At 39.4% G+C, this 72,089-nt stretch overlaps 5 protein-coding genes and 1 pseudogene across 5 annotated transcripts; 4 read left to right on the top strand and 2 right to left on the bottom strand.

The window, feature by feature from the left end:
* The first annotated feature begins 35,623 nt into the window (after nt 1–35,623).
* LOC112085450 (glutathione S-transferase T3-like) lies at nt 35,624–36,484 on the top strand. Its single transcript, XM_024154664.1, has one exon. The coding sequence runs from the start codon at nt 35,624–35,626 to the stop codon at nt 36,482–36,484; it is 861 nt and encodes a 286-aa protein (XP_024010432.1).
* A 638-nt stretch (nt 36,485–37,122) lies between these two features.
* Nucleotides 37,123–37,788, top strand: LOC112085449. The gene is made up of 2 exons (XM_024154663.1): nt 37,123–37,326; nt 37,501–37,788. Exons 1-2 carry the CDS (start codon nt 37,123–37,125, stop codon nt 37,786–37,788), a joined length of 492 nt encoding a protein of 163 aa, XP_024010431.1.
* Nucleotides 37,789–38,953: 1,165 nt separating this feature from the next.
* On the bottom strand, nt 38,954–42,285 carry LOC18014812 (annotated as a pseudogene).
* An 11,123-nt stretch (nt 42,286–53,408) lies between these two features.
* Nucleotides 53,409–54,531, top strand: LOC112085448. The gene is made up of 5 exons (XM_024154661.1): nt 53,409–53,546; nt 53,631–53,901; nt 54,025–54,124; nt 54,205–54,329; nt 54,437–54,531. The coding sequence occupies exons 1-5, from the start codon at nt 53,409–53,411 to the stop codon at nt 54,529–54,531; spliced, it is 729 nt and encodes a 242-aa protein (XP_024010429.1).
* A 4,830-nt stretch (nt 54,532–59,361) lies between these two features.
* Nucleotides 59,362–63,397, top strand: LOC112085447. Its single transcript, XM_024154660.1, has 4 exons — nt 59,362–59,988; nt 60,253–61,578; nt 61,640–62,427; nt 62,593–63,397. Exons 1-4 carry the CDS (start codon nt 59,362–59,364, stop codon nt 63,395–63,397), a joined length of 3,546 nt encoding a protein of 1,181 aa, XP_024010428.1.
* Nucleotides 63,398–65,449: 2,052 nt separating this feature from the next.
* Nucleotides 65,450–70,059, bottom strand: LOC112085446. Its single transcript, XM_024154659.1, has 7 exons — nt 69,366–70,059; nt 69,223–69,300; nt 68,610–69,091; nt 68,405–68,542; nt 68,231–68,332; nt 67,877–68,149; nt 65,450–65,758 (listed from the first exon to the last, which is right to left on the bottom strand). The coding sequence occupies exons 1-7, from the start codon at nt 70,057–70,059 to the stop codon at nt 65,450–65,452; spliced, it is 2,076 nt and encodes a 691-aa protein (XP_024010427.1).
* Between the last annotated feature and the right edge of the window lie 2,030 nt (nt 70,060–72,089).

Here is a 72,089-nt window from a genome sequence, read left to right as displayed (position 1 = left end):
AAGACAATCCCTCTCTATAAAGTTTTCGATGATGTATGGGATCTTGATTGTTTGCAAGTGTTCTTTAGGTACCACAAGGAGACAAAGGAGGATATCCAAACTTATTTTGGGAGAGCCAGACGGCTGTCCTTTCCCAAGACATCACCTTATGCTGCAGTTTACTGATAACACCGGATTTTGACCATTTTTATGGATCACTTTAATATTTTTTTCAGGTGTTTTTTACTCCATTTTCAAAGGTTTTCAAAGGATTTCTATGTTTCCGGATTTTAAAAGACTTTTCAGGTAATTTGGGATAAAGAGGCACAAATTGGAACAAAAAGACTCTTTTGGATAAATGCAGACCGTCAGAACTCTCATGGAGAGACGAAGACCTTCTCACCGTCTGATCACTCTCAAAATTGGACAACTTATAGAAGAATCAACCAGCTTTCAAATGTACTTGGTTTGGAGACATTCCAACGGTTGGATCTCAAGATATTCCATTAGCCCCGGAGCCACTCGAAGACAGCCAGCAAGTCACGCGACCGCGGCCAACAGCCTATTTCCCGCGGTCAGAAGCCTCCCGACCACGGCCAACCACCAAATCCCCACGGTCACGTCACTCCCGACCGCGGCCATCAAGCTCCGAACTAAAGCTCATATTTCTGAAGCCCAAAGTATTTCTGAACCCTTGTTCTTTCTTTCTCAATTTCGGTTTCTATTCTACTTATTAATACTATGTTTTTGATTTCGTTCATTATGTCTGAGTAGTTTTATTGTTGGGATTAAGGGATTTTCGATGGGGATTTATATGTTCGATGAGGATTCCATGAGCTTTTGAGCCGAATCTTAGAACTTTTTCTTCTGAATTCGTTTTTACTGCATGAGAGTAGCGTCATGAACTACAATCTGATCCAGATGCTTGGTGACACGAAAGTGTTCATCCGGTATCAGATCTAGTTTGGGAGAGCAAAACAAACATAGGAGTGGAAACCTACCTATGGGCGATTTGTGAATGCTGACGAGTCTTAAATATAATGCATCTCTTCTCTTCCAGGGCCAGAGTGGAAACCTACTGGTCAGGGTTGAGAGAGATAGTTGTCTATGATCACGACAGTGGCGTATTCATACGTCCGTGACTCCAGTTCGAAAAGTTTAAGCTAAGATCTTATCAAATTTACTCTAGCAATGTTTTGAATCGTTCGTACCCCTGAGAAAACTTTCCTGAACCCCAACGCCTTCTTTCCTATAGATTCACACCGTTTTTATTTCAAGCTTTACTTCAATATTCTCTTTCCTTTTTAGTTAATTTAAATTTAAGCAATTAGAATATCCGTTTTTCTCGTTTTTATTCATTTTCGTTAAGTTTAGTTATTAGGCCATTTAATTTCTGTAATTTCTTTTTAGATTTCGTTTTTACATTTTAAACACACCACCAAAACCCCCACAAAACCGTTTGGTTCTAGACTTCCTTACTTTATATTTCTTTCAAAGGCTTTTGCAGGAAAAGATCCTCCTTCCCTGTGGATTCGATCCCTAAGTACTACAATCGATCAGCTGTGCACTTGCGGCTATTGATTTCATTTAGGGTAAAACTTGACAACCCTCAACACCAGCAGCACATCAAGTTTTTGGCGCCGTTGCCGGGGAAGGCACGCGTTTTCTTTTCCCCAAAACCCCGAGAAAGGTTGGTAAATCGACTCTAGAACCCCTTTTTCTGCATATTTCCATTTTTCGGTTATCTTGTTTCCATTTCAGAAGATATGGATCCTATAAATCGAAATACACACTATGAGGAAGGTTTCTATAACACTCCTCAATCCACCAGACGCAGAGAGAGGTAGTATTTGTGCGACCTCTACAAAAAAAATCGAAGCGAAGACTACAGAACGTTCCAGAACGAGCCCTACGCACCTCCAATGACAAACCCTAGACATTCTATGTATCGCCTACCTCACCAGGTTCTCCAGCAAGATGAGAACGTCCATCTCAGCAACAGATTGAGTCAGCTTGAAGGCGTGATCAGGAAATTCATAGAAGCTCAAGCAACCGCTACAGCTGCTCTAAATGAAAGGATTGACAGGATATCGAAACTTTTCAATGAGAAAATCGATAACCTAGCCTCACAAGTCGATTCAATAGAAGAACGAGCAACCAAGGACGCAGCTATGATCGCTAACAGGTTCAACAGCATGGAGGAAGAGAAAGCAAAGCACACCTATGAGCTTCGCAACACCAAAAACAAAGTCATGGACCTGGATTTCAAACTTGATGATGTGGACAAAGCCCTAAACGAAGCTAAGAACGAGTCTTATGACTTTACAGTCGAAGTTTCAGAGAAGGTTTACAAAGTCATTGACAAAACCGAAGAACTTGACTCAACCATGGACAAATTAGTCTATGCTCTTGATGAAGTTGAAGAAAAGGTTGAGGAGATCATGCAAGGACTTGGAGAGCAGATTCCAGCAACCAAAACTAAAGACTCAAGTCCAGAGAAGAAGCACATCAAGCCAGAAGACCCAGGAGACCACCCAGCAAGCAAAGGAGGAAGCAATAGCAGCAGAGCAGCTCGGAGACAAATCCCCACGGTCGAGTCGGCTTCGACCGCGGCCAAGAAGCCCTCTCCCGCGGTCGTGTTGGGTCTGCCCGTGGCCCATGGTCGTTTTCCCGCGGTCGCGTCACCTGCAGTCAAGGCCAACCGTAAAAACGTCTCAAAACAGTCTCGTTCAGCTCATACAAGCATCTGTACGTCTGGTACACCTCCTGGGATGACTAAAGCACTTCATCAACAACTGGTTTGCTCCATAAACACCCAAAGCTCTGAAGAAGAGGACAAGTCATGGCCTTGCAACATGGCTTTGTCTTGTGAGGATGAGTATGAAGAACAATACTCTGAAGATGAAGAATATGGATTGTTTGTAGAAGATCTAAATGCAGGATATTCCTCAGAAGATGGCTCAGGAGAAATTCAATGGATCACCAACAACATCAGTAGAGAGAAGCTAATGGAGTTCAACAACGTAGTCAGGTCATTCACTGCTCATTTAAGCTTTGATGAAATCTGGAAACTTGGTCGTTTGCAAGTCTTTTTCAGGTACTGCAAGGAGTCTAAAGAGGATATCCATAGATACTTTATGAGAGCTCGATACATGACAACACCAGAAGCAGCCGTCTATGCGATTCACCTAAAAAATTCTGAAGACTGTAGCCACTACACCAACAAAATCAGCAAGGAAAAGCTCGATGAATTCAATGATGTGGTTCGATATCTGCCTGAAGGAATCACGTTTGCCAGAGCTTGCAAGGACTTCATGATAGGCCACTACTTCTGTGAGAGCAAAGAATCAATCCCTGAGATAGAAGACTTGTTCAATCATGCCAGAAGAGGTAAACCTGTTCGAACACTTCACAAAATCAAAGGTGTAGGTCAGTTTCTTATCTCTTGTTCTATCAGAGGAGAAATGTTTAAACACGTTCTATGTGATTCTGGAGCTTGTCTTAACATGATGTCCAAGGAAATTGCTTTGAGACTTGGTATTAAACACCTGCGCAGAACTAGAGCAAAGATTAGCCTAGCTGATGATTCCAGTTCAACACCTCAAGGAATAGCTCATGAAATTCCTTTGAGAATAGGAGATTGCATAGTGCCTATCGACTTCTTCATTGTCGAGACGAGAGATGCAACATATCCAGTGATTCTCGGGTGGTCTTTTCTAGCAACTTCCGGAGCTATAATGGACTGGCCAAACCGGAGGATTTCATTTGCTAATATCGACAAAGATGTCTTCACAGAAGCTGTCCCATACAACAGCAAAGCAGGAAATCGTTCTGCAGCAGAAGAATTTGAAGAAGAACTTTGGAGTGACGAAGAACCTGCTAGGCAAAGCAAGGAGATGACGAAAAAGACTTGTCTCAGGACAAGGTCTTCTTCATTGGAATAAGTCACGTCCAACACCAAAAGGCGAGCTAAACGACTTAAAACAGAAGCGCTTAATGGGAGACAACCCATTTAGGTATTGTTTTCTTTAGGATTTTTCTTTCTTTTTCTTTTGATCTTTTTCTTTTTCTTAGTTTCAGGTGTTTCTTATAAAACAAAAAAGCCAAAAACATCAAAAACCCGAAAAAAAACCAAAAAGAAGGATGGTACCTGACTGCTCGGCCCAGCAGGAACCAAGGAGAAGCAGGAAGAGGCCGCGAAATAAGCCCCCGCGGTCGCAGACGTTCAGACCGCGGGAAACGTATGATCGACCGCGGTTGCGTGATTGTGACCGCGGCCAAGCACTTGTTTGCCGCGGTCGCGTGACTCCTGACCGCGGCAACTGGTCGTTGAGATCAAACCCGACCCCAAACCACCCACTTCACCCCATTCCACCTCACAAATCCCCACTCCACCTCATTCATCACTTCCCACCACCTTCATCACCACCCATCACCTTCCCAAACCCCTTCGAATGAATCCGGTTCATCTCCACCAGCATCCCGGATACAGGTAAGTTCTCTTTGTCCTTACCAATTCGATTATCTATGCATTTTTCTCATCCAATCTCGACTTGTTTCACACTGAGGACAGTGTGATTTAAGTCTGGGGGAGGATTTCATCCCTTTCTAACCACTTTTCTTTCATGAGTCTTGCATTATCTACACTTTTTGCATTTTACTTAAAGTTTTTCAAAATCGGTTTTCAAAACAAAATACGTTTTAAAGGGAATGGTGAACATGAATCAATGATAGTTGACTGTGTGCTTTTAGACTGTTCCTAGTGACATGCTCATTCATGATTTAGGACTAGACTAGGCGGTAGCTAAGCACATTTGAAACGAAGTACCCCAGATGAATTTGAATGAATTCGATTTAGATGAAGGGATACACTAGCTCTGTTTTATTTGGACTTAATTTGGACTTAATTTTCTCATTGAAGCATTAGACCAGGGAAACAAATCATACATTCAGGACTCCTTTATCCTTTTACCACTCTCTGTTGATCCTGAATGGCTAGTTCATCTTTAGCTAGTTCCCCACCTTAACCAATCCTCTTTCAAACCACATGCACTCTTGTTTTTTATTGTCTTATATGCAGATAAGTGCAAAAACGTTGGAGAGAAAGAGGAACGACGCAGCTTTCAGTCACTAAGGACAGAGACCTGCGATTTGCCGGAAAAGTTTCCGGAAGGATCCAACACAAGAGAAAGCTCAGTTTGCCTTAGAAAAATCTCAAATTTTGGTACAATCTCTTCCTCTAGTCTCTCTTTCTTTAAAAGGCATTTCCTTTCGATGAAAAAGAAAAATCCGAAAATAAGAAAAGAAAGGAGGTAAAAGCCTTAGAGAGTCTAGAGAGTCGAATTTTAAGTCCCAAGGCAACTGGAGTCTGATTTTATGGAGTTTTGGAGATCACTTTCTGATTCCCGGAAAGAATCTAAGTCTGGGGGAATAGCTATTTACAACAAAGGAGGAAGTATTATGCAACAACATTTGGCAAGAAGAAGTGACTGAAAATTGCGGTCATCAACAGGTCCTTATCTCTCTTGCGGTTTTGCATATTATCTTGCATCCTCCAGATCTTCAGGTAACCCGAAACACTTTAACTCCACCACTTAAACAGCCCTTTAATGCCAAATGCCGTCTACCCTGGATGATGTATTTAATGAGAAATCACTATTGAACTTAATGAATGTAGAGAGCTAGTTGACTGGAATCAAGATTTAGATTGTTTAAGTTTTGCATGACGGAAAAAGTGGACTAGTATCTCTTGTGCATTGGTGAGAATTTTCTAGACTAAGTTGTGGATTGATGCACTATTTGTGGTCCTAGGTTAGGAGTTCATGTCTATGAGATTTGTGCATTCCCTATTTTTGTTTTCACTTAACCAGTTTAGCTTTTTGCTTTGTTTGAGGACAAACAAAGGTTTAAGTCTGGGGGAGTTGATAACACCGTATTTTGACCACTTTTATGGATCTTTTTGAAATACTTTTTCTATGTTTTTAACCGTACTTTTATCACGTTTTTCTAGTATTTGTAGTTCGAAGACTCTTTTCAGGTAACTTAGGGAAAAGCTTAACAAAATGGATAGAAAACCAGATTTCAGCTCAAAGTCAAACCGTCAGAAGTTCACCCCTGATTGAAGGCCTTCTCACCGTCTGATCCAGCTCAAATTTGGAGACCTTAAAGATGGAAGTATCAGCTTTCCAGCACACTTTACAGCTTGGCAATCCAACGGTTCAATCAAAAGATACGCAAAGAGCAAGATGTCCCATAAACCAGCCGGCAAGCAATTCCACCCGCGGCCAATAGGCCATTTTCCGCGGTCAGAAGCATCCCGACCGCGGCCAGCAGTCCATTCCCCGCGGTCACAGCCCTCCCGACCGCGGCAAGCCAACTCCGAGCCCGAAGGCCCATTTCTGAAACCCACAATGATTCCCTCATTTGGAGAAACCCTAAGTGACGTCCAGAGATGTCTTGAGCACTATAAATACATGTCTTAGGAACCCTATTTCGAAGGATATGCTATTTTTCTTATTGTTTTAGAATAGTTTTAAGTTTTAGGTTTTAGGGAGAGAGAGATTTGTCTCTTGAACCCTTGTTCTTTCTTTCTCAATTTCGGTTTCTATTCTACTTATTAATACTATGTTTTTGATTTCGTTCATTATGTCTGAGTAGTTTTATTGTTGGGATTAAGGGATTTTTGATGGGGATTTATATGTTCGATGAGGATTTCATGAGCTTTTGAGCCGAATCTTAGAACTTTTTCTTCTGAATTCGTTTTTACTGCATGAGAGTAGCGTCATGAACTACATTCTGATCCAGATGCTTGGTGACACGAAAGTGTTCATCCGGTATCAGATCTAGTTTGGGATAGCAAAACAAACATAGGAGTGGAAACCTACCTATGGGCGATTTGTGAATGCTGACGAGTCTTAAACATAATGCACCTATTCTCTTCCAGGGCTAGAGTGGAAACCTACTGGTCAGGGTTGAGAGAGATAGTTGTCTATGATCACGACAGTGGCGTATTCATACGTCCGTGACTCCAGTTCGAAAAGTTTAAGCTAAGATCTTATCAAATTTACTCTCTAGCAATGTTTTGAATCGTTCGTACCCCTGAGAAAACTTTCCTGAACCCCAACGCCTTCTTTCCTATAGATTCACACCGTTTTTATTTCAAGCTTTACTTCAATATTCTCTTTCCTTTTTAGTTAATTTAAATTTACGCAATTAGAATATCCGTTTTTCTCGTTTTTATTCATTTTCGTTAAGTTTAGTTATTAGGCCATTTAATTTCTGTAATTTCTTTTTAGATTTCGTTTTTACATTTTAAACACACCACCAAAACCCCCACAAAACCGTTTGGTTCTAGACTTCCTTACTTTATATTTCTTTCAAAGGCTTTTGCAGGAAAAGATCCTCCTTCCCTGTGGATTCGATCCCTAAGTACTACAATCGATCAGCTGTGCACTTGCGGCTATTGATTTCATTTAGGGTAAAACTTGACAACCCTCAACACCAGCAGCACATCATTAGTGTTGCGAAAGTTTTAATTAAGTATCAGCCCTAGAATGAAACAGGCGATTTTTCCGTAGGAGTGGAAACCTACCTGCGGCGAGACCGTGAGTATTGACGAGTCTTGTGCAGCTCTTGCGTTCTCTCCCTTCCAGGGCCAGAGTGGAAACCTACTGGTCAGGGTTGCGAGAAACAGTTGATTATGATCACGACAGTGACGTAGTCATACCGCCGTACTCTAGCTCGAGAACCACCTATATATCGATATCCGTCAATCCCAATCTATCTACCCTAGTGTCAAACCGATTATGATCCCTTAAAGTTCCCAAAAGCTCAGCGTTTTTAGCCATAGTTTACAAACCAATCGATTTTTACTTGCTCATTTAGATCTGCTTTTCAATTGCCTTAGTTCGATATTTTACCTGCTTACTTGCTTTCCATTTGATTTTTCTACTTGCTTTCTAGGATAGATTTATTTGCTTTCTTTAAGTTTTAGTTTAATTCGTGACAAACAACCAAACTTTAAAACCAATCTAGTCTAGACATAAAGTTAAAAACCGTAGAAGAATACCAGGCACACAAATCTCTGTGGATTCGATCCCTAAATACTACAACTGATTAGCTGTGCACTTGCGGCTTTCATTTGTTTTGTTAAGGGTAAAACTTGTTCCCTCACACAGTTGACACGAGATCATTTACTCAATTCCCCTTCAAAGACCTGAAGATTGTAACTACTATACCAACAAAATCAGCAAAGAAAAGCTTGATGAGTTCAATGATGTAGTTTGAAGTTTACCTGAAGGAATCACCTTTGCCAGAGCTTGCAAAGACTTCATGATCGGCCACTACTTCTATGAGAGCAACGAATCAATTCCTGAAACAGAAGACTTTTTCAATCATGCCAGAAGAGGTAAATCTATTCGAACACTTCACAAAATCGAAGGTCAAGGTCAGTTTCTCATCTCTTGTTCGATTAGAGGTGAAATGTTTAACAATGTGCTTTGTGATTCTGGAGCATGTCTTAACATGATGTCCAAGGCAATTGCTTTGAGACTTGGTATTAAACATCTGCGCAGGACTAGGACGAAGATTAGTTTAGCTGATGATTCCAATGCAACACCTAAAGGAGTAGCCCATGACATTCCTCTGAGAATAAGAGATTGCATTGTTCATGTCGACTTCTACATTGTCGAAATAAGAGACGCAACACTTCCAGTGATTCTCGGATTGTCTTTTCTAGCAACTTCTGGAGCCATCATGGACTGGCCAAACTGGAGGATCTCATTTGCTAATATCAACAAAGATGTCTCACAGAAGTTGTCCCGTATAACAGCAAACCAGGAAAACGACCTGCAACAGAAGAGTTTGAAGAAAAACTTTGGAGTGATGAAGAGCCTGCTAAGCAAAACAAAGCCTGGGAACGTTTTAAGGAGTATGAACGTGATTGCCCTCACCATGGATTTCATGGATCAAGCCTGCTGAGCACATTTTACCGAGGTTTGCAACCAAAATACAAACTTTCACTTGATACAGCTAGCAATGGAGATTTTAGACAAAAAACGATAGCCCAAGGAAGAGCCCTCATCGAAAATTTGGCTCAAGCCAATAGCAATGATTGTCCTGAATACGATCGATCGAAGAAGCAAACCGGTACAGACAACAAGGAGATAATAGAGCTGAAGAACATGATGAGCCAGCTTCTGAAGAGCAACAATCACCCAATCCATGCTTGTGAGACCAACAATGGCGCAGAAGATGAAGGACCTAGTGATATCATTCACATTAATCAAGCCTTTCAAGAAGAAGATGTGAACTATGTAGGAGCACTACTTCCATATCAAAATCGCTTCAACAATGGCTTCAACAACAACTTTCGGAATGCAAATTACAACAATCTCTCTTACCGCAATCCAAATGTGTAAAATCCTCAAGATCAGTACTACCCACCTCAGCAAAAATCCTTCCAAAATAAGTTTCAAGGTGGAAACTTCGGAGGAACAGGACCATATCAACCGCAACAGCCATATAACTACCAAGGTACGGGTTTTAACAATCAATTTGTACAACAGCAGGGAGTCACGACGAACCAGCTAGCTTCACAAATCGGTAGACTTGAACAGTCCATCCAACAGTTCGTTATGACGAACGAAAAAGCATCGAAAGACGTGAACGTGAAAGTCGACTGCATGTACAATGATCAGAACGGTAAGTCCCAATCTTTATCTTCGCACGTCATAAAGCTAGACGTGCAAGTCGCCCAAACAGCCGACTCTATGAAGAGGCAAAGTGGAGTTCTTCCAGGAAGAGTTGAAGATAACCTTAAGAGGTTTTGCAACGCCATAACCACATTGCCAGAAGAAGAGGCCAGAACCGATGGAAAGAAAGAAGAAATCCCAATCTTTGTACCACTGTACAAAGATGTCGATGCCAAGCAGCCACCATTTAAGGTACCTGAACGATCACCATTTCAAAGGCTTAGAAAAGCCGATGATCCGGGACGTTTTGTTTTCCAATGTTTCATTTCAGGAATCAAGTTTACAGACTGCATGTGCGATTCCGGAGCCAATGTCAACATCATGTCTAAGACATTGGCCGAGAAATTGGGCATAAAAACCTTAAGGACATCGACGGTTAAGGTTATTTTTGGAGATTCATCTCAAAAAGATACTGAAGGGGCGATTCATGATCTACAAGTTCTAGTGGGAGACAAGATTGTTCCAGCAGATTTCCAAGTCCTGGAGATGGATAATTACAAGGAGAGGCCACTCATTTTCGGGAGACCATTCCTAGCTACCGTAGGAGCAGTAATCGAGCACGCAAACCGGCATGCTGTTTTCCTCAATGTGGATCGCAGAAGGTACTACCCGACTATCTTAGACGATTTTCCAAGCAAGGGAAACAGGCCCAAGGAGAAAGAAAAACAGAAGCCGAAAGCTTTCGCGAAGATCAAGATCATCATTCCACCAGATGCAACAGAAGCTAGTGAGGACCAAATCCAGGAGCTGATCGAAAATACAAAAAGGGTTTTAAACAATGTTAAAGTCCGAAAGAAGAGTAAAGGAAAGAAGACAGCTCCTCGGGGAGAAGAAGTAAAACCTCCAGCGACCGGAAATGATAAGGGCACATCAAGTGGAGTGCCATTCAAATCAGCCTGATTCTTCATGCCTACGTCGAGCTAAACGACTTAAAACAAAAGCGCTTAATGGGAGGCAACCCATTTAGGTACTTTTTCTTTTAGTTTCCTTTTCCTTTTTACAATTTATGCTTTCTTTTTCTTTTTAGTTTCAGGTATTTTATAAAACAAAAACCCAAAAAAATCAGAAAATTAGAAAAACCAAGAAGAAAAGGGTAGGTTTTTAGCTGCTCGGCCCAGCAAAGACCAGAAAGATGGACAAAGGCCGCAGGAGAAGGAGCCGCGGTCGCGACTGACCGACCCGCGGCCAAGGGTGTATCGACCGCGGCACCGTGAATGTGACCGCGGCCGAGCCCTCAATCACCGCGGTCGCCCGTCTCCTGACCGCGGCCGTTGGTCGTTGAGGTGACGACGCGGATTTCCGCCGCTTTTCGAAGTTTTCCGGTGATTTCTGAAGTATTCCCGGTAAAACCCGTAAAGATTCTCTGTAAGTTTAAACTTTCCTTGCGTGCAAAACAAGAAAGGTAAGTTTCCGTAAACTTAAAAATTCCCGGAAATTTTCCGTTTTTGCTCAGAAAAACGCTTTTTAAAGAAAAGAAACACACTTTTTGGATCAAAACTCCTTTTTCTCTTCTCTTCCAAAAGACTTGGAGATTTAGGAGATAGAACACATTTTTCAATTCTTAAGCTTTTTAAGAGGTTCTTGGCCCAAACCTCACTCTTTTTCAAAGCTGATTTCAATTCTGCCATCAAATCTCACTTTCCAACAAGGTATGAACCTCAAACTCGCCATTTTACTTGATTTTAGAACTTAGGTTTTCTTAAAAAACCCAAATCTTGATCTATTGATGGTGGAAATAGCTTAAGAACAATAGATTATCCTTTTAGGTTATCTAAAAATCGTTTTTAACACCTAGCTTAAGAGGAATTGAGATTTTTGATACTTGGATTCTACATGCTTTATAAAAATCGAATTTGGAAGAGCAAAATTGATGAATCTGATTAAGTCTTGTGTGATTAGTGATTAGTATTAGGTAATCTTTAGATTTTACATGGAAATTGCTCATAAAAACCGATTTTCAAAAGATTTCTATGTTGAGAACATCAAAAATCCGAATCTAGTCATGAACTACTTGATTTCTTTGATTTAATGTCAATTCTGCTTGCTCATGGTTTTAATTAATCTCTTTATACTAATGTTAGTATAACTGATCTTAATGTGTTAAAATCAGCATCCATATTCACTCTTTTTCCAAGAATCATTTCGTTTTGCAGAAAAATGGAACAAACCAGATCCCTAAGAAGCCGTCGCACTGTTGACAGCTCTAAGGACATTCCTGATGATGCTACTCTAGGAGAGTACATGTTGAACCAAGCCAGACCGAGAAGGAGAAACTATGTGATGAGATTGCTCCAGCACTCAAGAGAAACACGAGCAGCTCCCGAGCCACCACAGATTTGATACATTGGTAGGGAGACAAACCCGAGAGTGGACTATGCAAGACGTTTCAAGAAGCTGAACATCAAACCCACGCCTTACATTGATTATCATACACTTGAGATGCTTGGAATCAGAGAGGATGTGATCTGGTACATCGATGCACTTAAGCTGAGGCCCTACATGGAGCTGAACCTTCCGACTTATCCTGAGCTAGTCCGCGAGTTCTTAGCAACTATTACACTCCACCACACGAAGAGGAAAAACCCCAGAGCATCAGATGGCATCTTGTCATTCTCTATCCGCGGACAGCCTTACTCTCTCATCATTTCTGAGCTTTGTGAAGCCCTTAAGCTTCCATACACTGATGGAATTTACCTTGAAGATGAACCGGATTTTAACTTGTGGAGAGAGATGGGTCATGGAGTCTATGATAGCGGGAGATCCAAGTCAGCCCTTCTTACTCATCCAGCAGTGAGAGTTGTGCACAAACTCTTAGCACACACGATTTTCTCTAGAGCCAACATGGGATGCGTTTTGAAGACTGAGCTCATTACACTTCAGATTCCGTTTATGGACGACCCATGACTTGCTTGCTTTGCCTGGATCATAGCACAGAACATGGTAAAGGTGAAGCATGATTTACATGGTTGCGAGGACGCTACTCCAGCTTACGGGAGTGCTATTACACCGATACTACAGGCTGTAGGATTCGATTTCTCATCTGATGATCCACTTCCCGATGTTTGGTATGACCTACTTTATCTCTCTCACGATCACACAATCTCTCGTGCCGTTTTCGATCCAGACAGGTTTGGTTACAAGTATTGCACTGGCACTGAGGAGCACCGAGTCAGCTTGCCTTCAGCATCTGTCCCGAGATTGTGTAACGGAGGACGTCCGCGATGGACTCCGGAACCCGATGATTTTCTGCCATCTGTACCTCGTCTACCATTCACCATTGGCCAGTACATAGTGGCCAAGGTGAAACGTGATGCAGCTGCGGCCCGTGCTCACTTTCAGCCATCTGTTTCGACCGGCCACACCTCATCATCTACATCATCGCACACACATTCTGATCTGGAGCGCAGAGTTGAGAGACAGGGACGACGCTTTGAGAGCGTTGTCACCTTCCTACAGGAGCAGCACCAGTTCGCAGCAGACACATCGGAGGATGAGTGATTGATCAGCACTTCACTACCATCACGGTGCTATCATCATTTTCTTTTCTTTTATCTTATTTTATTTCGCTTTTATTCACCATTTTCTCACCAACTTTTTCACACTGGGGACAGTGTGATTTAAGTCTGGAGGAAGATGTCTATCCGTACTAATCATTTTCTTGCTTTTGCTTATAAATTTCAAGCACTTTTTAAATTTTAATATGTAACATATTCGACATTAAATATTTTTCAGGAATGTTTGACGCAAAACTATGATGATTTAGACCTGCACACTTCTACACTATGCATGATAGCTCATTTGTGGTTAGCACTAGACTAGGCGGAAGCTAGAGTACTTGCACTACGAACTCCCACCAGCGGACTTCTATTCATGGAGATTCTTTCTGACAGGATATACTAGCTCATTTTATTTGACCTTAATATTGACATCTAATTTTCTCATCATTGATTTCAGGCAGGCATCGACATACACATCTAGGACGTCTTTTACCCTCACTTTTACCACTCTTTGTCGTCCTAGATGACCAGTTTATCTTTATCTGGTACCATACCCTAAACCCAAAACCCTTGTTTTCAATCCTCATGCATTCTCTCTTTAGTTAATATCAGCAGATATGTGCAAAAACGTCGGAGAGAAGAGGAGCGGCGCAGTTTTCAGTGACTCACAAAGGAGACTGAATGGAATTGGGAAGGAAGAATATCAGAAACCTCGTAAAGCTTTACAAGACAGATATTAACTGGTAATTTCGAGCTGTCTAAGTCTCTATATCTAAAGGTGTTCCCTTTCTTCAAAAAAAAAAAAAAAAACGAATGAAAAAGAGAGAGGGAAACAAAAAAGCCTAATGAGTCTTAGATTGACGAAATTTGTGGAGCAATAAACAACCACTATTCGTTTAAGGAGCTATGGTTTTGAAAGATTTACAAAAATCTGGGGGAGTTAGGAGAGAACCTGAGGAAGAAGACCAGGAATCTATGGCAAGAAGAAAGTGATTGAAAACTGTGGATACCAACAGCTTCACTCTCTCTTGCGGTTTTGCATAATATCCTGCATCCTCCAGATCTTCAGTAACCCGTAAACACTTTAAGCCTTACCCCTAGAATAATCCTTTTTGACACCTAGCCTAGTGCATAGATTTCCGCATGACGGATTAACGGAGTAGTTATACCTGTATTGCTAGTGAGAATTATCTAGGCTATTCCCGATTGATGCATACTGATTGATATTGGTCTAGAAGTTTGGTCTCTGAGATTTCGTTTAGTTCCTGCGTTTTCAAACCTCTCGCCGAGATTTAGCCTTTGTTTTATTTGAGGACAAACAAAAAACTAAGTCTGGGGGAGTTGATAACACCGGATTTTGACCATTTTTTATGGATCACTTTAATATCTTTTACAGGTGTTTTTACTCCATTTTCAAAGGTTTTCAAAGGATTTCTATGTTTTCGGATTTTAAAAGACTTTTCAGGTAATTTGGGATAAAGAGGCACAAATTGGTACAAAAAGACTCTTTTGGATAAATGCAGACCGTCAGAACTCTCATGGAGAGACGAAGACTTTCTCACCGTCTGATCACCCTCAAAATTGGACAACTTATAGAAGAATCAACCAGCTTTCAAATGCACTTGGTTTGGAGACATTCCAACGGTTGGATCTCAAGATATTCCATTAGCCCCGGAGCCCCTCGAAGACGGCCAGCAAGTCACGCGACCGCGGCCAACAGCCTTTCCCGCGGTCAGAAGCCTCCCGACTGCGGTCAACCACCAAATCCCCGCGGTCACGTCACTCCCGACCGCGGCCATCAAGCTCCGAACTAAAGCCCATATTTCTGAAGCCCAAAGTCATTCTCAGCCTCAATTCCGGAACCCTAGAGACCATGGAGTATTGAAGACTATAAATACTTGTCATTTAGGTCGTTTTTAGGGAGAACCCTTCATACTTTACAGAAACCCTTTTCCTTTAGCCGTTTTTATGTGATTTTTGTAGAAGATTGTTCAAGTCCGAGTTCTTCAGTAGAGAAGTTTTCTTCATCTCTTTTCTGTACTGTTTTTCATTACTTTTATTAAAACCAATGATGATGTCGACCTCAGTCATGTCTGAGTAGATCCCGAGTTGGGCTTAGGGTTCCCGAAAGGGGCTCTCATAATCGATTAAGACATCTAGGTTTATAGATCTGGGATTTCGACCTGCTCTCTGTTTATTCTTGTTCTTATTGCATGTATGCTTGATTGATCACCTAGTATCTGATCTAGATAGTTAGTGTTGCGAAAGTTTTCATTAAGTATCAGCCCTAGAATGAAACAGGCGATTTTTTCGTAGGAGTGGAAACCTACCTGCGGAGAGATCGTGAGTATTGACAAGTCTTGTGCAGCTCTTGCGTTCTCTCCCTTCCCAGCCAGAGTGGAAACCTACTGGTCAGGGTTGCGAGAAACAGTTGGTTATGATCATGACAGTGACGTAGTCATACCGCCGTACTCTAGCTCTAGAACCACCTATATAACGATATCCGTTAATCCCAATCTATCTACCCTAGTGTCAAAACCGATTATGATCCCTTAGAGTTCCCAAAAGCTCAGCGTTTTTAGCCATAGTTTACAAACCAATCGATTTTTACTTGCTCATTTAGATCTGCTTTTCAATTGCCTAAGTTCGATATTTTACCTGCTTACTTGCTTTCCATTTGATTGTTCTACTTGCTTTCTAGGATAGATTTATTTGCTTTCTTTAAGTTTTAGTTTAATTCGTGACAAACAACCAAACTTTAAAACCAATCTAGTCTAGACATAAAGTTAAAAACCGTAGAAGAATACCAGACACACAAATCTCTGTGGATTCGATCCCTAAATACTACAACTGATTAGCTGTGCACTTGCGGCTTTCATTTGTTTTGTTAAGGGTAAAACTTGTTCCCTCACACAGTTGACACGACATCATTTACTCAATTCCCCTTCAAAGACCTGAAGATTTTAACTACTATACCAACAAAATAAGCAAAGAAAGGCTTGATGAGTTCAATGATGTTGTTTGAAGTTTACCTGAAGGAATCACCTTTGCCAGAGCTTGCAAAGACTTCATGATCGGCCACTACTTCTATGAGAGCAACGAATCAATTCCTGAAACAAAAGACTTTTTCAATCATGCCAGAAGAGGTAAATCTATTCGAACACTTCACAAAATCGAAGGTCAAGGTCAGTTTCTCATCTCTTGTTCGATTAGAGGTGAAATGTTTAACAATGTGCTTTGTGATTCTGGAGCATGTCTTAACATGATGTCCAAGGCAATTGCTTTGAGACTTGGTATTAAGCATCTGCGCAGGACTAGGACGAAGATTAGTTTAGCTGATGATTCCAATGCAACACCTAAAGGAGTAGCCCATGACATTCCTCTGAGAATAAGAGATTGCATTGTTCATGTCGACTTCTAAATTGTCGAAATAAGAGACGCAACACTTCCAGTGATTCTCGGATTGTCTTTTCTAGCAACTTCTGTAGCCATCATGGGCTGGCCAAACTGGAGGATCTCATTTGCTAATATCAACAAAGATGTCTCACAGAAGTTGTCCCGTATAACAGCAAACCAGGAAAACGACCTGCAACAGAAGAGTTTGAAGAAAAACTTTGGAGTGATGAAGAACCTGCTAAGCAAAACAAAGGAGATTTCAAAAAAGGCTTGTCTTAGGACAAGGTCTTCTTCATTTGACTAAGTCACGTCCTACACCAAGTCGAACTAAACGACTTAAAACAGAAGCGCTTAATGGGAAGCAACCCCTTTAGGTATTGTTTTCTTTAGGAATTTTCTTTTTTCTCTATTGATCTTTTTTCTTTTTCTTAGTTTCAGGTGTTTCTTATAAACAAAAAAAAAAGCCAAAAAAAAAATCAAAAAACCAAAAAAACCAAAAAGAATAATGGTCTCTGACTGCTCGGCCTAGCAGGAACCAAGGAGAATCAGGAACATGCCGCATTTAAGCACCCACGATCGCATGAGTTCGGACAGCGACCAAGCATGCATCGACCACGGCCGCGTTGATTTGTGTCTGCGTGAGGTTTGTCAAGTTTTACCCTAATAAAAAACCAATAGCCACAAGTGCACAGCTGATCAATTGTAGTACTTAGGGATCAAATCCACAGAGAAGGAAGTTCTTTTCTGCAAAAGCCTTTGAAAGAAATATGAAGTAAGGAAGTTTAGAACATGCGATTTTTAAAGGGGTTTTTGGGGTGTCTTTAAAATGTTAAATCTGTCTTAAACGGGAAAATACGAAAAACAAAATGACCTAACGACTAATGCTATTAAAATCGACTGAAATAAATAAAACAGCTAAACCTAATTGCTCAAATCAAAAATCGATTTGGAGAATAAAATTGATGAACTAAAGCTTGAAATAAATCTGTAAAAATCAATTTCAGGAAAGTTTTCTCTGGGGTATGAACGATTCAAAACATTGCTGAAGAGTAAATTTAATAAGATCCTAGCTAAAACTTTTCAAACTCGAGTCATGGACGTATGAATACGCCACTGTCGTGATCATAGACAATTATCTCTCTCAACCCTGACCAGTAGGTTTCCACTCTGGTCCTGGAAGAGAAAAGATGCAATATGTTTAAGACTCGTCAGACTCGTCAGAAGAGAAAAGTCTTAAGCAAACTGTATCTTTTCTCTTCCAGAGCCAGAGTGAAATCTACTGGTCAGGGTTGCGAGAGATAGCTGGTTATGATACGACAGTGGCGTATTCATACGTTCGTGACTCGAGTTCTAAAAGTTTAAGCTAGGATCTTTTAATCTACTTTTTTAGCAATGTTTTGAATCGTCCATCCCCCATAGAGGTTTCTCTGAAAACCCAGTTCTTCTTTTCTATTGTTCTACACAGATTTTCATTCAAGTTTTTAGTCTAGTATTTTACTCATTCAGCCGATTTTCATACAAGCAATTAAGTTTAGTCGTTTTCCCGTTTTTAGTCGATTTCATTAGGTTTAGTTGAAGTAAGGAAGTCTAGAACCAGGCGATTTTTTTAGTCATTTATTTCCCGTATTTTCCCATTAAGATTAGTTTTTACGTTTTAAAGACACCACCAAAACCCCTAAAAAAATCGCCTGGTTCTAGACTTCCTTACTTCACATTTCTTTTGAAGGCTTTTGCAGGAAAGAACCTCTTTCCCTGTGGATTCGATCCCTAAGTACTACAATCAATCAGCTGTGCACTTGAGGCTATTGATTTCATTTAGGGTAAAACTTGACACCCTCACGCACGAACACATCGGCTCTTTTCAGAAAACTTAGGGAAAAAGATGGCAAAATGGAAGAAATCCACATTTTTAGCTCAGAGTCAGACTGTCAGAAGTTCAACGTCAAATGAAGACTTTCTCACCGTCTGATCCAGCTCAAAGTTGGAGAAATTCAAGAGGAGACAACAAGCTTTCCGTAGCACTTTACATCAGGACAATCCAACGGTGCAATCAAAAGTTATGTGAACAGTAAATTGACCAAACTCACGAGTCCCAGAAGACTCTCACCCCCGGTGGACCTATGCTGAGCCACAAGGCCCAACAACAAAGCCCATTTTGTCATTCCTCTTCATAGAATCCCTAGCTATGACCTGGAAGACGTTAGGACCTATAAATACATTTCTTAGTAGCCTTAATCAGGTGTGTGCTCCTGTAATGAGTTTTTGAGCCACCAAACTTTGTTTTTCTAAGGTTAGGCGATGGAGAAAGGGATTCTTCCCCGGATCCATTGTTCTTTCTCCTGTTTATCTAATTAGCTTTTCTATTTCATCTTATGCATTCTTTCATGTCTTTTATCATTTCCTGCATCATGTAGATTTGTCCCAGAGAGTCAAGTTTCTAAAGAGCCATCGATAGGTATACATGTTCGATTAGGATTTCTAAGTTTCTTAACCATATTCTGGATCTTATCTCTTCTAAGTAGTTCATATTGCATGAGAGTAGATTCATGACCTATTCACTGAGCCTATGATGGATCAGAGCCAGGAGAATGCTGTATCAGATCATATGTACATAGCTTCACAAGAACATAGTCGCTACGGGAGTCGAAAGCTACCTGTAGAGAAGATGTGAGCATACTAATTCAGTAGTAAATGCATGATCTTATTCCTAGCATGAGAGCGAGAGTTAATTGTCAGATTTAAGTGATTAGTTGGTTAAGATGACGAGAGTTGGTTAATCATATACACGCCTATTCGAGTTCCATGCAAATCCCAAAAAATAGATAAGGATAAATCGCCCAGAATCTAATTGAAAATGCTTAGACATCGATTAGAGTAAATCGGAGAAGTTTAAATCGCCCACTATGAGTCTAGAGTCCTTAGTATGAGTCGAACACCTTTCAATTATTTCTTTAGCAACTCATTTGCATTGCAGGTAGTTTCTCATAAATATTAGATTGGGTTTAGTTTAGGATCCCGTAATCAAAAACCTGAAACCTCCATGAGTTTACGACTTCGCTTACTCTCCTAGTTTGGTGTTTCCTTGCAGATTAGACATCTTTCATATGGATCGACACCCCCAAGTCCTACAACGTACATCTGTGCACTTTCAGACATTAGAATTTTGTAAATTTATAATTATTGACCAATAGGCTTGCAAAAGACATGCGACCCTGAGGCCCATCAGCAACATAGTTTGCACCTCACTCTTTTCTAGCAACAAATGGATCCAAACCAAACACGAGTAATCATCAACCTTTGTGAGGAAATAGATTGCACCACAAGATGGAGGAACATGATAGGGATCCCATAGATCAACATGAATTAATTCAAATATAACTAATGCTTTATTAAGATCTTTCTGAAAACACTTCTCAAGTTTGTTTCAATGCAAAGCAAATGTCACAACCTCCAAACTTATTTGGAACATTACTTGAACCAGAAATAAAAGGTAAAATATTCAAAACACCAAAAGCAGGATGTCCCAATCTTTGATGCCACAAAGTCTGATATAGAGAAGCTTGAATTATGTAACCTCGATTGATTGTGATATCTCAATAAACATAAAGACCATCCCATTCTCCACTTGCTCCAATCAGAGTCCTCGTAAAACGGTTGTGACGCATTACTCTGCTCACCACCACGAGTTGGGTTTGTCTCAACCCTCGGCCCACATGTTGAGACATTCGAGCGAGAAACCCAACAGCTTCTGATTTTGATTCACCTCAACTCGAGTTTAATATTCTTTCTTGACGAACCACCTTCTAATACACTGTATATAGATCAGGCAAACCTTGATCCATGCTAATGATGTCGGGGCAAACATTACCAAATCTCAGTTCATCGAGACCCAGGAAATTATGAACTTGTTTGTCTTCATATTCTTTTTGAAGCTTGTCTGTCACACCACAGGTTCACGAATCACAGTTACACCAAAGAAAGGTTTTTAACTCAACATCTCTCCCCACATAGAGGACAAGCAACCAAAGTACTCCATCACCGGCTAGCCATCTTGTTTACATGATGCCAATTCGGCTTGCAGTTGATGAACATGCATGGTGTTACCAATCGGGTAACACTTCTTCAAGTCATGCCACAATTTCTTTGCATCCATAGATTGTGTTACCATAGAACGAATCGTAGGTGAAATCGAGGTACGAATCCAACATATCACTATGGAATTCACTGTATTCCACAACTCGGCTTCATCGGGTTTTGTCATCTTGTTTCTACAACATGCCATTCATGAACCCTAGTTTGTCTGAGATCGGAGACTATTCTCCATCTCTGAGTTCCACTCTCCATAATTTTCCATTGTCAACACCACTGGTTTTATTAGTACCCCAAGATTATCCCCCAGAGCAAAGTAATACGGCAACGTTTGCGGTACAACTTTACCGTCGACTTCACTGGACCTGGCTTTGATCATCTTCGTATGATCTTCAGATTTCTTTGTATGTGATTTTATTATGCTTTTCCAAATACAATGTTTCTCTTTCTGTTTTTAAAGCTTAGATCAATGTATGGCTCTGATACTAAAAACCTAGAGAGAATGGAAAAGGTTTCTGTGTTCATATGTTAGTGTTACATTATATAGCTGACGGGCTTAGCCCTAACATCTAGGGTTTACAATATACACAAACATTCTCAACTTACGGAATATTCTAGAACCTTTGGTATTTAACAACTGTTTTAATGGCTGCATCAATGACAGCAGCAATGATAAACAAGAGTTTATGGACTCCTAGGGTATTAATCCCCTTTATCTATTGTAGCATAAAGGGATATCAATCCAAAAATGTAGTTTAGTTCACTAATCTATCAGGTATGTCTTAATCCAAGCAATTCAAAGAGGGGTTGTTGTGTAACAAGTAACAAATGAAAGCTAAACAAGGCTAAAACAAGATTAATAAAGTGATCTAAGACAATCAAAAGCAAGTAAATAACAGAATAATGATATGAATCTGATAAAAACAAAGGACCTAGATAGGATAGTTGATTAGGATACATTAATGTTAAACTAGAGAGCTAATGACAAACAATCAAACAAATCCAATCAACTTAGAACTCAAATGTAGACTAATCTTCTCATGAAGGTATTAATCCCTATACTAATCCATTTTAAAACCAAATTCCCATTTTTGAAATATGAATCAGTAAGCATTAGGAATCAGCTCTACTATGTCATTTATGCATTAAACAATCATTCCCATGATGAACAAAGCATAAAACTCTAATTAGCTGGTTCTGGCATTTTTATCAAACACCTTTCGGGTGGTAGAAAACCTATGATCTAGACCAAAGTGATTATCAGAGATCTAGCTTTAGGAACAGCTAATTGGAGAAAGGAAAATGCATGATCTAACTCCTAAACTCCCTAATCTAACATCTTTGCACCCTAATCTACTTATCTAGAACCTTATGAAAAGACTACTCACTAATCATGATCAACACACTTAATCCTTTGCAAGATGTGTTGTTAATCATGATTAGAAGCTTTAGATGATGAGAAAAGATGATGAGAATGCAAGAAACAACTTTAAATCTGATTAACTCAAAGATATCTCTTGACAAAATATGAGTTTTCACAAAAGAGGCAAAAGACTAAAAATGGAACAAAAGATACTTAAGGTTTTTCCCAAAAATGTATTTATAGCTGAGTAAACTGGACCGGGTCAACCTGAGACAAACCAGGTACTGAACCGGTATTCTTGGGCTGTTGGGTGAGCACCTCGGCTTAGTGAGATGTCTATGCCGACGGGTCTTGTAATCTGGGTTGATATGATGAACACACCGAAAACTTGCATGAATCTTTGGCTTTGATCCAGCTTTGAATCTGACCGTTGGAGCAAAGTGTTTATGAACTGGGAGCACGTGACAAGAGGCCTGAGTATAGTGCATTGATGTGTGATGTCGTGTGTGTGTAGAGGGTTGTCAAGTTTTACCCTAAATGAAATCAATATCATTTTAGAGTCTTTAATGATTATTTAAGAACTCAATAAATCCACAGGAAAGGAGGATCTTTTCTGCAAAAGCCTTTGAAAGAAATATAAAGTAAGGAAGTCTACAACCAGGAAAGTTTTGTGAGGGTTTTGGTAATGTGTTTAAAATGTAAAAACGAATCTTAAGGAGAAAATACGGGAATTAAATGACCTAATAACTAAACTTAACGAAAACAGGTAAAAATGAGAAAAACGACTAATCTAATTGCTTAAATGAAAATCGATAAAAAATGAATGAGAATATTGAACTAAAGCTTGAAATAAAAACGGTGTGAATCTATAAGGAAGAAAGCGTTGGGGTTCAGGGAAGTTTTCTCAGGGGTACGAAGGATTCAAACATTGCTAGAGAGTAAATTTGATAAGATCTTAGCTTAAACTTTTCGAACTGGAGTCACGGACGTATGAATACGTCACTGTCGTGATCATAGACAACTATCTCTCTCAACCCTGACCAGTAGGTTTCCACTCTGGCCCTGGAAGAGAAGAGATGCATTATGTTTAAGACTCGTCAGCATTCACAAATCGCCCATAGGTAGGTTTCCACTCCTATGTTTGTTTTGCTCTCCCAAACTAGATCTGACACCGGATGAACACTTTCGTGTCACCAAGCATCTGGATCAGATTGTAGTTCATGACGCTACTCTCATGCAGTAAAAACGAATTCAGAAGAAAAAGTTCTAAGATTCGGCTCAAAAGCTCATGGAATCCTCATCGAACATATAAATCCCCATCGAAAATCCCTTAATCCCAACAATAAAACTACTCAGACATGATGAACGAAATCAAAAACATAGTATTAAAAAGTAGAATAGAAACCGAAATTGAAAAAGAAAGAACAAGGGTTCAAGAGACAAATCTCTCTCTCCCTAAAACCTAAAACTTAAAAAGTATTCTAAAACAATAAGAACATATGAAGGCATACGAATTAGGGTTCCTAAAACATGTATTTATAGTGCTCAAGACATCTCTGGGCGTCACTTAGGGTTCGGAGGTAGTTGGCCGCGGTCAGGATGGCTGTGACCGCTGGGAATGGGTTGCTGGCCGCGGTCGCGGTGCTTCTGACCGCGGGAAATGCTCTGTTGGCCGCGGGTGGAAATGCTTGCCGGCTGGTTTACGGGACATCTTGCTCTTTGCGTATATTTTGATTGAACCGTTGGATTGCTAAGCTGTAAAGTGTGCTGGAAAGCTGATACTTCCATCTTTAAGATCTCCAAATTTGAGCTGGATCAGACGGTGAGAAGGCCTTCAATCAAGGGTTTTCTGACGGTTTGACTCTGAGCTGAAATCTGGTTTTCTATCCATTTTGTTAAGTTTTTCTCTAAGTTACCTGAAAAGAGTCTTCGAACTACAAATACTAGAAAAACTTAATAAAAGTACTTGAAAGCAATTAAAAACATAGAAAAAGTATTTCAAAACGATCCATAAAAGTGGTCAAAATACGGTGTTATCATGCATGTCGAGGGTTCAGGTCGAGTTATCAAGCATTTCATTTGGATTGTAACACCCTGGTCTAGAACAAGGCAAGGGGTGATGTCGAGGTCTTGAACAAAACTTTCGGATATCCACCTCTGCCTAACTGTACCGAGGGGTTCAGGCCTAGGGGTCTCGTTCAGGAGGACCTCGGGATAGTCGTACCGAGGTGTCCATGCCGAGGCTGGGTCCAACACTTAGCAGAATTCAAGAAAACATCTTTGAGGCTTCAGCCTTGATACTTAGTCGTTTTAACGCTTTTATCTTCAACAAAGGAGGCCTTGGCATAGAATAGGGCGAGGGGTCACCCCAAAGTTACGTATATAGGCCTCGCCATAGACATACCTAGGGGTTGATGTCGAGGTATAGAAAAACACTTAGCACAGATGCATCTCTTGAAATCTGAATTGACATGCTTGTCTTCTGCTCCCAGTAGCTTTTAGCTCACAGCTTCAAATGACTTGAAACAAATTCTACAGGAAAGATCACTCAACCAGCTCAAACTTTGGTGAAGAACCCAACTGCATCCAGGGAGAGCAAGGTTTCCCGGACGGCCAATCTTTGAGGTGCACCAGAATGATCCGAAAATGGCTGCAAGACATCTCCTTCTTCCGATTGCAATAAATTTCATCTCACTGCTCCAAATCAGGTGATTAAAAATGTTCTGGAAACTAAACTCAACGTTCTCAAATCGTGATGAAGCATCAGAAGCTGAATAAGCTCGGAAAGGATTCGTCTCTGGTAATCTTTGGAATGTATCGGCGATCAGGAATTTTTGGCTGATGCTCACATACCGCGGTACAGGTTTCCATCAACAGAAGCTACCCGGTAAGCACTTTTGGCCGAGAAAAACCTTCCTGCGGTAAGGTTTTTAGCCGATAAACCTCAAAACCCATTTTCTTTATTTTTCCTTCTTCTTTCACCATTTCTTCACCAGGTTCCACCCTTTTCCACTCCAAGTGACCTATAAAGTACCTAATAGACTCTCCAAACATGCAAGACTCACTTGGACCTAATACAAAATCCTAAAACTCTAAAACAAAGATAAAAAATGAAGAATCTTTCTAAAATGTATGAATGGGACTCAATTCTTGGCCCAGAAATGCATCCTAAACATGCAAAGATATGAATATATCAACTCCCCCACACTTATCCTTTGCTTGCCTTCAAGCATAAAGAACAAATGAGAGAGAGGTTTGGAGTACGGGAGTTCACATTTCTTTAAAGAGAGAAAGTTGATCATCAAAAGAATTCAAGCTCATGGTCTTAGTTAGGAGTTATAAATTGCAATGCAAACAGGGGTACTCATAAAAACTAGCCATACTTATCACCAAATGAACCAAACTTAAGTGTAGACCTTTACAAGAATCCCTAACTCCAGCCCTTTGACATTCATTGAAGTTTCATGTGGATCATGCTCTTGCAAATCATGTGAATTCATTTGGCTTGGGACTGTGTTTTGAGATTAAAATGATCTCAATGTAAGTCACTAGTTACTCCATGCAAAGAGATCTCTCAAGAAATAGTAGACTTTAGTAAAATGCTAAGGGTAAAAAGCAATGGTTGCATACAAAGATAGAACTTCATCTACCCTCAACCAAAAGATGCTTTCACTCCTTACTCTAAACCCATGAAGTCTCTCTTCCTAAGCTACCTTTTCCCAATGGCATTTGCCTTTAATTCACACCAGCTCTCATTTCACTTCTTTTCATTTTATATCTAGGGGAATGTTAGTTTTTCTTTTCAAACACTTAGTGAGATTTTGTTCATTCAAACACTTAGCTCTCTTTTATTTATTTAGTCTCTCTCTTTTTGATTCTTGTCTTTTCTTTTCTAGATACTTTACACTTAAGCTTAGAGCTTTCTTTTCATTTCTCACTCTCCATATACAGCACCATTTTCTCTCTCATTTCCACCTCTCAAGATTTTTCTTTCAGCTCACACACCCAAACAAACTCCCATACCCTCGCCTAAACCTAGACTAGCCCTTGATGATGGACTAGTATCTACATGCAGCCCTATCTCTCTCGCTCTAAACCCAACACTTTTTACCAAGTCTACTAGAAACAAGGCCTCACACATATGCACACACTAAGGGTTTTTGGCTTCAAAGACGGTTTGGCTAAAGGCAGGGAACTGTCTCAAGATGGGAGAACAGCTATTTGAGCTAGAAAGAGTGGCAAAAAAGGATAAGAGAGCTCAAATATTTTATGGTACCCATGAATTCACAATGATATACACAAACATGATAATTGGATTGTCAAATTATGGTTTTGACTTAAACAAGGCTGGAGTTAATCACAAATTGATCCAACTAACACAGAAGCATTGAGACACTAGTTCCAAGCATGGTTCACCCTTGATTTCATACCAGTTTTGCAAGCACTAGAGAACTAATAGCTGGGGCCATGAACTAAATTCTTAAGATATTGCTCTCTCAAAGAAACCTATCATTACTCCCATGCAAATGATGCAAACCTATATGATTATGCAACTCTAGACTCAATCCTAAATGTGAATGCAACTAAATGAACAGCTTTTGTGAAATTTTTTCAGATTTTTCAAATTTTGGGCTTTTTATACACTATAGATACTAATGCATGATCAATGAGACTCAAGACTCTTAAATAGCAAATAAGATCAAAGGAAACATGGTTAGTAGACACTAAACCCCTCCTCCACACTTAAATAACACTGTCTCTTGTGTTATAAAAATATGAAAGAGGAGCGAAAACCAAAAGCAAGGAAAATGCAAAATGAAAAATCAAGAACTATATGCATATATACAAGAGGTTGGAGTGGTACCTAATCACTGAGGTCGGACCCCACATAGTATATGGGGTTGGATGTGGAACATGATGGAGATGGACCCATTGATGGACTGCTTTCTGGTGACTCAGGGAGAAAAGCTGTTGCTGGATCAATCCAAGCTTACTTACCCGGTGGCATCTCTGGTGGACAAGGTATGGAGCTTTCTCCAATCTCTTCTCTTTGAACTGGTGCTGGAGTTGTGGCCGAGTTTCTCTCTGGTGAAGCGGGTGCTGTGAGCTTCTTGACCTTCTTCCTGAGATGCTCACACACTTAACAAGCTTGTGGATGGTCTTGTCTTGCCATTTGCACCACTACTGAAGACCATTGACTCTGCTGTATAACTTGTGAGTGTGGTGGTCCTATGAACCCCATACATATGGGTCAAAATGTTATCTGTTTGCACCCATTCTGCTTGGACGACCTTGGGATTTATCACCATCAGGTTCAGCAGTGGGAGGTTCATCTTGGGGCTCACTTGGTCCAGCTTTATCATGCTTTTTGCCTTTGTGAAGTGGTGGGTCTGTTTCTGGGTTATACAGCTGATCCTTAAGGAGAATAAAGGAGACATTGCATTTATCCTTGAGTGAAGTGATGGACTGGTTTGGTAGAAGGACTTGAATACTGTCTTCCACAAGGAGCTTTAAGCTGTAAGCCAAGCTATCTCCAATTTTGCCTTCAAAGAAACCAGTCTTGGTCAGGTAAGCTTCATTATGGCGGTCAGGTGTTGCTTTTGTCTCAGGGAATTCAAATCCTCTTGCTTTCAAAATTTTTTTTCACGAGCCAACCATTTTGCAAACTCCTAGCACCTCTCTTCCTCCTATCACACCATGCATTCTCCTTGTAGACCAGCATCTGAATTGCCATAAATGCACTAAGATTGGACACCTGATAAGGACCATAGTACTCATTCTTGTTTCTGGTGTGGGTGATGAAAGGCTTCATTCCAAATTCCTTGAATGAATAACTCCAGGGTTGTAAGTGATGAAAAAAATGCTGGATAAAACCTTATTGGCATATCTGATAGCTGGATTCCTGATCCAGCTTGTCTTGCTTTTTCCACCACCATAAACCCCTAAGGCAATGGTTTCCCAAAGAGCTTCAATCTCTCCTCTTTGGTACTTGAACTTTTCAGTGAAACCTTCTCCCACACTTCTAGTGAACCCAAGCCGTTTCCTTGGAGTCTCTTTTGATCTCTCTTTCCATAGATGTAGACTTCAAAAGTGTCAAGAAACTTCTGAGTGATCTTCTCATAGGCCACCTCTCTCATGTCAAAGAAAGCTTCCATGCCCATGTTTTGAAAGATAAACTTCACATCCCCAAGAATACCAATCTTCTTCATCACCTCCTCATCAGGAAATCTTTTTTGAGCCACACTTTACTTGTCAAACTGGTGCTTGTACTCCTCAACAGTTATCTCACGCTCCTCTTGCTTCTCAGCCTTCGTGTCTTTCTTCTTGGCCGCTTGATCACTCTTCTTGGCCGGCTCAGAAACAAGTTCTCTTTCAGCATCACTTTCAGTTTGCTCATCATCTGATACCAAAGCTATCTGCTTTCCTTTTCCCTTTGGATCAGGTACTACCATAAGAGCAAGCTCAGTTTTCTTTGCCCTGTTTGCAGCTGGTTCTCCATCACCTTTCTTTGTGGGTTTCTTGGTGTTCTTGCTTGATCCACCAGACTTTGCTGAAGCTATAGCTTTACCGTTGTTCTGTTATGGTTGAGTTTGATTCTTTGGGGCTAAAGCTGCTGGTCTCCCTGTCATCTGCAAAACACTTCTCAAACACAAGTTAAGTACCAAGAGGAAATCCACCAAATTCACCAAGTACATGAGAAAATGCAAGAATCGGTTTTTTTGTCAAGAGTGAATGGCAAATGATTTCTCAAGCTATGTATGAATCAAAAATTATTTTAGCAATGCTAAACAACAATGTATAGCAAACAACTCAGCAAGAAATCATTAAACCATTAAAACCGATTTAAGGTGACATTTTCTCATGAATTTTCAAAATTCAAGAACATGTGAATTTCTAGGCGAGAACCAGTTTTTCATGTGTTGTCTATTCTTTCACAATTTCTAAAATAACTCTCAAGGCATCTAACAACCTAAAAAACCCGATTCCAGAAAATGCAACTCAAAAATCACCATTAAAGCACATGGAAAAAGATGATTGCTTTTGAACGAAATACCTTGGGATTCACAATGTTCGAGCTAAATTTGGTTAGAATGCAGGATAGAAAACTTCAACACGAGCTCAATGCACTTTGAATCACTCAATGTGATGTAGAAATGAAAGAGTTATGGAGTTTCTAAGTGCAAGAAGGTAAAGAGAGAGCAAACTCGGGTTATGGCGGAAAAGTGGAGTCTTTGCAAGGTTTTGGAATGTTGTACAATAGATCCATGTTGACTCGTCAACACCCTCAAAGACTCCAGACATTGTCTTTTTACCCTGCACCTTTGACCCATGTTTTTGAAACTCTTTGTTCCCACAGCTCATGCACAAGCCCCTAGGTGTCTTATGGTGAGGTGTCTATGCCGAGGGGGTCTTGTTTTCTGGGTTTAATGCGTGAAGGCCTCAGCATGTGCCACCTTGATGCATCACACCGAGGCTTTGACATTTTCATTCGGAAATAATGCCTCGGTATGCTCCACCACGAGGGGTTAGCCCGAGGGATTGCCATTTTCATTCGGAAACTCCCCTCGGCTTGGTTATGCCGAGGGGTTCATACCGAGGCCTCCATTTTTACTTAGTCTCAAAGAAAAACCTTTCCAGACTTCGGTAGACATCACCCCAAGGGGTCAGCCCGAGGGATTGCACTTTTCATTCGGAGACACACCTTGGCTTGGTTAAGAAACAACTTTAAATCTGATTAACTCAAAGATATCTCTTGACAAAATATGAGTTTTTTCACAAAAGAGGCAAAAGACTAAAAATGGAACAAAAGATACTTACGGTTTTTCCCAAAAATGTATTTATAGCTGAGTAAACTGGACCAGGTCAACCCGGGACAAACCGGGTACTGGCCCGGTATTCACGTGCTGTTGGGTGAGCTCCTCGGCTTGGTGAAGATGTCTATGCCGAGGGGTTGATGGCGAGGGGTCTTGTAATTTGGGTTGATATGATGAACATACCAAGAACTTGCATGAATCTTTGGCTTTGATCAGGCTTTGAATCTGACTGTTGGAGCAAAGTGTTTGTGAACTGGGAAAACGTGACAAGAGGCCTCGTTATAGTGCATGTCGAGGGGTCAGGTCGAGGTATCAAACATTTCATTCGGATTGGAACACCTCGATATGGAACAAGGCGAGGGGTGATGTCGAGGTCTTGAATAATACATTCAGAAATCCACCTCGGCCTAACTGTACCGAGGGATTCAGGCCAAGGGGCCTCGTTCAGGAGGACCTCGGGATAGTTGTACCGAGGTGTCCATGCTGAGGCTGAGTCCAATACTTAGCAGAATTCAAGAAAACCTCTTTGATGCTTCAGCCTTGATACTTAGTCGTTTTAAGGCTTTTTATGTTCAATAAAGGAGGCCTTGGCATAGAATAGGGCGAGGGGTCAGCCTGAGGGATTGCCCAAAATTTTTGTAAATAGGCCTCGCCAAAGACATACTCAAGGGTTGATGCCGAGGTATAGAAAAACACTTAGCACAAATGCATTTCTTGAAACCCAAATTGACATGCTTGTCTTCTTCTCCCGGTAGCTTTTAGCTCACAGCTCCAAATGACTTGAAACAATGTCGACAGGAAAGATCACTCAACCAGTTAAAACTTTGGTGAATAACCCAACTGCATGCAGGGAGAGCAAGGTTTCCCGGACAGCCGATCTTTGAGGTGCACTGTAATGATCTGGAAATGGCTCCGAGACATCTCCTTCTTTCAATTGCAATAACTTTCATCTTACTGCTCCAAATCATGTGATTCAAAATGTTCTGGAAACTAGACTCAACGCTCTCAAATTTTGATAAAGACACTTGAAGCTGAATCGGCTTGGAAAGGCTTCGTCTCTGGTCATTTTTGGAACATTTCGGCGATCAGGAGTTTTTGGCCGATGCTCACGTACGGTGGTACAGGTTTTGGTCGACAGAAGCTACCCGGTAAACAGTTTTAGCCAAGAAAAACCTTCCTGCAATAAGGTTTTTAGCCTACAAACCTCCAAAACTCATTTTCGTCATTTTTGCTCCTTTCACCATTTTTTCACCAGGTTCCACCATTTTCCACTCCAAATGACTTCCAAAGTACCTAATAGACACTCCAAACATGCAAGACTCACTTGAACCTAATGCAAAATACTAAAACTCTAAAACAAAGATAAAACATGAAGAATTTTTCTTAAATGTATGAATGGGATTCAATTCTTAGACCAAAATTGCATCCTAAACATGCAAAAATATGAATATATCAAGCAACTTGAGGTGCAGCAGTGGTGCAGTGATCCTTTCTCTCACGGCGATGCAGCTTAACCAAGAGCTTTGACTTTTGTTTTGTGAAGAAAAAGTACATACACTCATGTCTGTATAATTATTTTGAGATTTGATGACACCCAAAGCAAGAAGTTTGAGATTCGATGCACCCAAAACAAGATTTTGAGATTCGATGTAATACCATTATTTTAGTTTAGAAACAAAAAATTAAAGTTCTCGGTAAAATTTTGATGCATTTCCGGTAAATCTGATCGTGGCTGGTGTGAAGTCCTTAGAATTCGTAGCCAATTTCCGAGAAGTTTTCCAGATTCTGTTTTGACGAGTTTTTCTGAACAGTTTCCTAGCTAACTTTCCGAGGCAACCTATATTGCGAGACTCTGATTCAGATTGATACGCAGTTGTTGGAAAGTTGTCGGAGTACCTTAATTGCGATGATTCTCCAAAAACAATGGCTGTTGAATATGTTGTTATTCTTGTTGTGTAAAAATTACAAATAAAAAAAGAAAGAATTAAAAATATAAGACAAATAAACATAATTATTGTCCCTTTACTATTTATGTAGTAAATTTTGTCCCTCTAATACTTCTACTAATAATTTAACTTCTTCTATCCTTCTAATTCGAATTAACCCATATTAATTAAAATTTATGATATCAAATTTATTTGAAAAAAGAAAGAAATAGATTCGAAAAGGAAAGAAATATATTCTCTAGATCTGATTAGGAAAGAAATAAAAATTTTAAAAAATAATTAAGAAATTAAATAATTCGAAAAATAAAGAAATATATTCTCTAGATCTGATCCTAGATTCTCTAGATCTGATCCTAGATTCTCTAGATCTGATCCTAGATTCTCTAGATCTGATCCTAGATTCTCGGAGATTCTGTTAACCGAATTGTAGAATAAATGTTCTATAATTATAGAACAAAGCGTTTCCGTAGAAATGTAATTCTAATAAGATGTAGAACAAAGAGATAATTATAGAAAGATAATTCTACTAAACTGTAGAACAATGAAAAGGTTGTAGAATACGGTTTCATAACTTTGTAGAACATAGAAAAACTGTAGATAACTAATTTTATATATTTAGTAGAAAACTAATGAAATAGTATATAGTCTATTCTATAAATTTATAGATTTATAGAATGTGTTTTCTACTAATTCATAGAACATTTGTCAAAAATTGTTTTAAATTTTTTTTTGGCAAAAATATGTTATGAAATGTCTTTGTCTTCCCTTTTCAAAATTTTTCAAAAAAATTTAGATTATAAAAATATTTTTTAAAATATTCGTAATTATAAATAAATGGTATTTTTGTCCAAAAGTGGTCAAATTTGAAAAAGTATTAAGAGGACAATACTACAGTTTTTTTGTCCTATAAATATAATTGCCCCATAAAAAAAACTATCTCTAAAGGCGCAAAACCAATTAAAACACTTAAAGAAGAACCGAGAGACTATTGAACGTTCTGTTGCTCCATGAGAACGAGTAGGATTCCTAAGCAATTTGGACAAGGTTTTTGCGGAGTGAATTGGATATAGTATTTTGATTCTCAAGAGGTATTTACAAGAACAAGAACAAAGAAATAACGTGTTTGAGTCTAAAGTTGAGTTGGAGTTGAGAGAAGTGTGGAGCTCAGAAGAAAGAGTTGTCCCTTGCTACTTGCAATTGTCCTTGTTTTACACTTCAAGATCATTTTTAACGTCTCTGTTCACTCTGCCTGATCCACCATGAATGGTTTTAAAATTTGAAAATCTTTACGTTCAGTGCCTTAGCTCACCAATTTGAATGAATTTTTGGTTTTATCGAGGTTGAGTAGTGATTCCTTAGGGCATCTCCATCGCGGGTTCATAGCGGGTTCATAAGTGGGCCCGTGCAATTTTTTTGTGTTAAAACTAATTAAAAACGGCCCATTTCCAGTGATACCGTATGACTGCAGTGATACTGATGATCTCGTATCAATCGAGTATCATCGAGTACATGGCGTGTTATGATTGGTGCGTGGGTTTAATGGAGATAAAATTTTTTGGGGTCATTTTTCGACCAAGGACAAAACCGATCTCGACTTTTCCTCTCATCACCGTAGGCGACGAAATCGGCGACGAAATCGGCGACTGGAAATTCCTCGAAGCAAATCGCCGTAACCGGAGCCGATAATCCCGAGCAACATCTCCGGTTGGTTACCAAGGTACGCGAGGGTATCCTCGCTTGGTGTTTCATGTTTGTTTTCGTTGATTTCGATAGAATTAGGGTTTTGGGTTTCTGGAAAAATTTATAGTTCTTTGGGTTTTGGGATTTAACGGGTTTTGTCAAAGCATCTGAGTCTGTGGTTGATTGAATTGTGTTCATTAACAGTTGTTAACGGCTTGTAACATATCGAATTCGGTGATATAAATCAGATTAAGGTTTCGTAATTGACAAAATTTGGGGGTTTTTTAATCGATTGATTTGAGGGGTTTTTCATGTAATTACTTATGCGTTTGAAGAAGTTTATTGATTATCTAGTTGTGTTGTAACATATCGAATTCAGTGATACAAAGCAGATGAGGGTTTCGTAAATGGGATCATTTGTGGGTTTTCGAATCGCTTGATTTGAGGTGTTTTCTACATATATTCCTTGTATGCATTTGATGAATTTTGGTTGCGTTTAGACTCTGGATCATTGTTTTTACCTTCTTTTTTGTGCATCATCGTTAAGTTTGCTTGCTGTTGTTCATTGCAGATCAAGCCTATAAGCTACAGCGACCCTTCCTCTGATGATGAACCCATTGAAGACCTGCGGTGGGCCTACGGTGATGCCAACTACGGCATACCGGAGAAATGTTTTTGCGGAAAACAGCTGAAGGTTAAATGTGTGTCCAAAGATGCAGAGACGGACAGTAATGGACGCAAATTCTATGTGTCTCCTGAGTGGATAGATGACGTAAGTTAATCGGTTACATTTGCTAGTCAATTTTTTGGAAGTTATATAAAAGGTTGATTTTAGCTTAAGTCATTTGTGCAGTGGAAGACACCGGAGCATATCTTTAAGTGGTGGGAAGAGGCTGTGGAAGAGGAGATCGGTATATTGGGAATGAGGATTCGAGAGCAAAAGGAGGACATGTTTGGGCTGCAAAGACTTCCGGTACAGAGCATTGGAGGACTAAGGGAGGAGCTAATGGAGCTTGAGGGCGAAGTTTCCAACCTTTACTTGAGCGAGAAGGCTAACCAAGCAAAAACACATAAGGAGCTAAGGGTGATGCACGGTGAAGTATCAACCCTGAAGCAAGAGATGGCTAGCCAAGGTGAAATACGTGAGGAACTAAGGGTGCTGCAGGGTGAACTATCAACCCTGAAACAGGAGATGGCTAACCAAGGTGATAACTATCTGCTACTTTGTTTTTTTTTGTGTCATAGCGGCAATCTCCTTCATGTTGTCTTAACTGCTTTGACCGGCTACATGTTAAGGCGGCTGTTGACTGCTGTTGGCTGTTGTTGGCTATGTTTTGTATGTTGTTGGCTACTTGTTTAAGCCCTTGTTGACCTCTTTAAGACACTAAACTTATGTCATCTATCTATTTCCTTTGTTTGGTTATTGCTTTGTATATATCTTTGGTTTTGCTTTCGTATTTCTGTGTATGACCCTGACAGGTTTGGCGTATGAGGCAGGCAAGCACACAAAGGTAATTACACTTTTTCTTTGCTTCGTTTAATATTTTGTTCTTGTTGTATTCGGTTACTGATGACTTGGTTTGTTGTGCGAGGTGTCTTTGATGAAAGTAAATGGGCTAAGGAACGTAATAGTTGGAGTCTAACGAGAATGCGGTCATGCGTTTAAACAAGGTCGGTTTGTAGTTATTGCTTTTAAACTAGTAAGGTGGTTAGTAATGGTCTTTCTTGTCAATATTGCTGGTTTAGATTAGGGTAAATAGTTGTTAGGTCGAAAGTTAAAGCCAATCTTGTCAAAGCTCACATCTGTTTAATTGACGAGTTAATGCGTCTGTCTTCATTCATTGCAAAAGTAACAAAACTTAAATAACACTTACACACGAAAACAAAAACTCTAACCTAAAAATCAAGAATGAGTAATCCTTATATAATATAGACATTGATGAAACCCTTGTCTCTTACACTTTGAAACCCTTATCTTAGCCGTTCATACCCCTTTTCTGTGCCACACCCTTTTCTTACCCGTTCATACTCCATTCATACTTTTTAAACCTTCTCTTGCCCGTTCATACCATGTACTTTCTAAAAAGCTTTCTTCTCTTACCATCCTATGGATTCACCGAACCCATATGGTAACTCCCAGAGTTTTTTAAACCTCCTAAACAGCCAAGAGGAAATATCTTTGTCATTCGCACCGACTGTAGATCTTGCATCCTCACAAGTTCCAACGTTTAGCACACAGCAGAGTGAGGATCGGACATCAAGGAGGAAGTGGCATCCAACTGAAGACGTTTTTCTGATCTCTTCTTGGTTAAACACCAGCAAAGATCCTGTCGTTGGTAATGACCAAAGAGCAGGAGCCTTTTGGAGCCGCATAGCAAACTTATTCAACTCGAGTCCACTCTTAGCTAACTATCAAAACAGAACTCAAAGTCACTTTAAGAAGTGTTGGGGCCGAATCAATGATCAAACATGTAAGTTTGTAGGGAGCTATGAAGCAGCATTGAAAGAGCAAAGCAGTGGCCAAAACAAAAACGACGTGATGAAGAATGCTCATCAAATCTTCCTCAATGATCACGGGTTTAAGTATGGCCTTGAGCATGCCTGGAGGGAACTGAGGCATGACCAAAAGTGGAGCTCATCCTCGGCTGTAAAAGATGCTGATCACAAAAAACGGAAAAAAGGAGATGTTGACTCATCTAAGCCAGATTCCGATCAACCTGGTTGTCAAGGAGAGGAGACAGCAGAGGTACGGCCCCCTGGTGTGAAGTCTGCCAAGAAAGCCAAAGGTAAAAAGGCTGTTCGGGGAGTTGAAGAGGAAATGATAGACTTCACCAACATGTGGGAAATAAAACAACAGGACATAGCACACAAAAAGATGCTCTCCAGGCAGAGAATGCTTGAGCACTTACTCGCAAGGGGAGATAGACTATCAGAGGGTGAAAAAACTCTTAAGGGAATCACTCATTAAAGAATTCTTGTCTTAGTGTTTTATGTTTTCTGTACGTCTTTGTTTTCATGTTTATGTTTTCTGTACGCTGAACTAGTAAGTTTATATGTCTTAATGGCTGTTTTAGGTCATTAAGATTAATCGGTTATCTTCATGTCTTGATGGCTGTCTCTTATATATGAATCGGTTATGTTTATGTCTTGATGGCTGTCTCTTATATATGTTACTAAGAAAAATGGGTCCTATGTCTATTTTGTTTACTATTGGCCTACAGGTTGTGGTGACAAGTCAGGCGCAAGTTGCTGGAATATGGGTCCTTTATGAGTTGGTGCTAGTGTTCTCTAAGCCATATATTTTGAGAGAAGTTTTGTGTCCACAAAATCTTGTAAACCATATAGTACGAGGGCTCGACAGCCTTGTATTTTTAGTGATGTTTTGTATCCACAACTTTCTGTAAATGATTATAAACACCATGTACATGTATATATAGAAACTGCATTTGGTCATAACATTATTATCACTCGACGTTTGTTATAAAAACCTCCGCCCAAACTTTTGTTATAAAACCCCTCATTCGCTTTTTTCTAAACCAACAAACCTCTGCTCAAACTTCCCTCATTCGCTTTTTTCTAAACCCAAACTCTCTCTTATATAGTTTTATGGCTTCTTCTTCTAATAATCCTCATTATAATCCTTATGATGGTGGCAATGATGGTCTATATAATCCTTATGATGGTGTCAATGATGGTCTTGATGAGAGTTTTGATGAAATGTTTGATGACATGTTTGATCAAAAATTTGACAGCGCCTTCAACGCTTTACTTGAGCGACAAGCCGGGTCTAAACCAAAGAAGAAGAAGAGGGCATATATTGAAAGACAACGAGAACAAGGGCACGCCCAATTATGGAACGACTACTTCGCTGAGAACGCTACATATCCTTCCCATATATTTCGCTGTCGGTTTAGAATGAACAAGCCATTGTTCATGCACATTAATATTGTGAAATGACTATCAAATGAAGTGCCATATTTTCAGCAAAGGAGAGAAGCTGTTGGAAGGCTTAGCCTATCTGGATTACAAAAATGTACGGCAGCAATCCGTATTTTGGCGTATGGAAGTGTGGCTGACGCAGTTGATGAATACCTTCGTCTTCGTGAAAGTACGGCAATCAAATGCTTGGAAAAATTCACCGAAGGAATAATATCTCTGTTCGGGGATGAATACCTTAGAAGACCCACACCAGAAGATCTGAAGAAGCTGCTAGATGTTGGGGAGGACCGGGGGTTTCCCGGTATCGTAGGAAGTATTGATTGCATGCACTAGGAATGGAAAAATTGTCCAACAGCTTGGAACGGGCAATATACACGGGGCTCAGGGAAACCAACAATTGTGTTAGAAGCTGTAGCATCACACGATCTGTGGTTTTGACATGCTTTTTTGGACCTCCAGGTACTTTAAATGATACCAATGTTCTTGACCGTTCGCCTGTTTTTGATGACATATTACAAGGCTGAGCTCCTAAAGTCAGATACTATGTCAACGGACACCAGTACAAGATGGCATATTACCTAACCGACGGAATTTATCCAAATTGGGCAACATTTGTCAAATCAATTCCACTTCCACAATCTGAAAAGGACAAGACATTTGCGAGATGCCAAAAAGGTGTACGAAAAGATGTCGAACGGGCTTTCGGAGTCTTACAAGCCAGATTCGCCATTGTTAAAAATCCAGCTCTTATTTGGGATAATGAAAAAATAGGAAAGATCATGCGGGCATGTATCATATTACACAATATGATAGTTGAAAACGAACGACCATTCGACACCCAATACAATCTATCAGAATTTCAACAGGGAGATGGAAGCAGAACGTCAGAAGTCGATATGACATATTCAACTTATATGTCCACAAATATTAGCAATATGATCGGCATTCGAAACGAAGTTCGTGACAAAAAAAATTCATGACCGATTGAAGGCTGATTTGGTTGAACACATATGGCTTAAATTTGGAACAGAAATGTTTTTTGATTAAACGTTTACTTCCTGTATTTGTATTTTATATGTTTTTAAAACATAATTTGAATAATTTGTAATTTAAATTCTAAACCTATGTAATATAACTTGTTTTACAATGTAAGTTTGTTTTAAAAATATTTTCATAATTAAATCGAAAAAAAAAAATTTAAATAGAAAAAAAAAATATTATTTTAATCGTATGAACCTCGAATTACGAGTTCAGAGATGGAGGTAACTTTTTAATTCAAGTTCTTCACTGTTCCGAAAAAAAAATAATAATAAAACAATTGCTATAATACTCACATGGAGATGGCCTTATAATTCTCTTTAGACTTCATCTGGACTTTCAGCTCTATGCACAATATGCTTTTGATCTAGTCCCTCTCTTAGAAAATAACAAGTCAAATGAATTTAATCACTCTTATAAATGAAATCATAAACTTTTTTCAAGCTCATGACTTTCTGCCACATTTTTCATAGCATTTACTCCAATTTCTTCTAATGACTTTTTGTGACCGTATATTCCTAATGAACAAGGAAAAAAAAAAAAAACAGAAAGTAAAAAAGCTAAATGTCATAAACGCCTCCAACGACGATAGCCAAGCCGAGGATGAAACCGAGGGCCATGTACATTGTTGTACGGCTCGATCACATAATCTCCAACCATCCATCCCCGGGTGTTGACGACATGATTGTGCTAATTACATAACTCATTTCCCTCTCAACTTCAAGCTTCTTCCACTTCTCCTCCGAGAGCCAAACCTAGGTCTATGGCTCTAGGTTTGGCTCTCGGGTGAACCGCCTTAACATGTATTTTGAGCTGTCTATAACTTCCGAAAAATGAACAATTTTCTTTCATGCATGCCCTTTTCTTAGAATTCAGATACTTTCGTGCATCTTCCACAATAGTCCAACCTTTCACCTGACCCCTACAAAGCGGACACAACAGCTCTGGTGGTTTATCGCTTTTCTCATCCTTTGCATACGCTTTTTTGTACTGCTCTAGACAATTGGAGAACCGGATTCCCGTGGCACACATGTAAGGACGGCACCCTTTGTGGTGAGATGTACAAAGAAGGACCACCGAGTGGTGCGGGATCTCAAGACATACGGGGCATGTCACACCCTTCCAAGCTTTTCCTTTCATAGCTTTTCTATGCCGCTTCTCCTTGTTTTCTTTGGTAATTGCCTTATTTATTTTGTTCACAACGTACGGGCTGTCTCTAGACCGATAATGCACTCCATCTGCATTAAATCTCCCAATCTGCTGATTGAGTCAAAAACAAAAATTCAGGATACACTTCAACCCACCCTTTTTGCCCTAACCACCATCCCACCCGAACCTATCCCATCTTAATGCGATGATAAACCACATAGCTTTAAGGACAAAATAAAAAATACCGCGGTTCTCGCCAACAGCATTATCTCAAACTTTGCAGGATTCAAAGGAACTTCAAACAGAACAGAAAGTAGAAAGCTAAAACCCTAGCATGAAAGACACCAAACGCTACAAAAGTTTGATCGAAAAACTTACAGAACAAAACAGTATAAGAATGATGCAACAGAGAGGAAACAAAAGGCCTTGAGTCAAGATCTTGTGAAATATAACCAAAACGCAAAACCAATAAGAACAGATAACATCGGTATCTGAGCGAAAAACACATAAATACCGAAAAACTCACTAGAACGAGCGTACCCCGAGATTCGGAAGCGACAGAATCCTGCGGATGAGGAGTTGTTTGGTAACGGACAAGACGCCCTACGAGGCGGTTTCAACGGTGGCGATGGAGTGAATTTGACGCCGAGATATTAGAGTGTTTATAAGGCCTAAACTTTTTCGGCGTTGTTCGGTGACGTTTGAGATGCTTTAGGGCCATTTATTATTTCTCTGGTTCTGTAGGCTCGATATTTGGGTTTCGTACAATTTTCGTAAATTTCAGTTGGTTTGTTTACTTGAATTGAACGGGTTTGGGATTTACCGGTTTATGATTTGTTCTACATTCGTATGAAGCTGTTTACGGGTTACATAAAATCGACAAGATTGTACGACACTAAAACATGTTTGATATAATATTACATAATATGATATTGGAAGATTTATGTATTATATTTTATTTTAATTTGATAAAAATTAGTATTACGGTTTAACTAGATGCTGGTCTTGCACTGCGCCAGCCCTATTTTTGTTTTTTTTTATTAAAAATTATTTTTATATTCAGTTTTAGATTTGTTATGAATGAATATGAAATTATTTTCTAAAAAAAAATTTGAATGAGGATGCATATCAACCGTGATCATATATATTAAAATCGGGTTCAGAATAAGCAATGGAAGCCTCTCATTGAATTTCAGCGTGGTTAATTACCGCTTGCCCCTTAATGAGAATAATTAATTTTGAATATATTAACCAAATTTTTTTAAACAAACTCGAGCAAATCAATATCGTAAGCCCATACAAATATTCACGGCCCATATTTTACGTGACCTAAACGAAATACTACCGACCTAAACCCTAACACCTATATAAATAAGTCTCATACGTTCATTCTTTCATATCGTTTTAGAAAAACCCTAGGTTAAACTTTCTCATATGCAATATTTTCTTTGATTTGTTTGTGTTCTGCGGCGTTTTGATTTGCGTTTATATATTGCTTGCTTTTTTCTTTGGATTAATTTTGATGTTGTTGTTGCTTTCTATTGTAGGCAGATCTTTTGAGGACGATACTGAATCTAAGAGCGCACGCTGATCTTTTGAGAAGGATATTGAAGTGCTATTTGATTCTTCCTCTTCAATTATCTCGTGTAAGTTCTGTTAGCCACATGTTTTGTATTATTTCGTTTTGCTTTTTGATTTCAAAATTTTTTTAAAACCTAACCCTATGTAGGAATCATCCATGCGCCAAATCATACTTACTTTTTTTTATGTTTGCTTTTCGTTTTTCTTTTGGTTTTGTTGGTTTCATATTGTAGGTTCATCCGCTTGAGAGGATATTGAAATTGTGTACCCAATCACACATTCATCCTTTTCATTCATCGTATCGGTTTCGTGTAAGTGTATTTATACGATCTTTTTATGTTGTTTCGTATAACCCTTATTGGTTTACAGTAGCTAGCTTAAAACTAACACTATGTTGCTTTTTGTCCGATCACTATTGTTTTTTTGTATTCTGCTTATACACGTTCAGAACTCTTGTAGGTATACTTACTTATCTCTTAACCTAATCGTTTCTATTATGATCTTTTTAGCTATAATTTAATGTATTTTTCTTTATATGTACTTCTTTTAGTGTTTCTTGTATTTCTTTGTTGGTTGATTCTTATAATAAAATTTTTGTATGTAATTTTTTTTTATTTGCCATATTGTACTTGCTGATCTTTTGACTCTGTGCTTTTCAGGATACTCTTAGTCAGTGTTTCATCGTATATAATTTTCTTGGAATATGTCTTCGACTGGTATTTGTTATTTATCAGCACCTATCTTAAGCTTTCATATTTTAATTGGTTAAAACGTTTAATCGTTTATATTTGATATGTATATTATTAACATTGATTAGGGGTTCCATTCCTACCTGTGCACCTCCCTCCACCATCGCAATCGTTCTCAGATGATGAGGAACGTCTAGTTTGGGCAAGAAGAATAAACTGGAAGCTTGGATGGAATGTAATTGTCTTCATCCTGAAGCAAGGGAATTGACGTATCCTCAATTCCCTTTGGAATGGGTTTGGGATCGTAAACAAACAAAATGGAGGCGCCATTTATCTCAAACTTCGCAAGTCTTTCTCTTGCAGTGTTGTCCATTGTCATCTGGTGAACTTTATTACTTAAGACTTTTGTTGAAGGTGAGAAGAGGAGCGTTTTGTTTTTCTGATCTTAGGACCGTCAACGGTGTTCAATATTCAACATTCAAAGATGCTTGCTACGCTATAGGATTGGTATCCGAAGACGATGATGAGTTTATTGCTGGATTTTATGAAGCGAGTAAATGGTCCTCTTCGCATGCTTTGCGTGTGTTGTTTAGGATTCTTCTCAGGGCAAAGGCATTAGCGAATCCTGCGCATGTTTGGAACTGCGTCAAGCACTTGATCTTTCCCTCTGCCGATTCTTGAATATCCTTTATATGTTCTGTTTCTGATAATGTTTTAGATACCTTTCTAATATATTCAACACAACCTTTTATTTGGTGTTATGGATTCGTTAGTTTTTTATATGTTTTGATTTGCCTTTCATGTTATTCGTCACGACCTTATATTCGCTATTATGGTTTCCTAAATCAATTATAAATCTCGATTTTCTACAAGATTTGTAATGATTGTTTTTAAATTTTCTTATGAATGTTCTTCTCTGTTTTGGCTATATAATATGAATTAGATTATTATCATATTTTGAGTCTTTTATATATGTGTTTTTGTGTATTATCGTATATTTTTAATGTAATGTGGATCCCGTGCTCATCATATTCGTTCTATATATTCATGAATTGGTCTACATATTCACACCATTATCCATACAAGTATTGTTTACAATTATTTTTTTAAAAGATAAAAACAACTTTTCTCATCCACATAGCAATAGAACTGCAAAGATGCTTTGTGTACTTACAAAATAAACATTTTTTTAAAAGAAACAGACGATATGATATTATTTGATTAATTTTAATCGATTCTATGTTCTATTTATTCTATGATCTAACTGTTGCTTTGTAAATAGAGTAATTGATATTTTTAATACAAATTATATTCTAGATGATCCTTGTAAGCAATAGACTGTTCATATTGTTTTAAGGTAATTAGATAGATCAATCCGGAAATAATATAAAAAAATATTTTAAGTATATTAAAAAATGGAAATTTCACCTAAATAGGAAAAAAATTATTCAGTCTAACTGAAACGCTAGCAGTGGAAACCCTTTTATTGAAAAACTATATAAATATGTCCCCTATATTCGTTCTTTTATATTGCTTGAGGAAAAAAAAAACTAGGTTAAACTTTCGAATATGCAATTCCTTTGTGTTTTTATGTTGTTGCTGTTTTATATTGTAGTCTTTTGACTCTGTTCTTTTGAAGAGGATATTATAGTTGTAAACGCATTCTTCCTTATATCCAGATTCTAGGTTTCGTGTAATTGTTTTTAAACGCATTCTATATGTTTTTTATTAACCCTGTTTGATTTACTATCGTTTGGTTTATAATAAATCCATGTTAAGTTAAGAAGATCATCATCTTGTCATTATCTTAATTGGTATCATAGTTCTTTGGCTTTGGGGTTTCAATATTTTATTATATTCGTATTTCTTTGACTCTTAGATGTCTCTTTTAGAGTGCTTTCGTATTATGTACTTTAGTATTATATGCTTTTGTTTTGTCTATTTTAGTATTAGATATATGTAGTTTTGTTTCTCATAATGTTTGCATACATATTTTTAAAATATTTTCAGGACTCTCTTTTTCGGTGTTACGTTATATACACTTACTGGAATATGTCTCTAAGAGGTAATGTGTTTTGATTATTATTCATTATAATGATGTGTTTGATATCACCAAAACCACATAGCAATAACTTAGCATAAGTTTATATGTTTTGATTATTATCCAAAATATTGAAATATTTATGCTTAAACTCTATAGGTGTTGGATTCCTACCTGTTCACCTTCCATCTCCGCCATGTGTATCATCGGAAGATGATGGAACGTCTAGCTCTGACAAACAGAGCAAATTGGAAGCTTGGATGGAATGTAATCGTCTTCATCCTGAAGCACGGGAGTTGACGTATCCACAATTTGCTTCAGAGTGGGCTTGGGATATTGAGCGAACATGTTGGAGACGGTGTTTATCTCGAATTTCACGAGTGTTTCTGTTGGAGAGTTGTCCCTTAACATCTGGTGATCTTTACTATTTAAGACTTTTGTTGAAGGTGAGGAGAGGAGCATGTTGTTTTGAGGATCTAAGGACTGTGAACAATGTTCGCTTTTCAACATTTAAAGGTGCTTGCTATGCTATAGGAATTGTTTCCGAAGATGATGACCAGTATATTGCTGATTTTCATGCAGCGAGTGAGTGGACCTCATCCTATGTTTTGCGTGATTTGTATAGGTTTCTTCTCGCTGGAAAGGCCTTTGTGAATCCTGTGCATGTTTGGAACTGTACCAAGCACTTGATTTTTCCATATGCCAACTATTGAGCATCTATTATATGTTATAATGATAATTATTTTTTAGTTATCTTTTAGGATATTCATTCATCAAACTTTTATCTCGGCATTATGGTTTTATTAGTTTTGTATGTCTCTAGAATTTTCTTCTTAATTTGTAATGCTTCATTTAGTTCAACTATCTATTCTTTGGAATCGATTAAAGATGTTTTATGGACGTGATATCATAGTGTTCTATTTCTGTCTTACCTACACCTTGAACGATTATTCTTTTACCAAAGCCAACTTAATCTAAACCTTTTAGCACATGGGTAAAGCCCAAAGTTATGGGTCAATGTATATAATTTAATGATTATAATATTTCCATATTTATTATGATATCTTAGTTTGTTATATTATTTTCGTTATTTCATAAGTTTGTTAATACACGACGATTTCAGACTCAAAAAAAAGGCAATAACAGATCTGTCTATCTCGCAATTACTGGCATCTTGTGCTCAAGGTATGCGATTTTTTCTCCTCGGATTGTAAAATAGTTGATTTGTTTGCCTGTGTTGTAGAAATTTACCTTTTATTTCTATTTTAATTTAGATTTTATATGATTGTGACGATATTTTTAGGATTTCCTCCCGATTACGATATCCAGAATATCTCTACTTTAAGGGTTTTTGTTGTTTTTGTTATTCAAATGTATATACTGAAATCGGTTCTCACGATTGTAAGGATATAAAATATACGGGAATTTTAAAACATTAAATCGTGATTCTGAGGTTGGTGTTGTTTTCGTAGTGACTATCGAGCGAATTTAATATTATGTCTTAACGTCTAACATTGGTATTTTTATATATCTTAATCTTGATTTTTAGATAAGTTACTTCGAAGTATATAATTCTCATAGTCTGATTACAGGTAATGGATTCGTACAATCTCATTTCTGATCTACATGATGATAAAACCAATTGGCGTATTAGAGTTAAGGTTTTAAAAAAATGGGTTGAGAAGTTTGGAACGGGAGTAGATTCTTTGCAATTTCTGTTGATGGATGAAGAGGTTGTTATTTCATACTTTTAAACTATAACATACTTTACATTAAGTTCCGTTTTATAGATAATATTTTCTACCGCTTTAACCATTTTCTATACAAAGGGTGAACGAATTCAAGCCTATGTATATAATGAAGATCTATGTAAACATTATGAGAAGGCAATTGAAGAAGGATACCATAAAAGTATCTCAGAATTTATCGTATTCGATGATCCACTCGAAGAACCAAACACTCTAATTGGCATTAGTATCAAGATATGTATGAACACCGTTATCGTCGATACAAATCCAATTTCAGAAGATGATTCGGTAGGGTCATACACTTTTGCTGACATACTTGGCCAGAAAACGGAACCTCATCAACCCATTGGTATATTTTATCTTTCATTACGTTTTTATTATTTATGTTTTATATATTTAACTTTTGTATACTAATACATTGTTTTTATTTTAAAAAATTAAAGACATTTTGGGAGTTGTCATTTCTATTGGCGAGCTGATAACTGTAAAAGACGATAACAAGTATATCAAGCGGACAGGAAAAAAACAGCAAGTCTCACCTTTACAATTAAAGATCACAAGTACGTTTTTTTTTCTTATAATCTGAATGTAGAAATATGCAAAAATAACAATGCTTTGTTTTTGTTGCATAGTGGTTTGTTCTTGGATTGTACCGCGTTAGGACAGATTGCTATCGAATTCAATGACAAGTTCTGGACTGATGAACAATTACCACTGACATGTTTTCTATCGGACTGGTCTGTTAAAAATGAAAAAGGTTTGCTTTTATTCTAACATAATGTTTAAGAGTAATTAATAATCGTAATTATATAGTTCTTATCATACATGATTAAATTTATTTTGTAGGTCGTATCTATCTAATGTCTAAGGGAGGAGTATCTAGGTTCGAGCTAAATCCTAGATTCCCATGAGCCATAACTTTTGCTCGAAGGTAATTATAGTAATGTAAAAACTTATTATTATTTATTATTTGTTATTATAAAAAAAAAGCTATTTTTGTTTACTGGTTTTGGAAAAAAGAAGAAAAATCAAAAGTGGTTATTAATCTAGGAACTGATGATGACAAAGCAGCTCGTCATCAACAAAGAAGATGGATTTCGAGATGAGGGGAAAAAACTAATGTTCTTTTAGTGATGTTTTTTATATTATATCATTATGAACATATTTGTTGGTGTTGGATTTAGCCCAAATCCAGCCCATAAAGCACTTTGAGTGAACAAGCCATTATAAGGGAAGTTTTGGGCCCTATAGGCCCGTAACTAAGACAAGGAAAGCATCTCCAAAGAATATACTCAAGTACAAGTCAATCTAAGAGGACGCGGAAAGCTGGATAAAAAGAGATCGCGGAGATCTCGGAGAAGAAGAGGTCGTAGATAAGAGGAGATCGCGGAGATCTCGGAGAAGGAGAGAACGTATCAACCCACGGATCTCGGAACAGTTCGTCTCGTTCTATTTAGTATGTTTCGTTCTATTTAGTATAAATAGGAGTTGAATCTCTTGTAAAGGGCATCCAATTTTTAGCTCAAAAACACTTTGTAAACATTCATCTTTCATCAATACAATCCAAATTCGTCGATCTTTGTCTTTATTTTTACATCGCTCTTACCAGAATTCTTGCCCAAATTTTTCTACCACAAAATCAACACACTAAATCCTTGAGTGTGGATTTTAGGATCCACATTTTGGCGCTGTCTGTGGGGAAGAAACAAAGAAATTCTTACACATGAGACCGATCTCAAAGACAAGTAAGAACGAAATGGATCCCAGAAACGTTGAAACATCTGGCTCAAAGACAAGCTCCGGCCTCGCACTAAACTTCAGCATCGCAGGACGATCTGGAGGTGCCGAGATCACCGATCCACAAAGCTCGTCTGCCCATAAACAGACAAACGAGCCGAGCGTCGCAAATCCGACAAACAGCTCGACTCAAACTGTTTCTTCGAGCGCGATGCGAACTACCGGCATGCCCGCCGTGTCACGCTCGGAGTCTAAAACGGCCCCAATATTCACATATTCGCAGACCTGGACAAGATTTGGAATTCCACCGATCGGATCCAGCAGTTCGAATCGAACTGAATCCGTCCGGGCCGGATCGTCTCAGACGGTAGCAGGCGACGACCTAGCGGAATTTCGAAGGATGCTAGCCTTCTTGGCAGAACAAGCCCGCGAGCAACGAGCTATTCTCACACGAAATGAGAAAGAGATAGCTAACTTGCGACGAGAGCGGACACAACCAACTCAGTCTAAGGGCGAAGATCACGACGATCTATCCGAAGAGGAAGACCGAAGTCCGCCCCCGACTACTCGGTTGGAGTTCGAACACCTCGCAAATGACAATCTGTCAGCACAATTCGTCACTCCGTCGCAAACTAACAACACCCCAATATTTAGTGAGATAGTCAGTCATCTGCCGATACTCGGATCCGGAACAACGGAGCACGAAACACCTGCAGCAGACGATTGTCGAAATCAGCTATCAACACCTCTATTCTTCTGCGGATCCCAAGGTCGTAGTACGAACCGTGCTAACCCGTCAACCGACAGACGATCTAACGAAGAACGGATTGCCGACGACACTTTCCAAACCGGAAGTCAGCAACAAGGAAACGCGCGCAATAAGAAGCGCGCGGAGGACCCTCCAAATATCATAGATCCACGATCTATAGACAACTTCGATGCGCTCCAGCGATACATCGAAGCAAACAATGCCGAGCTAAAACGTATGTACGCCGCAGTACATAAATCAACGAGTACGGCTCTTGATATAGATCACGTGCTGGACGAAACTAGAAGGACCCCCTTCACCGATCGCATAGCTAACGCTAAGATCAAGGACACTGGGAAAATGCGGTTCCCAGAATATAATGGAACAGCAGATCCCTTAGCTCACCTCAGAGCTTTTAGGCTCTCTGTAGCCCGAGCTCATCTCAACGATGAGGAAAAAGAAGCAGGCTATTGCCGGCTTTTCGCCGAAAATCTTGTTGGATCCGCCCTAGAATGGTTCGCCGGACTAGAAGAAGGATCCATTGACAATTTCCAGCAGCTCGGTTCGGCCTTTCTTAAGCACTATTCGGTGTTTATAATGTCCAAGGCCACGGAAGCCGACCTATGGACCTGCAGACAGAATCACCAGGAGCCCCTGCGGTCTTACTTGGTTAGGTTCAAGGAAATAAAATCCAGGATATCCAAACTAAATGAGGGAGTAGCACTCTCAGCACTCAAACAAGGGCTATGGTTCGACTCACCTTTCAGACAGGAACTATCGGTTCGCTGTCCGGTGTCTCTAGACGACGCTTTGCATCGAGCTTCGAGCTTCGCTCGCTACGAGGAAGAACAAAACGTCCTCCGAGAACAGTTCGAAGCCGGGTTACTGACACCCAACCTCTCCACCTTTGCAGACACGGACTCCCTTATGAGATCGTGACAGACATTAGTACTAAGTATCCGCCGGACCATTCTGTCCGGAAAACGGAGAACTTAACAAAGGAATGCCAAAAGATCGGGAAGGTATGATCAAAGAACAAAGAGATCGAACCCTTAATCCGAATCCAAAGTTACCAGCAGGGCGCGGTCCGCTACTATAATTCTGGTGCAAAACACCTGAGCTTTAGTATTGGCAATCTTCTGCTACACAAGGTATTCGATAACACTAAAGAGTGTGGCACCAACAAGGTGTGCTCTAACTGGGAAGGTCCTTACGGGATCGTCGAAGTAGTCCGCAGCGGTGTCTACAAACTCGCGAACATCAAAACCGGAGTGCCAGAGATAAGAACGTGGAATGTTATAAATCTTAAACATTACCACCTCCGAGCACCGACAATAATCGAACTACGTTCAGGCTTGATCCCTTGACAGGGTACGTAGGCAGCTCAACACCGAGTCCAGCCACTATCTTTTCTTACATACTTAGTCAAAATTATAAAATGTATGTAACATCGCGTTTGTGAATAGAAACCCTTATTCCAAAACTCGCTCACTTCAAGATCTCTTAAAACGATCTTATAGCTCAAGGCCCCGAGCCCGCTAAGTAACGATTGAGCCGAACAATCTCAGCTTAGTTCGCTATCATATTGGGTAATTAATAGTCATAGTTTATAGCTCGCTAAACGGTAACGAACTCTACCAAAGTAGATTAAAAAGTCGTTATCCGCAGTAAACTATCATAAATCGATCTAAACAGAACGATCATCAAGCTCGTAGCTCGCTGAGTAACTTGGCGCCTACAAAATAAAAGTTACTATCACAGTTCGCTACTCGCTACTTGACACCATAACGCGATCTCTCTAAAACGATCGTATGGTCACAACTTATAAAACTTCGGCACATTTTAAACAAAGAGCATTTATAACGCCTTGTTCGAAATCCTGATCCCATGATCAAAAATCACGCGATATAGGTCGTTCAGGTCCCATGGGGTGAAAAATTCTCCATAAAATAGTCCGCCCCTTTAGTTCGTTTCTCACTAAATGGGCTGGGGGGCAATTGTTGGTGTTGGATTTAGCCCAAATCCAGCCCATAAAGCACTTTGAGTGAACAAGCCATTATATGGGAAGTTTTTGGCCTTATAGGCCCGTAACTAAGGCAAGGAAAGCATCTCCAAAGAATATACTCAAGTACAAGTCAATCTAAGAGGACGCGGAAAGCTGGATAAAAAGAGATCGCGGAGATCTCGGAGAAGAAGAGGTCGTAGATAAGAGGAGATCGCGGAGATCTCGGAGAAGGAGAGAACGTATCAACCCGCGGATCTCGGAACAGTTCGTCTCGTTCTATTTAGTATGTTTCGTTCTATTTAGTATAAATAGGAGTTGAATCTCTTGTAAAGGGCATCCAATTTTTAGCTCAAAAACACTTTGTAAACATTCTTCTTTCATCAATACAATCCAAATTCGTCGATCTTTGTCTTTATTTTTACATCGCTCTTACCAGAATTCTTGCCCAAATTCTTCTACCACAAAATCAACACACTAAATCCTTGAGTGTGGATTTTAAGATCCACAATATTCGTATTTCTTTCGTCTTTTAATACTTCATTATGAACTTTATATTAAGTCTATGCTTATTTTGTTTATCGAATCATATTTATGAAATCGAAAATATACGTTTATCGTTAGTATATTTGCCAAAAATTAAAATTTGCCAAAAATTAAAATAACCAATTACATAATTTCTATTATTAAGTAATTATTATAAATATTAAGAAAAATAATTGAATATGTACAAATCTCATATTGTGATATTACCTTCTATTATCTCATCTTAAAAAAATCTAAAATAATTTAGTTACTGTATATTGGTTCCCAAAATTTGTTAAATTTACTTATATTAATCTCTTTAAAAAAAAAATGTCATAGGCTAGCTATTTAAAGACTTAGGTCTCTATTCGTATTTGATAATCCCACATCGCAATCAGTCGCTTATTGCTGTAAGATATGTTATGTTTCTGCGTAAAATTTCAAATTGATTTTTTGTTAGTTTTTTTTTCATATTATTGAATTCGTTTTCATCTGTAGAACGAATCTTGATTGGTTGGTATCATCATGAACTACTTCACTTTCGACAAACTCACCACAAAGCGCTCATGTCGTCGTACTATAGCACGTCTTATTAGAAAGTGGGAATCCATATACGGTGATAAAAAACGGTTTCTGGGGACACAGTCTTCTTTTAGTAGATGCTCAGGTTAACATTATTAAAGTTATCATATTGCTATGCGTCGGTTTGTTTATCATAATAAAAAATAGATTTTTAATTATTGTATTACAAACAGGAAAATATAATTCAAGCTTCAGTTCATTCCTCTATTTTACGTGTTTATGGTGATCACTTGTTTGAAGGCAGTCTCATTGAGATGTTTAATTTCAATGTATGTCATAATGATATGAGTTATAAGATTACTATTAATCAGTTCATGATTGTGCTAACTGATCGAACAAGGATATCGCCTTAAGCATCTGGAGTACAAATAATACCTAGGGAGAAATTTCTCTTTGTGGATTATGGGTATTTATCAAGGTCAGACAATTTGGTGTGTAGACTATATGGTACGTATTGTTTTAAAATTATGTACCCATTACTTCATCTGATAGTTATAGAAATCTAATTAATTAATATTCGAATTGTAGATAGCATTGCTTATGTGAAGCATGTGAACAAGACGGATGGTCGGATTGAGGGTCAAGTTGTTGTTAGGAGGCTTGTATTAACCCTTCTAATGGAACGGTATGTTTTTAGACAGATTGAGTATAAGATTTAGTTGATATTGAGATATTTAAAATTGTAAACAGTCTATTAATTATTTTCGTGATTTAGATTTGTAAACGGTCATGGAATAGAGATCAACATGGTGTTGTGGGGAGAACAAGCAGAAAATTTTGAAGAAAAGTTTAGAATTTACAATAATACTAATATTGTCTTGATCAGTACAAGTGTATTGGGCATTGTCAGAAATGGTTCTGTAACATTGTCAGTTACTCCTGCGTCTAAGTTTTATTTAAACCAGGAATTTCCCTCTGTTGCTGCTCTCAGAACGAGGTATAAAACTTATTTACTTATTATATTATTAGCATTGTTTATCAATACATTATTTCTTATTTTATTAATAAATATTTCCAATAGGCTCCTTTATGATGGGATATGCTCAATGGATTGTGGTGAATCTGTTCAAGAATACTCTGCTGCAAGCCTCCAAAATCACGAGTTTTTATGTTTATCAATGTCTAAGATAAAATATTCATGGTTGGATTAAAATATATCTATGGTTTAAAGTGTGTTTTTCCCAATTTTTATTATTAGCTAACATATTATTCATATTAGTTGATTAAAACAATATCTTTTTGGGTATTTATCATTTAATATTAAAATAGAATTGGTTCACTCAGAATCCTCATATCTAAATACGATTCGTACGAAATGTTTTATTCTAATTTTCATTAACAAAAACATTTATAATAAATAGATTTGGTAATTATTATACATTAAAAAGTATGACCTAAAAAATGTATGTATTTTTTTTTTTTAAACTATTGTGTATAATTGGAAGATTGTTAATATAACATAATTTAACTTCTGTATTCATGTATTAGCGTGTCTATATGGAAATATCATAACATTTTAATAAAATATAGAAAATTTCCCACTAATTTAAATGGATATCGTTGAATATGTACGATCTATTCTTATTTTTGTTTAAGTACGATTTTCTTTAATTTAGATACTAAATGGATCTTGAATATGTAAATTTATCATTATTCAAGTAGATATTTATGTAAAGTTTGGTATTATCTCTCTATTATTGAATTTTTTTGGTTTCGCTATTTACGTAAATACATAATATACACATATCAAAATTAAAGTTTGAAAAAAAAAAAATTAAACACCAATGCATGCTACTGGGAATATTCAGACTACATCAGTGATTGATAGACCAATGCATGATTCATATAAGTCTTTGAATCAATAATTATTTTTTTGAAAAGTCGCAACTTTACATAAAAATGTAAACAGTTTGTTCTGAAAAGATGCAAATATACATAATCCATTGACAAAATTCATTGAATCTACCTACTTACTTATTTCGTTCATTCCTTATATATATATATATATATATATATATTATCTTAACAAGAAGAATAGTTGTTCTTCAAATAAACATATCAACCCAAAGAAAAGAAAAAAAACACAAAAAATTCCAAGTCCTTATCCTTCGTGATGGATTCATATGATGCAGTTCGTGATTTGCATGCATGGAGGACCGACTGGAACATTGGCGTCAAGGTCTTGAGGCGATGGTTTATTGTTCATCGAAACGCGAATCTAGGCTTAGCATTCGTTTTCATTGATGAACATGTAAGCTCTTGATAACATATATGTTTTTATTGTACTTTAACATGTTATATAATGTGATTGTCATTATATTTGTTTATAATTCAGGGCTCTAGAATTTATGGTACTTGTGGTGCTACGTGTTATGAGTACTTCGAGAGGGTTTGCCCTGAAGGAGGATGGGTAAGACTGACCAATTTTGGCTTGATTCGGTCGGATTGGGAAAGGAAGGAAAGAGTTACTAAACACAAATCCCAGATCACTCTCAACTCAGAGACCAAGGCTTCACGGATCAGGCCATTGTCTGAAGATCCCTTCATGAATTTCGTTGATTTTGATGAGATTTATAATCGTCCCTATAATCACTTGTACCCAGTCGGTATGATTTTGATTTACACTCTTTAAAAACTGAAACCCGATAAATGTTTTACAATAGTTTAGTTGTTTTAAATTTATTTTATTTTATCCATGCATGGCTAACAAAGTACTTTATTTTTTGCAGATCTTATTGGAGTGTTGGTAAATGTTGGTGAACTTTTAACATCTGAGTCCTCAAATGGAAATACTGAAAAAACGCTGAAGTTCACTATCAAGAATCTTGAGTAAGAATATTTTAGGTTTGACTCATATAAGTTATGATAAATAATGAGAAAAATAATTATTAATTTTAATTTTGAAAAAGGGATCGGACTGTTAATTGCTTGGCTCATGGTGATTTCGCTGTTGATATCAAGAATCATACTGTAGGCGTAGATGGTCCGGTTGCGATTTGTGTATTGACGGATTGGGTCGTCAACAAATATCAAGGTATGTAATCTATAAATTTTAATGAGGTTTTATATCATGCAAATAACCTAAATAATTAAACGTAGAAATATTTGTATTCTGATTTCTTCACTTGACTTTTATTTTAGATGAAATAACCATCCATGATCATGACAATATTGGCTTCTCACGTTTCTTTGTTACTCCACCTATTGACGAGGTTCTCATCTACCGTAGGAAGTAAGTATAAGAAACTTTTGGTTACTTAAAATTTGGTTTATTTAACTAATATTATACTTATATATAAATATAATGGATAGGATTTGGGAAAGGATAAAGAAGAGAATGGAGGATGCAGGAAACCATAGAATGTGACTTGCATAAATGGCGGTTCTATTAGTTTATCGTTTTCGTATTTCTCTTATCATATGTTTAAGACTTAATGGCGTGATGTTATCGTTACTATGTTTACTTATGTTTTAACTTAAACTCGGTACTGCGTTTAAATAATTATGTTGTTTTTAATCTAAAAACTTTAATTGCTGTTATTTATATAATCAGTGTAAAATATCTGATTAGTTAACTTTAGAAAGAAATAGTTAAACCATATATACACTACATTCGTATTCATAATAATTAATAGTTAAACCAGATATACATTAATTTGAAAGATTCATATATATCTCTATCATATTTTCTGTAACCTTAGAAGATTTTATCTTATAAATCTTACATACTTGTATAGTCATAAAAAAATGTGAATCTAAATAAATCACATATTTTTAATATGAAGAAATAGTACATATGAAAATCTAGAAATTTAGTAGTTATTGGTAGTTATACAAAATAGAAAAGTAAACTTATGTGCCAAAAATATTGACTGGAATTCTATTTACCCACAATGGTCACATATTTACACGCAAATAATAAAATTTAAAAATTTCAATATTTAGCCATTTAGGAAATAATTGTAAACTATACATTTTACTCATCTTTAAGGTTTAGGGCTTTGAAAAATTATTAGTAACTATTTAAAATTATTAAACTCACACGTACCAAGATTATTAGTTTAAAATCCTAAAGACTACATCCTTAAACACGCGTATAAAAGAGTTTTTCATTATTCTTATTAACAGAATAAATAAACACATGTTTTTAGCTTAGAATCTAGGCTCTGTTTAGTGTTTAGTTATTAAAAAAAATTTACGTAATATCTCAGTGTTGGCTATGACATTGATCAGATTTGTGGGTAACACTAAGAAAGAAATCACCGGAAATGTTGATATCAACGTTGTTATTACGTGGTTACAAACAACGTTGAAAGAAAAAAAAATACAGATAAATCAAAATATTATTGTATGAACGAATAATCATAAAATTATAAATAGTGCATATCACAGTGTTACTTCAGGCGGTATAATTATGTCAGTTGAACTTGCCAAAGATTATAAATAATTAGATTCCCCTGTCAAAGTTATTTCATGCAAAAATTATTACAGATTGATTTGCTTTATTCTGCATTGAAAAGTAATATTCTATCAAAGTAATATTCTATTTATAAATTTGTAATTATTCCATTTTGGCCTAATGAACCGAAAACAATTAAGGGTTGTGGTTTCAAGTATGATTTACCAAGATCTTCTATTACGAAGATCCGAAATATTTAAAATTAATAAGGCTGTATCATCTGAATTTAAAGCTTGCAGGTTTTCGTTTTTTTGTAATATACTATAATGTTTCAATATTTACTATTATAATTTATAGACATTGTTTCTTATTAGTTTTAGGGTTATTCTATTTATCTGGAACATTGTATTTAGACAAATGAGAATTGATGTCATATAGTGATACACTCTTTCTCTAAGTAATATGAACTCCAATGCATTAAACATTTTTCTCTCATTTCTTCACTTTGCTTGAGGACAATCAAAAGACAGTTTGCCAAATCGTTTCTTAATTATTTATTTAAGTTCACATTTGAATCAATTGTCATTTACTTTTGTTATTTTTAGCGAAACGTAGTTTAAGTATATAAAACTCGTCTTTAAAAGTATAAACGTCGTTTCAAAAGTATATTAAGCCTGAATCGTTGCATAGGTATTTAAAACCCGTCTTTAAAAGCAAAACCGTCGTTTCTAAAGTATATTAAACCCGCGTTTTAAAACATAATAACCGTTTGTGGACTCCGTCTTATAAAAAAAACGTTCATTTGTCTCATTTTTCATCTCAAACCACAAAAAAATAAAACGAATGGCTCCATGTAATAGAGTTTCTGAACTTCAGAAGATAAACGGCGGGCAACGTATTTGTGCCCAAGTTGTTCGAAATTATTATGATTTCACTAACATTCATTACCCTCATCGGAAGTTAGTTCTCGCTGATGAATTTGTAAGTTTGTAAGATTTTTAAAATTTATCCCTGTTTATGTTTTGGGAATGTAATCGTTTATTGATTCTTTTTTACTAAAACTGTGTAGGACAATCGCATCCTCTTTACCATGCCATCTGAAATAATCAACAAATTCGAGGATGTATTGCTCGAAGGAGAGTGGTATTTTCTTGGTAATTTTGCAGTTACCGACAGATTACCCCATCCAAGCATATCATCAAACAACTGTCATATACGTTTGAAGAGGATACAATCACTGAGAAAACCGATCCGAAGTCTTCCAGAGAAATATACTCTTTCTGTGCATACATAGATATTTTGCTTGCGTCGATTCAAACTGACCGATATCTTGGTAAGTTTCCTATATGCATGTTATTATCTTGGTTTATCTCATTAACTTATAAATGAATGTTTAAAACTTAGTTGTTTAATTTTGCAGTTGATGTTCTCGGGATTGTCACTTTTGTTCAGAAACTTCAAAGTGGAGTTCATATGTCTGATACATCGAATACACCCACAGAACGTCCACTTATTCGTTTTGTACTCGAAGATCTTGAGTAAGTACAACTTGTCCTCATAATATCTGATGTCAGACTTGGATTTCTTTATATATTAAAATATGTTAATTATCTTCTATGTTGGTGTAAATATATACAGTGGAAATTCCTTGAAATGTATTGCTTGGGATAACTTGGCAAGAAAATTTGAATAACTATGGACGAATCGTGATAAATCTTCAAGACACATTATTGTATTGTGATTTTTCTCTTTCAATATGTGGAGAGATATGTAAATATTAACTATTAATATCTATCCAATACAGCAATTAATCAGAAGATTAACAATTTTATTGTAACCACATGCGTTTAATCAGAAGTTTAACTAATTTATTGTTTCCACATGCGTACTGAATATGTATATGTAATTAGATGAGTGGATTGTTGAATCGGAAAGATTCATATCTGATATTCTCGAGGATCCTCCTACTCCAGAAGTGGCAATAGCAAAAATGAGATATGTAAATTACATATTTGATGTTATATCCTGTATATGTATTCTATTGACATCTATTTTGTGATTTTATAATATTGTCATATTGTTCCAGGCTTGAAACTTCAGTTGATTTTACCCATTTAAAATATTTATAATCGTAAATATATTATGTAAACAACATAAATATCATATCATTTACATCATTATAAATATTTTATATTTCAAATATGACCATTATTTTTCATATGTGAATTTTTTTTTTCAAAAATTCTAGATATTTTTGATAAAAATGTTTAATAGTATAGAAATTATTTAAATTAGAATCTTTAAATCAAATCTAAATTAATATCTAATTTATTATTTTTAATCAAATCAAATCAAATCTAAATTACCTATATTTAAGGAACTCTAAAAATATTTAAATTAATAACTAATTTTCGAAATTAAATATAAACAATTATTAAAATTATTTTTAAACACTTAAAAAAAATTAGGAATGTTTGGAAGCAAGTACTAAATGTGCTTCTGTTTTAATATAATAGATATTTAACGTTATACAAATTATGGTTTGATTCTTACACTTTAAACTCAACAAACTTTTGAAATATGGTTAGAATATTAATTTTAAAACACAAAAAACTGTTCAAAATGTTGTTTGAGTATTATATTAAAAATTAAAAAAAAATTTGAAGAACATCAGCCACCTTGTATCATACGTAAATAACAGGAAGGAAAATAATACTCTTTATATCCCAAATATAAGATGTTTTAAATAAAATCATGGACATTAAGAAATTATTTTTCTTAAAATACATTATTTAGTTATAAGTTAAAAACATGATTTCAGCTGATCATAAGAAATTCAGAATTCAAAGAGTTAAAAAAATATCAAATTGCATAGAAACTTGTAATTTATACATCTTATAAAATGAAACAAAGAAAAAATTCTTAAACACTTTATATTTTGGACAAAAGGAGTATAATGTTACTGTAAAATCAGTGACTTTAACTTGAATACATTCAAATTTGAAGTTAAAAGTGAAAGAAATAAAAAAAATTATGGTACTAAGAGAGCGTCACAATCCCTAGTCAAAGTTTAAAAAATTATACAACATTTAGTATTTTCCATCGTGGCTTATTGTTTTTGTTCATCATTAAAATCTTCAAGCCTGCTTCGTATGTTACCCTTGAAAAGGCTTTAATGTGGTCATTGTTGGTGGTACGCTTCGTTACCCGGTTCGGACCGGTTAAAGACCGAGACCAGCCCAATTAATCTCGGTTTATGACAGTTTTAGTCGAAATGGGCCTAGTCTGACAGCACGGCTCACAGGGAGACAGGCCTAGCGACAAGTGGCGGTGAGAGTCGACGGGGAAATCCTAAATCTTCTCCTCGTTAATGTACTATAAATAGAGGGCTCGTTACTGTAGAAGGGATCCTTTTTTGGACCCGGAGACATAGAGACCTCAGTATTATTGTATCCAGTTCGTCGAGAGACCTCCGAACTAAACGAACTGTAAATTGAAACTGAATTACATAAAATCAATCTTTCGAACTCGAATTACCGAACCGACCCTAGATAGTTGAGAACCACAATCAACAATTGGCGCCCACCGTGGGGCCGATTCGGTAATCGACCTCGAAGACATTACAACTGACGAAAGACAACCGACCTCGGCCCAGGTCGGAAGTCACATGACAATCTGTGAGGACAACCCCACCCAGGTCGGAGGACATATTGGCGAAGATGTTCATAGTCCTGTGCGACCTCAACCTGATATGCAACAGACTAGAGCGGAACCGAGCTTGAGCACTGAAACCCGCCATGTGTCGACAGCTGCCTTCGATCCAACCACACTCATGAACGCCTTCGCTGCTCAAATGCAGGAACTGGTCCGAAGCAACGATGCCAAATTCACGACTCTTACCGCACAGATTTCTAGCTTGCAACAAGAGAGTCCGCTTAGACGACGAAACCTCATCAGCGACTTTCAGGGAGAGCGAGACCCGCAGCACACAGCGGCACGGTCGGTAATACAGCAACAGCAACAGTTCGAAAGCCCATCCCAGCAAGTGCGAGCTCAGCCGACTGCACGCGACCTAGAAATCGAACGGATGCAGGCCCAACTGCGAGAGATCAGTTCCAAATTCCACCAAGCCAACAGCTCGGCACCTGATATCGACCGCATAATCCAGGAAGCACAGAAAACACCATTCACTTCCCGAATTACCAACGTTCCCGTCCCCAATCTAGAGAAGTTCAAACTGCGTTCGTATGAGGGAAACTCGGACCCAAGGCATTTCCTTACATCGTTCGGCATCGTAATCAATCGACTCAAGTTCACCTCGGCCAAACAGAAGGACGCAATTCAATGCCAATTGTTCGTTGAACACCTTGAGGACATCGCACTAGATTAGTTCTCGAGATTGGAAGTCGACTCCATTGACAACTACAAGAAGCTATCGACCAAGTTTGCGAAGCATTTTTCAATGTTCATCGGACAGAAAACCCGTAACTCTGAATTGTGGAAAATATCACAAGGCGAAACCGAGTCACTTCGAGACTTCATGGCATGATTCAAGCAGGTCGTGGCAGACTGCACGGTGGATGACGCAGCCGCCCTCGAAGCGCTATACCAGAAAACGTGGTACAAATCCCCCTTTCATAAGGAGCTTCGCAGGAATAGACCACTCACTCTCGAGGACGCGCTTCACAAATCGAACCTTTTCATCGCGGAAGAAGAGGAGGAAGCCGCCAAGGATCGGCAGTATTCAGCGTCAAAGCCCGACCAAACATTGACTGTCGAAGACAACTCGGAAACAAAAACCCAGTCCGGCAAGCAACGCGGAGTAGTGAACCAGGCCGGGCCATCAAAGCACAAGTCAGGACGGCCACCAAAGTCTTGGAACACATGGAACAGAGAAGACGATACACCGCTGAGTGAATGTTTTTGCGAGTACCACGAGCGATATGGGCACAGCACGAAAGAATGCCGGCATTTGAGGGACTTCCTACTTCAACAGTTCCGCAAGGGGGAGGTCGCCACCACGGATTTGCCTAAGCCCGGACCCCGACGGCCGAACCTGCGACAAAACAAACCCGGGAACCAGGAGACCGCGAAGGCAGCTAAGTCCGACGAAGAGCAGGCCACCCCACCTAAACGAGACCGTGAAGCGCCTAAACGGGAAACGAACGTTCCCAAAACCAGGAAGAAGGTCAACATGATCATGGGAGCCCTCGAATCATGCAACTACTCCGTCAGAGCACTGAAGGAGTATAGCCGGCAGGCATCGAGTTCGCAACCCCAGACAACGGTAGCCACTGTACCACTATTATTCACTAATGCCGACCTGCGGGGAGTGTATATGCCTCATAACGATTGCCTCGTCGTCGAACTTCAACTCGGAGACGTTGAAGTAAGTAGAATACTTATTGACACCGGAAGCTCGGTAAACGTCATATTCAAAGAAACTAGAACAGTCGGAACGGTGAAGATACCAATCTATGTTGGTGGGTCAGCACGGATGATCAAATTCTTAGTCCTCAACAAGCCGGCGATATACAATGCTATTTTGGGAACATGTTGGCTGTTCGACATGAAAGCTGCCGCATCGACATTCCATCAATGTGTTAAGTTCCCGACCCCGTCAGGGATCTACACCCTTAAAGGAAGCCAGACCGCATCTCGATTATGTCACCTTACCGAATGCAAACTCAGCCTTGCGCAAACATGCGTCATCAGCCCTTTTCAGGAGGACCGCGCGGCCGCGGTTAGTCAGTTCGGGCCACCAAAGCAGAGCCGAGTCGAACAGGTCGGCATCGACCCGACGGACCCAGAAAGATATGTTGGTATTGGGGCCGAACTCGACAACAACATTCGGGAAGCGCTCATCAGTTTCCTCCAGAAGAACGTCGAAACATTCGCATGGTCACGAACTAAATATCGACCCTACTTACAAACCGATCAAACAGAAGAGACGCAAGCTCGGACCCGAGAAAGCACGGGCAGCCAACGATGAGGTTGAGAAACTACTTAAAGCCGGCTTGATCACGGAAGTTCGGTATCCGGACTGGTTAGCAAACCCGGTAGTCGTGAAGAAAAAGAACGGAAAATGGAGGATCTGCGTCGACTTTACCGACCTGAACACAGCATGTCCCAAAGACAGTTTCGCACTACCCCACATTGATTGTTTGGTAGAAGCGACAGCCGGCAATGAACTGTTATCTTTCATGGATGCTTTCTCGGGGTACAACCAAATACTGATGCATCCGGATGATCGGGAAAAGACTTCGTTCATCACAGATCGGGGAATCTACTGCTACAAAGTCATGTCCTTCGGCCTCAAAAACGTAGGCGCCACGTACCAAAGACTCGTAAACCGTATGTTCGCCAGTCAGCTCGGGAAGACGATGGAGGTGTACATAGACGACATGTTGGTTAAGTCTCTGTACGCCAAGGACCACATAGCACACCTATCGACGTGTTTCAATATCCTTAACGAGTACGCAGGAGATTTCCTCGGCTATATCGTCACAGAGCGTGGTATTGAGGCCAACCCTAAGCAGATATCTGCAGTCTTGGACCTACCTTCCCCGACTTCAAGGAGAGAAGTTCAAAAGCTCACAGGTCGGATCGCCGCTCTGAACAGGTTTATTTCCAGGTCGACCGATAAGTGCTTGCCGTTTTACCAGTTGTTACGAGATAACAAGCATCATACTTGGAGTGCAGAGTGCGAAGACGCCTTCAAGCAGCTGAAAACGTATCTCTCGACCCCCCCCCCCGATCTTAGTCAAGCCCGAGACCGGTGAAACGCTCTTCTTATATATCGCGATTTCCGCCTCGGCGGTTAGCAGCATTCTAGTCCGAGAAGAAAGGGGAGAACAACGTCCACTATTCTATGTCAGCAAATCACTAAGTGACGCAGAATCCAGATATCCAACCTTAGAAAATTGGCGCTCGCAGTGGTAGTTTCTGCTCGGAAGCTTCGACCGTACTTCCAGTCTCATTCTATCACCGTCCTGACCGACCAGCCGCTCCGCACCATTCTTCACAGTCCAAGCCAGTCAGGTCGCCTCGCAAAATGGGCCGTCGAACTAAGCGAGTACGAGATGGAATACAAGAATCGAACCAGTGCAAAGTTCCAAGTACTGGCCGATTTTCTGATCGAGCTTCCTAAAGAATTCGTCGTCGAACAGCCGCCCCACGAACTGTGGACATTGCACGTTGATGGATCATCATCGCACCGAGGATCGGGTGTCGGAATTCGCCTGAAATCCCCGAACGGCGAAATCCTCGAACAATCATTCCGTCTTGAGTTCCCAGCATCCAACAACGAGTCTGAATACAAGGCCCTACTTGCCGGACTGCGACTAGCTAAGGAACTTGGCGTAAAACATCTTCACGCCTTTTGCGATTCGCAGCTCGTTGCAAGCCAGCTAAGTGGTGAGTACACGACTAAAAACGACCGAATGGATGCGTACTTGAGAGCAACTAAGACGCTCATTTTGGAGTTTGAAACGTTCAAACTCACAAAAATCCCTCGCGGAGAGAATTCGTCAGCAGATGCCTTAGCCGCTCTAGCCTCCAGTTCCGACCCACACATGAAGAGAAAAATCCCGGTCGAGAGCATCTACGAGCCAAGCATCAAAACCGTACAGGAATGTAACGTTGCCACCCAGCGACGGAACTACGACGAAAACCCAAACCCGATCCCGCCAAAAATGCAATGAAGGAATCCGGCACGCACGAGCGAGGATGCCGAGCAGGCTCCCGAAGATTCAATTGCCGACCACAATTTTGAGCACATAACCGAAGGAATCCATAACCCTTCAACCAATGAGAACCAGGGAAATGAGCTCTCCGAAGATTGGATAGCCGAGCTACGAGATTACCTCCTCAACAGAAAAATCCCCGAAGACAAATGGGCCGCTCGCCGCCTTAAAGTCCAAGCCACCCACTATACAATGCACAAGGATAAACTGTACCGTTGGAGCGCGTCCGGAGTACTCTTGGCCTGCGTTGGCGGAAACGATACAATCGAAATCATGCAAGAAATCCACGAAGGATCCGGTGGCAATAATTCGGGAGGACGGTCCCTTGCCTTGAAAATTAAAAAAGCTAGTTATTTCTGGCCAACCATGATCGCGGACTGCGAGAAGTTCGTCATGAAATACGACAAGTGCCAGCGAATGTGCCTACCGAGCTGCTGCAAACCAGTACGGCACCCTATCCCTTTATGCAATGGGCCATGGACATCATCGGACCCTTATGCCGATCAACAAGTCAAAAGCAGTACATTCTGGTCATGACGGATTACTTCACAAAATGGGTCGAAGCCGAAGCGTACCCAGAGATCACTGCCCTTGACGTTCAAAAATTCGTATGGAAGTACATCATTTGCCGACACGGGGTTTCGCACGAGATCGTCACAGACAACGGACCACAATTCATTGCAGGAATGTTCAACAATTGGTGCACAAAATTCCGAATTCATCTTAGTTTCTTGACCCCGCGCTATCCGCAAGGCAACGGGTAAGCCGAGGCGACCTATAAGACCATCCTGGACGGTATAAAGAAGCGTCTCGAGGCTAAGAAAGGCACTTGGGCGAACGAGCTCGATGGAGTCTTATGGTCGCACCGAACTACTCCACGGCGATCAACCGGACAATCTCCCTTCTCTTTGGCATACGGAATCGAAGCCCTCTGTCCGGCCGAAGTTAGCATCCCGACCTTAAGATACGCCGTGCTCCCCGAGAACCCCGATCTCAACGACCAGATGATGATAAACAACCTCTATACCTTGGAAGAACAACGATGTTTAGCTCTCCTCCGAATCCAGAACTATCAACGCCTTGCTGCTCGGTACTACAACAAGAAAGTGCGAGGACGGCACATCGACGAAGGCTACCTCGTCCTACGCAAAGTATTCCATAATACTGAGGAGCTAAATGCAGGCAAGCTGAGCACGAATTGGGAAGGCTCATACCAAGTAATGCGAATCGTCAAGCCCAGAGTATACGAACTCATGCAGCTCGATGGAACGCCGATCCCGCGATCGTGGAACTCGGCCAACCTCAAACGGTACTACTACTAAGTCCCAGCCACCGCGAGCTTGGGCCTCACCTTCTAGCGCCACCAGCGCCCCAAAAAAAAAAAAAAAAAAAAAAAAAACCAGTCCGGCTCTAGCCGAACCCACCCCTGTAAACTGAACTACGAGTGGCTTGATCCCTTGCAAAAAGGTACGTAGGCATCTCGATTTCGAGTCCAGCTACAAATCCAATAAAAATCCATTTTTTTTAAATACTAACTCCACACATCAACTCCCTGGCCAGGAGATCGATCCAAGTATTTCCCACGAATACAACTTCAAAAGCCGAAGTCAGTCTTGCCCGCATCCCCATGATGTTCCATCACTTAAAGCCGGAACCCAATCCGCACCCGCTCCACCGAATAGCGATCTGTCAACCCGGACTCAAATTCGGAAAAGCTCCCTGAGTTCGTTCGCATCGTCATCATAGCATCATAAACTCTCCAATTTAAGGAAAACAAACCGAACTCCCAAAAGTTCGCAAATAAAATACGCAATACGAGGAAAGAAAATTCTAAGTAAAAAGCTGTGGAGAAATATCCGCATTCATTCCAATAAAATATCCGGAATTGCCGAGATAGACGACAACGATATAACGCCAAAAGCCGGCGACAAAACAATAAGTTAAACCCGAACTACGCGGGTAAGATAGCTATACAATCTAAAGACAACATACGGAAGATAATAGAGGAATCTACTGGCGAGCAACAGAAGCCAGACTCTTCAAACTCGCTGCCCGGTCAGCCGAGATGGACTTGGAGTTTGAACCAAACTGATCCAGACCTTCCGGAACCTGTGTTCCCGGAGGGAGCTCGATTCTTGGGATGAGCTCAGCATCGCTTGGAAGAGTGAAGTCTTCATTCCCGAACCACGGAAGAGTAATGTCATCGACCTCCTTCGTGCAGTTCCTCACCCTCCGCTGGTACGTCTCCACAATTTGAGACGGGACGATGAGGTTGTGCTCCCGCCTAAGGAAGCCACAGAATCCGACCAGAGCAGTGGCCTGGTTGAGTGATATATTCATAATTTATCATGTTTAGGATTGCATTTTTTGTCCAAATATTGAGTCTCATGCATACATTTAGCTAGTTTTTTTAGGGTTTGTCTTAGGTTCTAGCTTTGTTTAGGATTTGCATTAGGTCCTAGAGTGTCCTGAACTTTTGGAGTGTTCTCAGGTCATTTGGAGACTTTTGGGAGCAACTTGGAGCTGGGATCGTGGAGGAACCCTCACCTGTGTGCAACAACTCGGACAGATGGTTTGGCGCAGACAAAACCCTCACTTTGATCGCGTGGGACGAAGGACTTGCAATGCGATTCACCTTCCTGAGTCTTCATCAAGAATCACGAGGGTCGAGTCTAGTTTCCAGAACACCTGATATCGTTTTATTTGGAGTTGTGAGCTGAAAGTTACGGCGATCGGACGCAGTGCATGTCTCGGAGCTGATAAAAGACGAAAGCAACGCGCGTCAAAGAATTGGCGGAACGGAGCCTTTGCCGACGTCGAATGAGCTCGAGCCCTTCATAAAAATTAATATGTATGAGTCTTCTGTCTACTGAAACTGGAATTACACCGTTTGGACCTGTATCCTGGAAGTTACTCTCTGCTGAATGCGAAGTGGTCCGAGGAGCCCTGAATGCTGCGAGATAGTCTTGCGACTTGGTTAACTCGCAAGGCCTGAAGATGAATGCCTGGAAGTTGAGCTGCGAAATGAGAAGTGCGGGTAATCTATCACTGGATAAGGTCTGAGGCTTCCGAGCAAGAAAAATGCTAAGTCCACATTCGTGCGACTTAGGCATGCAAGTTGGCTGCGCTTGGAACTAAACCGCACGGACGTTCGCAATCTACACCGACTTGAGCCTGCGACCTGGGAGTAATGAAGACCAAGCCGCACACATCTTTGAAGGCCCCTGCTACATGGTCATGCGAGTTAAGGATCAGAGAAGACTTAGCCGCACAAAGACTCACAATTCACACCTAGATGGGCGGGCGGCTAAGACTAAGGGATTTAAGTCTCACAAGACAGTTTCTTCACATGTGCGGCTTGGGCATGCGACCTGGGAGACTCTTGACCAACTCGCACATTCTCCACTTTAGCCACTAAAGCCGGGTCAGGACCCGGTTTGTTCCGGGCTGACCCGGTTCGTTTTTAAAGACTATAAATAGTTTTTAGGGTTTTTTCCCCAAGACTTATGCTTTATTCCCTTTGTCTCTTGCCTCTTTTGTGAAAAGACTCCACTTAAGAAGAGAAATATCGATTTTTGAGTGTTTATTCAGAAGATTTTGAGAGATCTTTGTGTTTAAAGTTATTTTCTTCTTAATCTATCATCTCCATCTCCATTTCTCATCATTAATCATGCCAATCTTTTCAACTTGCAAAGGTTTAAGAGAGATTAGTATGATTAGTGAGTAGTCATCTTAATGAGGTTCTAGATGTGTAGGTTAGGGTGCAAAAGTGTTAGATTAGGAGTGCTTAGGGCTAGATTCATTGATTCATCTCTCTAAACAGCTGTTCTCTATGCTAGATCCTTGCATATCACTTGAGATTTAGATTCTGGGAATTTCATGCACCAAAAATGTTTGATGAAATTCTTGAAAGAGCTGTATTAGAGGTTTAAGCACTTGCTGCATGATGATGTGTTGTTAATTGCTTGAATGATCATTTAAAACTGTTTATTAATGCATACTGATTCATATTTCACAAATGATGATTTTGTTTGAAAATGGATTAGTGTAAGGGTTAATACCTTCATGAGATGATTAATCTAGATTAGAGTTCTTAATCATTTGAATCATGTCTCATCATTGTCATTAGCATTCCTAGTTTAGCACCAAAGCACCCTAACCAACTATCATGTCTAGAATCTCATGCCTCCATCATATCATATTCATATCACTTGTCATTGTTTAGTACTTCTTAGTCATTAATCTTGTTTTAAGTTTGTAGTTGTCATTAGTCAATCAAAACCTCACCTGTTTACTTGAATTGAGAAACTGATCACATAGCTTAGTGTCTATCACCACATTCTTGGATTGATAACCTCTTTGTGCTACATTGACAAGGGGATCGATAGCCCTGAGACCTAAAAAGTCTTGTCTATCATTGAGCTTGAGGAACGGCGCCTTTCTCAGCTCGGACTTGTCCATGAAGTCCTTCATCTTCGCCAGCTTCCCCTCGCACTTGCTCCTCAGCGCCGCCATCATCTTCCGACCCTTCGACTCGGCGTCCCGGAACTTCCGTCTCTCGGTCTCGCTCGTTTTTAAAGATTTGGATAAAGCATCCAAATCACCCTCCAGCTCGCCAGCTCGTTTCTCCAAAGCCCCGACCTTCTCCTTCAGAGCGACGTTCTCCTTCTCCTTCTCGGTGAAGGCCAGCACGGAAGCTTCATATCGCTCCTTCTCATCCCGATATGTTCGCCCATTAAAGCGGTACGTGAGCTGGGTTCAGAACGTCGTGAGACAGTTCGGATATGACACCTCCAACGACGCCCTCTCTGCAGCAACTTCTGCATTAATCTTCCTCAGTCTCTCGACCTCGGAATCGTACTCCCGAACGAGTTTGTTTGTATCGCAGACGAGCTGGAAATCAAGATAAAGTCAATAACATATCAAAGCTAAAATGCCTAAGTACCAAAAGAAAAGGAAACTTACAGCAGAGGCGGATCTCGCGACCCGGGCATAGGACTTGGGACGGAAGAGGTCCTTCGTCTCGGGCACTGGAGTGGAAGCCGGAACAATCTGCCTGAAGAGTTCGGCGCATGCGAAAGCGTCATCGAAGAAAGACCGCTCCTTGTTGTAATTAAGGCGGACCAAGAAAGACAAGGAATCGGAAACTCGACAGCTTCGACCGCTTGACCCTGAGTAGCCGCGGGCGAGCCCTCGATGTCTCACCGTGAAGAACCATCATCCCTTCGCTAACAGCAGCTTTGGGATCGCCAACCCTCTTCCGAGATGACTTCTTGGAGGATTTTCCTTTCTTCCTCCGCGCGCGATCAGCGATGGTGAGCACGTCCTCGTCCTGCTCACCGATCTCACCTTCCTCCATTTGAGGCTGAGGAGTCGCCTCGGGAACACCAGTCCCCACCTCCTCTGCTGCGGGGTCCGTGACCGGGATTACCGCATCAGCCTGATCGACAAGCGTAGGCTCGAGAGTAGCATCACCGACCTCGAGGCCGACGATGTCGATCGGAGCGTTGTCATCCTCATCATCGCCTGTAAAGTTCATCATTGGGATGTCTGACCTGTCAAACGCCATCCTCCGAGTTTTCTTACTCCTTTTCTTCGGGTTTTTCCTTCGTGGAGCTTTCTTCGAAGAGCTGGGTTCGGCTTGAGTTTTAGCTACAAGTAAAACAATGTAATCAGTCACGACCTCAACATCGCTTTGGAGGGAAACGAGCCGGAATTCATACCTCTATCCTAGGCTCTCTTTATCCTCCGGTCAATCTTCTCCTGGTAAGCTCGGGACCAACGGTGCTGTCCGGCGAGGCTTAGTCGCTTCGCTAGGTCGGTCGTGAGGGAGCATTGCAAGAATCCTGGAACGTGGCGATCTGTACAAATTGAAGAACGGTCAGTACCAATAAAAAAATAAAAGAGTGAACCGTGAGATATGTACCAAAGTCAACACTCCAGCCAGTCCGGAACGTGCTCTCCGGATTCTCAGCGGAATGCGAGTCAACACGGACAAAGAAATAACTTTTGTCCCAGTCCGCGAACTTGCTCGCCTTATTCCCCATGACCAAATCAAACTTCGGATTGCAGTTTGCTGATAGGAACCAGCTCTTGGCCGTAGATACCTTCATAATAAAGAGTTCCTCGAATTGGGCAACGTTGATATGAGTACGAATGTCGCGTTCGAGCTGAAGAATCCCCATAAAATTCACTATGGTTGCGGGCTGCAACTGCGACACCGCGCAACCACGACGATTGCAGTAGGCGAATAGTATGTGCGGCAATGGAAAGGTCAGTCCGGCTTCGCGGAAGTACGCCTCGTAGACACAGATAAAGTCCTCAGGAGCGTCCCAAGGGCGCTCTTCTGGTTCGGGAACCTGAATTATGATGCCGGAAGGAGCCCCGCAGATCAATATGGCGGCCTGAACTGTCTCTGGGGACGACAGTGTAGACTTCATGGGAGCACACACGGATGGCCGATCTATGATCGGCATCATATCTTCGTCATTCGGATCTTGCGCTCCTCCTTCCCCGACCTCCTGCAATAGAGCGTCCTCGTCCGTCTTCATGTCCGGCTCCCGTCCCAGGTCTAAGTCGGCAGGGACTTGACCCTCGGGCTCGCGGAGGTTCTGATCCATCTGCTTTGGAGCCCGAATCGGAACACGACTACTGGACCCGACTTCGATGACCCGAGAATTCTTCCGAACCAGAGAGGCGTTCGAAGAGTGTTCGGTAGATCCCGAACTCGAGATATCAGTTGAAGTTTCCTCCCGGCAGTGTTCGCGGAGGACGGCAGCCTCGGAGTTGGATAAACAACCGTCGACGAGAGAGCACGGCGGACGATGACCGGATATCCTAGAGAGAGAAAGAAGAAAACTTAGAGAGAAGGGAGAGCAAATACCTTGGCGCTAGTAGCGAAAGTAAGAAATGGGGAGAAAAACGAATCATTGTGACTTCTCGAGTTCCGCGCCTCGTAACGTCTCAATTTCTTGCCAAAACTGACACGACTCTTCAGTTCCCCACAAGCGAAAAGACCTTAATACCCTCGTCAAAAACGTCAGAGGAAGGAAAGCACGTACGGGAATCGGGAATCTAGTTTCGCCGACCTTGGTCATCGACCGCTCCAACTTCAAGTCGGCAAAAGTTAGTCAGGTTCATTTACCGAACTGGGGGGGGCATACTGTTGGTGGTACGCTCCGCTACCCGGTTCGGACCGGTTAAAGACCGAGACCTACCCAATTGATCTCGGTTTACGACAGTCTTAGCCGAAATGGGCCTGGCCTGACAGCACGGCCCACAGGGAGACAGGCCCAGCGACAAGAGGCGGTGAGAGTCGACGGGGAAGCCCTAAATCTTCTCCTCGTTAATGTACTATAAATAGAGGGCTCGTTACTGTAGAAGGGATCCTTTTTTGGACTCGGAGACATAGAGACCTCAGTATTATTGTATCCAGTTCGTCGAGAGACTTCTGAACTGAACGAACTGTAAATTGAAACTTAATTAAATAAAATCAATCTTCCGAACTCGAATTACCGAACCGACCCTAAATAGTTGAGAACCACAATCAACAGTCATCAGACCAGTAGCTGCACCAGAATACAATCAAACTCATTGCTCACGCCATGTAGAATCTAGCAAGGACATATGTATCTTTCATGGAGCATACAACTAACCAGGAGAAGTTGAGTAGCAAACCGACTTGTTCCATAAACACAACTCATCAGAGACTCAGGTTGAAGTAGAATTGGGTCCATATAAGCTCATCAGACAAAAGAAGAATCGAATTTATAATCCCGGTGATTCTAGAATATCTTGCTATCGGAAAAAAGAAGAATCGATACAGACCCATGGTCATTGTTCCATGCATTATGGCTCAACCACAAAGATTCAGAGAATGAAATCACTTGGAGAATATTTTCAGCTCATCTAGAGTACACCTTGAAATATAATCAACTCAATATCAGAAACCTCAAAGAAAATTGATTTGTATATTCAGCTCATCTAGAGAATTTTGAAAGTTTGAAGGTGGTGCTCTCCAATCAGAAACCTCAAAGAAAACTTTAAAAATTGTTATACTTTGTTTTATGTTTCTTACTATTAATAATGATTAGATTCTAAACGCGTGCTTCTATATGGGAATTTTTTTAATTAAAAATTTTCCAATGTAATTTTTATTTATTTTTGGTCTTTATAAATAATTTGTTTATGTAGATTTAATTTTTCTGAAATCAAGAATTTTGTTTTCATATTTTAATAGTATTGATTTGTATATTAGTAGAATAAGACTATAAGTTAGTTAAGTATATATTAATGTAAAATTAGTTGTAAATTTTGTACAACCAATTTATATATCTATGAGTGTCCAAATAGACTAATCCTTTTTTTTGATTAGCTCAAATCATCGCATTATCTTACATTTTCTGATTAACTAATACGCATAAGAATACAATCACAAAATCATAATTCTAACTCGTTCTATTATAATACTGTGTAATATATATATATATATATATATATATATATATATATATATATATAACTACAAAATAATTTTGTGACACACACTTAAAAATTATGGCAATATAGCTATTTACCACAAATTTTAACAAAACTAATTTGTGGCTATAGAGTCGTTACAAACACATTTTTATGGTAATTTATGACATAT

This window comes from Eutrema salsugineum, unplaced genomic scaffold (assembly GCF_000478725.1).
Source record: "Eutrema salsugineum unplaced genomic scaffold, Eutsalg1_0 scaffold_3, whole genome shotgun sequence".
NCBI classification, from domain to species: domain Eukaryota; kingdom Viridiplantae; phylum Streptophyta; class Magnoliopsida; order Brassicales; family Brassicaceae; genus Eutrema; species Eutrema salsugineum.
The sequence above is the reverse complement of the archived record's forward strand: the minus strand, read 5'-3'. Positions and strand labels throughout refer to the sequence as shown.

Coding starts and splice junctions, on each gene's coding strand:
- LOC112085450 (XM_024154664.1), top strand. CDS start 35,624: ATGGATTCACCGAACCCATATGGTAACTCCCAGAGTTTTTTAAACCTC.
- LOC112085449 (XM_024154663.1), top strand. CDS start 37,123: ATGGCTTCTTCTTCTAATAATCCTCATTATAATCCTTATGATGGTGGC. Junction 37,327..37,500: donor AACCAAAGAAGAAGAAGAGG/GCATATATTGAA, acceptor CCATATTTTCAG/CAAAGGAGAGAAGCTGTTGG.
- LOC112085448 (XM_024154661.1), top strand. CDS start 53,409: ATGGATTCATATGATGCAGTTCGTGATTTGCATGCATGGAGGACCGAC. Junction 53,902..54,024: donor TAATCACTTGTACCCAGTCG/GTATGATTTTGA, acceptor TATTTTTTGCAG/ATCTTATTGGAGTGTTGGTA. Junction 54,330..54,436: donor GGTCGTCAACAAATATCAAG/GTATGTAATCTA, acceptor CTTTTATTTTAG/ATGAAATAACCATCCATGAT.
- LOC112085447 (XM_024154660.1), top strand. CDS start 59,362: ATGACAATCTGTGAGGACAACCCCACCCAGGTCGGAGGACATATTGGC. Junction 61,579..61,639: donor TCAGTTTCCTCCAGAAGAAC/GTCGAAACATTC, acceptor CCGATCAAACAG/AAGAGACGCAAGCTCGGACC. Junction 62,428..62,592: donor GCCTTCAAGCAGCTGAAAAC/GTATCTCTCGAC, acceptor TAAGTGACGCAG/AATCCAGATATCCAACCTTA.
- LOC112085446 (XM_024154659.1), bottom strand. CDS start 70,059: ATGGATCAGAACCTCCGCGAGCCCGAGGGTCAAGTCCCTGCCGACTTA. Junction 69,301..69,365: donor TGGCTGGAGTGTTGACTTTG/GTACATATCTCA, acceptor CAATTTGTACAG/ATCGCCACGTTCCAGGATTC. Junction 68,543..68,609: donor CTCGCCCGCGGCTACTCAGG/GTCAAGCGGTCG, acceptor AATTACAACAAG/GAGCGGTCTTTCTTCGATGA.